Source organism: Acomys russatus, chromosome 25 (assembly GCF_903995435.1).
Source record: "Acomys russatus chromosome 25, mAcoRus1.1, whole genome shotgun sequence".
NCBI lineage: Eukaryota > Metazoa > Chordata > Mammalia > Rodentia > Muridae > Acomys > Acomys russatus.
The window spans coordinates 18,214,447-18,275,394 of record NC_067161.1 but is presented as its reverse complement, the minus strand read 5'-3'; the positions used below and the strand labels follow the sequence as shown (position 1 = coordinate 18,275,394).

General features: G+C 43.7%; 1 protein-coding gene across 1 annotated transcript; it reads right to left on the bottom strand.

Moving 5' to 3' along the window:
- Window positions 1-242: 242 nt before the first annotated feature.
- On the bottom strand, window positions 243-19,739 carry Pank3 (pantothenate kinase 3). The gene is made up of 7 exons (XM_051167258.1): window positions 19,579-19,739; window positions 12,050-12,402; window positions 10,381-10,634; window positions 7,036-7,212; window positions 2,647-2,770; window positions 828-953; window positions 243-415 (listed from the first exon to the last, which is right to left on the bottom strand). Exons 1-7 carry the CDS (start codon window positions 19,604-19,606, stop codon window positions 365-367), a joined length of 1,113 nt encoding a protein of 370 aa, XP_051023215.1. The 5' UTR covers window positions 19,607-19,739; the 3' UTR covers window positions 243-364.
- Window positions 19,740-60,948: the final 41,209 nt, after the last annotated feature.

Sequence of the window (60,948 nt, the reverse complement as noted above, 5' to 3'; positions counted from 1 at the left end):
TATTTAGAATCAATTATTTTGCATAAACAAACATTTCTGAGATTTAAAGATTTGTGTCTGAGCATACAGTACTACCATGTTGGCTGCATCAAATAAATAGAAAATCATTGAGAAAAGTTCAACAATCAAGAGGCCGTATTGCATTTAAGATGGAACGCTGGCTATATATACACACAAAGGGACATCAATGAGAAATACTTTCCATCACAGGTCTTTCCATATGGCAAAGCTCATGAGCTTACCGTTCTGACATCATAAAACCAACACAAACAGTGGTATTACTCTTTTATCCTTTGGTTCCCAGTGACAAATAATGAATGCAGTTTCTCCTGGATGACATTTCTTAGTAAAGATTTCCAAAGTTTTAGCTGAAATTTGGCAGTCCAAGAAGTGCACCAACAGCTCCAAAGTATCCCTGCATGATTTTTAAATTAACTTGTTAAGAACACATTTAATAGCCTTCTTGACCAAATACACAAAACAGTACATCCCATAAAGACAAAAGATAAAATCCCAGCACTCAGGAGGTAGAGGCAGGTGGATCTCAGTGAGTTCAAGGCCAGCCTGGTTTAAGAGTAAGCTCCAGGACAGCCAGGGCTACACTGTGAAACTGCTTCAAAAACCAAAATGAGAGCTGGGCGTTGTGGGGAACAAGTTTAATCCCAGCACTCGGGAGACAGAGGCAGGCACATCACTGTGAGTTCGAGGCCAGCCTGGTCTACAAAGTGAGTCCAGGACAGCCAAGGCTACACAGAGAAACCCTGTCTTGAAAAACAAAACAAACCCAAAAAATCCCCAAAATAAAAATCTACAAAAAGTTTTCATACCTCATGTTCTAGAAACAGCGCTTTCAGTTGACCTTTTGACCAGTAATCCAAAGCATATGCCAGAAGTTTCATAGAGAGAGTATTGACACGTAGAAAGTTTCCAACGAAGACAACTCTGTTTATTTTCTGAAAGAAAAAAGAAAATGACTTGAGGGCATTACATATGTAAGAATGTGGGTGGTATTCACTAGTACCTACTAATTTCTGCAATTCTGATTTTTCATGAATGAGGTATTTTATTGAGACTTATGTATAACACCAAGAGTGAACTCTGATGTCATGTCACTGCACATTCTTGGACTACAACCAAATACACCAAGAGCCAGAGTAAGTTGAGTCAGAGAGCCTGTGTGGAAAGTGTGGCAACTGCCTGCTTTACTGCAAACCTAATATTACTCTAAGTAATATCTACTTATAAACATGCACATGACATGTAACCTGGTCCCTACATAGAGTTGGACAGTAGCAATGATTGGGGGAGTGGAGCATGAAAGGTTAGTAACATGAAAGTTAAGAAGGAAGAAGATGTGAGGAGGGAGGAACAGGAGGCATAGACCAACTAAAAATACAGACTGGGAGCTGGAGAGATGGGTCAGTGGTTAAGAGCAGGAGCTGATCTTCCAGAGGAGCAGGGTTCTATTTCCCAGCACCACCTTGGCAGTTCACAAGCATCTACAACTTTAGTCCCAGGAAATCCAACGCCCTCTCTGTCTTCCACAGGTAAAGCATGTAAATGGTGTAGAGACACACGTGCAAGAAAAATAACCATATGATTGTTCAGGCTGCAGAGTTGGCTCAGAGTTTATTAGTATTTGTTACTGAGAGCAAAATCCAGGGATCCTCCTGCCTCCTATCCATACCTGCTGGGTTATAGGCTCAAAGCCACATCTGGCTTCTTACATGGGTGCTATGGGTTCAAATTCAGGTCCTTGTGCCTGCACAGCGGCCACTGAGCCATTTCTCTAGGCCTCTGTACTTAGGCAAGCAGCACATATCACTCAAACAGCATGTGAAGAGTAAGTCTCAATGCCTTCATAGCCCTGTACAATGCTGCTTGATCCATATGCAACAAGGCAGCACTGTAAAGAAGCCGAGGGCAGTAAGAAAATATCCAAATATTTCACTAATTGAATATTCAGGAAAAAAAAAAAAAAAAGAATCCAAAATGCTTTTTTCAATAGTTAGCTCAAAATGTTTTATACTTATATTTCCATGTGATTTACATTGAGACTGTACATTCATTTCTGAAGACATTTTGAGAGTAAGTACATATTTGTCTTATATCTGACTCCAAGTTGTTTCTTTTTGTTTTGCATGGCTAGAGAATAAACAAGGGAATTGCACGTTTCTCTTATTTCTTTTTGTCTTTTCATTGGTTTTTTTGAAGCAGAGGCAGACTGTGTAACCCCAGGTGGCCTGGAACTCTCTTTGTAGACTAGTAGGTTTCCCTCGAACTCTGAAAGATCTGCCTGCCTCTGCCCCCTGATACTGTATTTGTTAACCAAATAATTGGGTAAGCAGGACATTTATTTTATCCATTTAGGAATCTAATAAAATGGATCTCAATCTAAGAAGCTCACTGGAAAATGAAGGCTTTCTGTCAGATACATAGGGATCACCTCTTTGTTGTATTACTTAAAATTTTTTAAAAACAAAAAGACACGGTTTTCTCTATGTAACCTGAATAGCCTGGAACTCACTATTTAGATCAGGTTAGGCTCAAAAATCAGAAATCTACCTCCTAAGTGTTGAGATTAAAGGCATATACCACTGGGCCCAATTTGGTTTCTGTAAAATTAAAAGTTCTTAGATGTCTTACCTCATTAACAGCACACATTCGTGCCACAGAACCAATGTTATTGGTGATAGTAACTAAAGTAGCTCTTGCCAGATCCTCTTTACTAACACTTTCTCGCTTCTCCTTATAAATCATATTCCCAAAGCTAGAAAGAGAAAGAGGGAGAAATAGGCAAGTCAAATCTATTAGTAGTAATTGACAATTCACATTAACATATATATTAGCTCTATAAAGTTACGGCCCTGTGTGCATGAGCACACAAGGATCAGTACAAAACAAAGAATCTCTAAGCAGCATGTTTTTAAAAAGTAAGTTAAATTTGTCTTAAAAAAAAAAAAAAAAAAAAAAGCAAACAGACAGTCTGTAATCCCAACACTTGGGGAGGCAGAGGCAGGCAGATCTCTGTGAATTTGAGGCCAGCCTGGTCTATACAGAGAAACCCTGTCTTGAACCTCGCCACCCCTAAAAGCATACATCTTGGTTACTAGGAAGCAAAGATTGTAATTTTATTTAATGTACTACAATCTCTGTGAATTCAAGGTCAGCCTGGTCTACAAAGTAAGTCTAGGTCAACCAGGACTGTTACACAAAGAAACCTTGTCTAAGACCTTACCAGCTGGGTATGGTGTCGCAAAACCTTTAATCTCAGCAATCGGGAGGCAGAGGCAGGTGGATTGCTGTGAGTTCTAGGCCAGCCTGGTCTACGAAGCAAGTCCAGGACAGCCAAGGGTATACAGAGAAACCCTGTCTTGAAAAACAAAAACTTCTAGCACACAAGAAAATTATTTTAGAAAGCAAAGAAAAAAAGTACAGTGATTTGTTTTTAAAGTGAAACATTGTTAAAGATTATTTCAGCTCTAATGTCAAATCCTCTTCAATCACACAAGCATTTATGACATAACAAGCATTATACTATATACACAATGGTCCCTCAAGCAGTGTGTTGTCTAGGGCAGCATCGTCCCACGGAAATGTGCCATATAACACATTATCTATTAGCCATATCTTAAAAAGGTAAAAATAAAGGTGAAATTAGCTTCAATTGTTCATCTTATCAAAGTCAACATATCTAAAGTGTAGCCATTTGACCACGTGGCATGCATTAACTACAGTCCAATTGCTTCTTGTGCACATCTTCTTAGAGCTATCCTATGGAGAATGCAGGGATCATGAGAGCCACAAAGACAAACCAAAAATCATAGTGAGCAAGAAAAGATAAGATTCTACTTTTGTAGTAAAAAGAAAAAGCTGAGAATGAAGGTTTTCCACAGTGAAAGGCAATTTAACTAGTTTTTAAAAAAGAGAGAAGGAATATTCTAGACAGAAGCAACAAAGGTTACTGCCACACAAAAATAGTGAAACATGTATGAGATGACAAGTGACATTAAATGTAAAGAGTGAAGCGTGCACTTGGGAGGCAGAGGCAGGCAGATCACTGTGAGTTCGAGGCCAGCCTGGTCTACAAAGCGAGTCCAGGACGCCAAGGCTACACAGAAAAACCCTGTTTTGAGAAGTCAAAAATCAAAAAACAAAAACAAAAATCAAGAGTTTCTGTGAGAATGAAGGGACAAATCCCACTACTAGAGAACACTAGATTCCCTGAAAGCAACAGCCAGTTACAATTTAACAGAGATCATATACAAACAAAAATATTTAGGAATACAGGGAGGGATTCAAGAAGCTCCACCCCTCCTTTAGGATCCAAAACTTGATGGGGAAAGAGAATGACACCCATTTTCTTCAGTGACATGGCCAATGCAACTAGCTAGTTAGAAGAGGATTAACACAAGTGGGAGGGGGACAAGAGAGGGTAATGGAGGTGACCTAAATAAACAAACACAGGCCAATGAAATTTTCAAGTGTTTAGAACATACTTAAATTAACATAAATATACAGACAACCTTTTAAATGTCTGAAAGTCACAAAAGTGCCTTAAACAGGTAAATTCTGTAACAGATTATATAGCTGGGTGGTAGTGGTGCAGGCCTTTAAGTCTAGCACTCCAGAGGCAGAGGCAGGCAGATCTCTGTGAGCCCAGCCTGGTCTAGAGTTCTACGATAGCCAGGCTACACAGAGAAACCCTGTTTCAAAAAACAACAAACAAAAACATTATAAAAATATTTTTTGACCATGTTGACATAATGCTGTAGTGCACCATGTAAAATTTACTCTTGTTTATTCAAATGCTGATTTCTCTATTCACTATGTGGTTTCAATCTGGACATGGCATTGCAATGCTTATTCTAAGAATCTACTTGTCTCAAGTTTGCGTAAACATGCTCACCATTTGTTCCCTGTTTTGCCAATAAAACAGGCCAGCCAGCCACTAGCTGGGCATTAGAGGAAATAGGGTGGGACATCCATTTCCAGAAGGAGAAAGAGAGAGGAAGTAGAATTCAGCCATGTGGAGAAGAGGTCCAGGGGCTTCAAGAGAAAAGAGCCAGAGCAAAGAAGGACAAAAATGCAAGTGTTATGGGGATTTTTGGCTCGGAGGTAACCAGATAGCCATGGAGGAATAGATTATATTTATAATGCCCAGTTAATGTGTTATTAATTTATAAATAAATAATCTATCTGTGTCAATCATTGTGAACTAGCTGGTTAAAGAAAACTGCCGCTGTATTAATTTCTTGGAACATTAAATAAATTATTCATTTTGCATAAACATTAATTCTCTCCTCTACATGTAAACATATTCTGAAGACAACTTGCAGCAGTCAGTTCTCTCCCTTCATTATGTAGGGCTCTGGGATCAATCTGAGGTAGACCAGGTGTAGCAGTAGGTACCTTTACACACTGAGCCATCTTACTGGCCCAAGGATGTCATCTCCTAAGTAACAAAGACGCTTAATAAAAATCACAAAATATAAACAGAGCATACTTTTATTATGCGTTTATAATTTTAACAGTGTAGTGATGGTACACCCACAGTTTAAAAAAAGAGAATCAAAAATAAACTAGCAGAAAAAGAAAGAATAGATGTTAGGCCCTTGTGAAAAAAATTTGAGAAACTAAAACTAGATCTATCTCTCATGCAAAAGTATAAGAAAAATTATGTCATGTTTGTTTAGAGCAAATCAAAGACTAAAGTATAAAAGTAATACATTAACGTGTCAGAAGAAAATACAAGTTAATTCCTTTATATATTTGGAATGTGGAAGACTTACTTACTATGAATCAATATCCAGAAGCCATAAAAGAAAAGACTGATAAATTCAACTGTGTAACAAAAGCCAACAATATAAACTGGATAATCAACGATTACTAATTATAAGGATCAAGTAAGGTTCTTAGCCTACTGCTGGTAAAAGAAATGCAAATTAAAATTACACTATGAGCCAGGAGGGGTGGTGGCACACACCTTTAATCCCAGCACTCGGGAGGCAGGAAGATCACTGTGAGTTCGAGGCCAGCCTGGTCTACAAAGCAAGTCCTGGACCGCCAAGGCTACAGAGAAACCCTGTCTCGAAAAACCAAACCAAAATAAAATAAAATTACACTAGGAAGCTGCTCCTTTATCAGATTAGCAAAACCTCAAAAGTTTCATAGCCTACTAGTGCCAACTGGATGCACATAGACTTTTACCTGGTGGGTTATGAGATAAATCAGCATCTGAGGGTATGCTTAACAAAAATGCAAAAAGCACCTACATTTTACCTTTGGGAATGTAAACTACAGACAAGACTACAACAGGAACAAAGAACGACTACAGCTACAACATACAAAGATTTCTTTCTAGGACATGTGACTATTTTAAAGTATATACACTATGCCATGTAGAAGCACACATTTTTGGATAAGCAGGATGAGATGATTTTTATTTGCATATAGCAACAGGAGATGGACGTTTCAGAATTAATTATAAGAAATTTCTGTTTTCCTCTTTGGCTTTTTAAGGCAGGGTCTCACTGTGTGGCTCTGACAAGCTTGAAACTCCTTTTGTATATCTGGTTGGCCTTGAAAAATCAGAGCTCCACCTGCCTCTGCCTCCTGAATGATGAGATTAAAGTTGTGTGCCACCATGGCCACTGAGAAGTTTCTTTTTGTTCTGCAATGCAGGGAATCAAATCCTGGCCTTGGGCATACCAAGCTCCTCCACTAAGAAAAATCACCAACATGAGGCAGTTTTTTTTTAAACAGGGTAAACTTAATAAATTTTGTTTGTTTGTTTGTTTGCTGACTGTCCTGGAACTTGCTTTGTACATTAGGCTGACCTTAAATTCAGAGATCAGCATGCCTCCACTTCCCAAGTACTGGGACTAATGACATGCATCACCATCCCCGCTTGAATATTTTATTTTTGAACTTCAATATTCAAAACCGGGACTCTAAATAGAGAAAAGAAAATCGCCCTTAAGCCCCATGGCATACTACTTTCCAAAAACTAAATAGATAACTTCAATAACTTACCTAGATGCCACAGCCCAACCTGGCAGACCAAATCTTTCATAATCTCCTCCATAAATATCTCGGACCAGCCTATCAGCTTGGGTGCTGTCACCTTTAGATGCCATTTCAAGAGCCTCTTCAAAACTTTCACAGCCAGTCAATAAACTGCATAAACCAAGAAAGGTACCCCCTCCAAGGCTAAATAAAGAAAAGTAAGAAAAACTTGTTAAGTTGCATTTACATGTTATTTTCTTTCCCAAAGTAAAAACACATTCATTTATTGAATAAAAACACAGAGGAAACAATGGTAAATGCTAAATACCAACATGATAAAAGATAAGAAAAACTACTTAGTAAAACCAAAACTGTCCTATCAAAGGCTAAATCTGCTGGGGAGAAAAACCCCACCTGGCATTTAATAGGTTATATTTTGTGATTGCTAAAAATATACTCCTATGTGTGCAATAAAATACTAATAAGTTAGTGAGATAGTGTATGCTACAATAAGTTGAGACAAGGCCTTGAGTTGGGGGTCAGTCTGTGAAACAGAAAAGACTCAAAAAGTGTGTTTGTGTATGTGTGTGCGTGTGCACTAAATAAAAGTACAACAGAAGTTGGACATGGTACACACCTTTAATCCCACCCCTCAGGAGGCAGAGGTAGGCGGATTCCAAACCAGCTTGGTCTACAAAGCGAGTCCAGGACAACCAGGGTTGTTACAGAGAAACCTTGTCTCGAAAAATCAAAATATAAAAAATATAACACAAAGAAGGAAGTCTATGGTTTAAACTACCAATAAATAACTTTGTAAAAGGTTTACTTAATTGACCTGAAATCAATTCCATTAGGATAGATGAATATCTAATACGAACGAGACAATACCTGGGGGTGGGGTGGGGTGGGGTGTGTGTGTGTGTGTGTGTGTGTACATACATACACACACACACACACACACACACACAGCTGATCAACATGTTAACAACAAATTTATTTGGTACTATTCCCATATCCTTTTGGATATGTTCATAAAATATAGTTGGGTGGCTCTAGTCTATAAATGCAAAATCTCTATTTTTTCATAGTTAATTAAAACAAGAAATGTTTATGTATAATTATTTGGTAAGGACAGTACACAAAAGTGGACTTTATAGTACTAATAAATATTTTAAATATTTCAACAGGAATTTTACTTTAAAACTGACCTTTCTCCCATATAAACCTATCTAAATGACTTCAAAAATCTTTGCTCCCTTAAACAGGCATTGCCACCTATCCTTAAAAGTTGATGAAATATGGAAAATTAAGAATTGTAAAACTTTGGGGCTGGAGAGATGGCTCAATGATTAAGGGTACTGACTGCTCTTCCAGAGGACCCAGATTCAAATCCCAACCCTGATATGGCAGTTTACAACTGTCTGTAAATCCAAGATCTGACACTCCCAATTAAACATACATGCAGGCAAAACACCAATGCACATACAATAAAGGTAGATTTTAAATACACTGTAAAACTCATCCAGGCAGTGGTGACACATGCCTTTAATCCCAGCACTTAGGAAGCAAGGCAGGTGAATCTCTGTAAGTTCAAGAACAGCCTGTTTTGTAGAGAGAGTTCCAAGACAGCCAGAGCCACACAGAGAAACCTTGTTTCAAAACAACAACAAAGAGCTGGGTGTGGTATCGCAGGCCTTTAATCCCAGCACTCACTTGGAGGCAGAGGCAGATGGGGAGGCAGAGGCAGGTGGATCACTGTGAGTTCGAGGCCAGCCTGGTCTACAAAGTGAGTCTAGGACAGCCAAGGCTACAGAGAGAAACCAAACCCTGTCTTGGGGAATAAAAATAAAAACAAACAAACACAGGCAAACAAACAAAGAATTGTAAAGCCCTTCACACTCACATTTCAGGTTATTACAAAGAAAGTTATGGTCTACTTGAGAACATTAATTTATTTTATAAGGAGTTTACATTAAATTCTTCCTAAAAATTAACTACAGGCTAGAGAGGTGACTCAAAGTTAAGAGCATTTACTGCTCTTGCAGAGGATCTGGATTCAGTTCTCAGCACCCCATCATGCAGGCAGCTCACAATTACCTGTACATCTGACACCCTTCAGCCTCTCTGGACACTTACACATGTGGTGCACGTAAATTCACATACATACAAATAAAATAAGAATGTATAAACACAAACACCTTTATATTTACATACATGTATTATATTAAGTAAAAAGCACAGAGTTAACTGCTACACTATTTGATATTGTACTTTAAATGAAGTATATAAATGGAATATATAATACATGCAAGCTTTATGCTTAAATGTATCTATAGAAATGAAAAATGCAAAAGCACACACCTGTAATCCCAGCACTCAGGGAGGCAGATACAGGCAGATCTCTGTGAGTTTGAGGCCAGCCTGGTCTACAAAGCAAGCCTAGCACAGCCAAGGCTACACAAAGAAACCTTACTTCAAAAAACCAAATAGCTGCAGAAATTAAAGAAAAATATAAACAGATACTCTAGTTCTGAAGTCAACAGAATTCTAACTGTTACTGCTAGCAACTCTACTGTTAAACTCAAGAGAAAACAGTGAAATTATGCTATACAAACATTAAATCACTATGGAAATTCTGATGCCAACTGATGATGACCATTAATAAACACTTAGGGACATTAGTTTTAAATCATTACATAAAAACCTTACAAAGGCTGGGCGTGGTGGCGCATGCCTTTAATCCCAGCACTAGGGAGGCAGAGGCACGCAGATTGATGTGAGTTTGAGGCCAGCCTGGTCTACAAAGCGACTCCAGGACAGGCAAGTCTAACACAGAGAGACCCTGTCTTGAAAAACAAAAAAACCAAAACAAACAAACAAACAAAACCCAACAACAACAAAAACCTTACAGAAAAAGAGACCTGCAACAACTTACACATCTATATTTTTAAAAAGACATTGCCTTTTGTGTGTGTTTTGCTTGCATTTATGTTCCTACACTGTGTGTTGCTAGTGCCAGCAGAGGCTAGAACCCCTGGAACAGGAGTTAAGGATGGCTGTGAGCTGCCATGAGGATGTTGAATCTGAGCCTCAGTTTTCTGCACAAAAAGCAAGTACTCCTAATTGCTGAGCCATCTCTACAGTTCCCTACATATTTGCTGTTGTTCAAATATGTATTATTTTCCTAGTAAAGCTGGGAAATTAGCAATGTACTGATACAGCTGGGGCCCAATTCAGTGTAGCATACTTGCCTAGCAACAGTAGGGGAGGTTACGTATAATCTGCAGCACCAAAAACAAAATAAAATACATCCCACAACTTTTGTGCATAAAACATGATGAATGATATAATCAAATCAAAAAAGACTACTACCTTGTCCCAGTCACTCTTTTATAGTTGTCTTTGGAATGGACTGCTAAAATACTGACTCCTGAGCCAATGTTCACTACCAGCAGTGGATAAGGATCATCCAGATTAAAAGGCATCTTTTGGCATCGCTCAGGTTCCGAGGCATTAGCAAAATAATAGCATTCTGCTTGTCCATTGAAACTGACAGAATCTATATACAGCAAGCCCTTTACAAGGCAGTCAAGTTCGTCCAGTTTGTGCAGGTGGAGGTTTCCAATCTGAAAGAAAAAAAGGCAATCACAATTTTAAAAAGGTTAAATATACTTAGGTTTATTTATAGTATAGTTTTCATAGACTTTGTAAAGCTTTGGTATTATTTAAGGCACTGCAGGTTTCAGTTTTATTTGTTTAGGATCAAATCTATCAAGGGTTTCCCTTATTCCCTCCTCTGGGTTATTTTAGATTCCAGCGGATGAAGAAGAGGCAGGGATCAAAGTTAACAGTACTAACTGCTCTTCCAGAGGACCAGAGTTCAATTCGGGCACCCATGGCAACTCCAGCTCCAGGGAATCTGATACCTTCTTGCTATTGTGGTCACTAGACAAGCACAGCCTTACATGCAGGCAAAACACTCATGTGCATATAACAAGAAATGCTGAATTACATGTGATAAAACTCCAAATACAGGCCAGGCATGGTGGTACATGCCTGTAATCCCAGCACTCGAGAGGCAGAGGCAGATGGACTGCTGTGAGTTCAAGGCCAGCCTGGTCTACAAAGTGAGTCTAGGACAGCCAAGGCTACACAGAAAAAGAAACCCTGTCTTGAAAAACAAAAACAAAAATCTCTCCAAATACAGAAACACAGTATCTTGTCAGTAGCCCTCCTGTCATATACTTATAACTCAGGGACAAGAGGTGCATAACTAACTTGTTTCAGGAGATGAGATAGCTAGTATGAATAGAAACCCCCGAAACAACCAACCCCCCCAAAAAAAACAAAAACAAAAAAACCACAAAAAATAAATAAAAACAAATACTGCTAGGGGTAGGCAAATAGATGTGGCATTCACCTTTACTCCCAGCACTCAGAGGCAGATGCAGGCAGACCTCTGAGTTCTAAGGCCAACCTGGTCCACAGAGCTAGTTCTAGGACAGCCAAGGCTACACACACACAAAGCCTGTCTTGAAAAACAAGACAAACAACCCCCCCCCTCCCAAATTAAGACACTAACAAGCTCTACCACAAGCACCACATTCCATCAACACACTGAAATCTGACAATGCATAGAGCCCATAAAGTTGTTTTGAAAAATGTTCCATGTTCCAAGTCAAAATCTAGTCATGCACATTCACCTCCTCAGAAAAATGGAATATTCTAGATTACCAGTTCTCAATTTGTGGGTCCCAATCCCTTTGTGGGGAGAGTGGAATAAACGATGCTTTCACAGGGTTGCCTGAGACCATTGGAAAACATAAATACTTACATTATGTTTCTTAACAGTAGCACAATTATAGTTATGAAGTAGCAATGAAATACTTTGATGGCTGGGGGATCACCACAACAAAGGAGCTGTATTAAAAGGTCACAGCATTAGGAAAGGTGAGAACCGCTAATCTAGCTAGAAGCCCAGCCTTGAATTTAAAATTGAATGTTTACATTAATTTTTGATTTTCAAATAGTAGACACCTACTGTGCGAAAATCTTTCTCAAACTTGTAAGCACCACCTCCCGTAGCACTCAGCACCGTTTGTAAGGTTGAGAAGTTTTTATCTCTCCCCATTTGGATAAAAGTAGGTAGGTCCTGGGTTGGAAATCTGATAAAGTGCAAGTTCCCTCTTCGTCCAAAAAGCGTTAAATCCTTTAGTTCAAGGTGTACATCCCGAATGCCAGTAGATCCATATGCTACATTAGAAGTCAAATATTTCCGAATACTTTTTAAGCTCTCTACTTCCTCTTGTTCTTCCTCTGCTGTGATATCAATAGGTTCAAAATATGAGAGCTTTACTAGAGTTCCCCCAATGTCCATGCCAAACCATGGGAAAGCTGTGAATAAAAAAGAAAAACAAAAACAATTAATCACAAATTTCATTTGCTCTGAATTATGTACTTAGTTAATAATGACTAAGACTTACCACCTACTGTCAGTTTTTCCTTCAATTTTATTTGTATACTCACCCCCACTCCCCTACCCTAGATAGGGTTTCTCTGTGTAGCCTGGCTGTTCTGGACTTAGTTTGTAGACCAGGCTGGCCTCGAACTCACAGGGATCCACCTGCCTCTTTCTCCCGAGTGCTGGGATTAAAGATGTGTACTACCATGCTTGGCTTATTTGTATATTTTCTAAAACTTTTTTTTTTTGAGACAGGGTTTCTCTGTTTTTAGTCTTGGCTGTCCTGGACTTGCTGTGTAGACCAGGCTGGCCTCGAACTAAACTGCCTACCTCTGCCTCCGAGTGCTGGAATTAAAGGCGTGTGCCACCATGCCCAGCTCTTTTTTGTTGTTTTTTGATATTGAAGACATTATCAAAGACCCCTGTCATGTGACTCAGTTGACAAGAACTTGAACACTTTTTGTTTTTTGAGACAAGATCTCTGTATAGCCCTGGCTATCCTAGAACTCACTGTATAGAGCAGGCTGGCCTCAACTCAGACCCACCACGGCTGCCCACTTGACAAGAAGAATTTAAATCAATCAGTTATTACTAGGATGTAATTGAGGTGGAGCAAAGACTTATTTATTTTATGTGTATGAGTGTTTTGCCTTTGTGTCTATTACCCAGGAAGGTCAGAAGAGAACATCAGATCCTCTGGTACAGAGAGATGGTTGTGAGCTGGCATATGGGTGATGGGAACTGAACCCAGGTCCTCTGTAGCTCCTCTATAAAAATGTTAATGTAATAATAAAACTAGGGGCTAAAGAGAGGAATCAGTGGCCAAAGAGCTTGCTGCAAAAGTAGGATCCCAAGACTCCAAAACAAATGTAATAGACACAGTACATCCAGTGAGCACCTATAACCTTAATGTCTGGGGAAATAAGAAGAGCATGTTTCAAACAAAACAAGGTAGAAGGCCAGAAGGCCCAACACTGGATTTCAGTATGTGCTTGCTTACATCCTTACAACACAGATGTGCACACAGACATACACACAGAAAGTGAAACAAGTTGGGTGGTGGTGGTGCAGGCCTTTAATTCCAAAGCTAAAGAGGCAGAGGCAGGTGGGTCTGAGTTTGAGGCTAGTCTGGTCTACATAATGAGTTTCAGAACAGCCAGGGCTACAAAGAAACCCTGTCTCAAAATCACACGCACATGCGCACACACACACACACAAACACACACACAATCTCCTAAAGCTGAAATTTTGGAGCCCAGTGTGGTGGTGCACACCTGTAATCCCAACACTCTTGAAGGCAGAGGCAGGCAGATCTCTGTGAGTCCATTTCTCTAGTCCTCAACACTTGGAGAGGCAGAGGCAAGTGGATGTCCAAGTTTGAGGCCAGCCTGGTCTACAAAGTGAGTCCAGAACAGCCAGAACTATAAGAGAAACCCTGTCTCGAAAAACCAAAAAAAAAAAAAATTTTTTTTTTTGGTTTTTTGAGACAGGGTTTCTCTGTGTAGCCTTGGCCATCCTGGACTCACTTTGTAGACCAGGTTGGCCTCGAACTCACAGCGATCCACCTGCCTCTGCCCCCCGAGTGCTGGGATTAAAGGCGCGCGCCACCACGCCCGGCTAAAAAAAATTTTTTTAATTAAAAAAATTTAAATTGAATTTTTGGGGGACTAGAGCGATGGTTCAGTGGTTAAAAGAACTTGTTACTCTTCTAGACCATCTGAGTTCCACCCTTATCAGGCAGTTGTATGGGATCCAACACTGGCTTTGACAGACATACAAATATAGATGCACAGAGAGACACAAATATAAATAAAAATTCAAAACTTCAAACCTGTGCTCATTCAGCATTCTAAATTTCTTTGGTATATACAATTAACTGCACTGAACTTCCTATGTAAGGATAAGCACATCTGGGCTAGGATTAATGCTTGGGGTTAGGACTTCAGCTAACTGTGCTACATAGGCCTGGAGGGGAAAAAATTTGATGCCTCTTTGAATATGGAAAATGCTAAAAACAAAAATGAATCTTCCAAAAGCAAAGAGCCCTAATACAGTTAGTTAGGGAACTAGAAGAAAGACTCAACCTGAGAACACAGTCAAGCACAAAAGACCTTACATGCCTGAGAAAGAAACTTAGTCTTGAATGTATAGAAAAATTTTTTCTAAGAAAGCATAGTTTGGCTGAACATCGGAAAGCTTCCTCAACTAGGAACATGCAGGACAAACAGACAAGGCTTAAGAAGATAATGACGCATGCAAGCACTCATGTGCATCTCAGGTGAGAAGAATGTGGCAACACTAAATGCTGCTTTCAGTTCATAAAATCTTGAATTTCTTGAAAAAAGTAGATTCAAGGTCTTGAATAGCCTTGCTTTACAGGAGAGGGAAAGTTCATCTGTAAAGTTACAGGTCACTTCCCTGCCTGACCCCCACTAATGCTTCTAAGGCAATACTGACAGGAGACATTTTATCCAGTATTTGAACAAATTCTTTTTTTGCATTTCATGGTTTTAAAGTGTCTTTTTCTTTTCTTTTGAGGTTGGATCTCAGGCTGTAGCTCAGACTGACCTGGAATTATATATTTATAATTATAGCCCAAGTTAGCTTTGAACTCCCAGCAATCCTGGTTCAACAGGGTGTTGGTATGGTTTGAGTCACAAGACCTAGTTACACTACTTTAAAACTCAGGAGCAGGCTGGGCATGGCACACGCCTTTAATCACAGCACTCAGGAGGCAAAGGCAGGCAGATTGCTGTGAGTTCCAGGCCAGCCTGGTCTACAAAGTGAGTCCAGGACAGCCAAGGCTATGCAGAGAAACCCTGTCTCGAACCCCCTCCCCGCAAAATCAGGACTGATCAAAGAAACTTGAATTCTCTCAAAATTGTTTTAAATTTTTCAAAAATCTTGTTAGGACATGTTTTGGTAAGGATTGATAAATGAATTTTCCTGTTACTAACCCAACCAAAAGAAGTTCTCCTATTTAAGTAATGCTTGATTCTAGATTTCATGGATTTGAAAAAGAGACATCATTTTACCAAAATTCAAAATCCACTACGGGCCAGTATTTGCATATTCTCTCCCAACCCCCTTCTGTGTTGGTAACTCAAGCAAGCCCAGGACCTCAGTGCATGCTAAGCAAACACCTACTTCTGACCTGCATTTTCAGCCCTTTCCAGACTTTCTCACGCTCATGTCAAACACAGGTGTCAAAACACAGACACATACATCACTGAGAGCACAAACTCCAAGTTCAAAGTTTATTCATTTTCCAGCACACCTTTAATCCCAGCACTCGGGCAGAGGCAAGAGGATCGCTGTGAGTTCGAGGCCAGCCTGGTCTACAACGTGAGTCCAGGACAGCCAAGGCTAACAGAGAAAAACCCTGTCTCGAAAAACCAAAAACAATTTTTCAGCACAAATCCTCTATTCACAGATTTACAAATAATCAGAATATTGACATTCTTAAATGCTAAATTAGCATTTAACATTTTTTAAAAAGAGATTTATTTTATGTATACGAGTTATCTGTCTTCACACACACCCAGAAGACAGCATCAGATCCCATTACAGATGGTTGTGAGCCACCATGTGGTTGCTGGGAATTGAACTCAGGACCTCTAGAAGAGCAGCCAGTACTCTTAACCAACAAGCCACCTCTCCCGCTCAGCATTTAACATTTCTTAAACAAAACTGTGAGTTAAATTTCAGTGGAAGCTTGTCTAAGCAGCTATATTTGACATTTGGGTATACTAGAGAATAAGTGGTCACCAACTTTTCTAAAGCTGTGACTTGAGTACTAAAGTTGTTTTGTTTTGTTTTGAATTCTAAGTCATGAATGGCGAATCCCCAAATGTATATTCTGGCTACTCTGCAACGTAAGCCATGGTAAGGACATAGGTACTGAAGGTAACCAAAAATCTCTTCATTGCAAATGGCTGGTCTCTCCTCTATGTCTTACACTAGCCGCATTTATTTCAACTATGAAGTACAAGAATCTTACTATTGGTTAAATCTTTTAGAGAAAGAAAAACAGTTGTAACTACCATCAAAATAGTAAAACCAGGGCTTTTGAGACAGCTCAGTGATTAAGAGCATGCACAACTCTTGGGAATTTGGTTCCCAGCACCCAGGTCCAGCAGCTCAGAACTGCAGATTATTCCAGCTCCAGGGGACCTGATAACCGATTCTGGCCTCTGCCTGCACTATACTTACATCTACATATACAGATAATTAAAAAAAAATAGTTTTGAACAATTTTTTTACTCTTCTGTGGCTTTTTGTTCTTTTTTTTTTTCCCCCCCAAGACAGGGTCTCTTTGTGTAGCCTTGGCTGTCCTGGACTTGCTTTGTAGACCAGGCTAGCCTTGAACTCACAGTGATCCACCTGCCTCTGCCTCCCAAGTGCTGGGATTAAAGGCGTGCGCCACCACGCCCGGCTTTCTATAGCTTTTTAAAAGGTACCTTGAGCAAGTTGTTTGTATCAAAAGACCAAACTTGTCCTACTAACTAAAAAAGGAAACTTTTACACACACACACCAAGGGCAGGCTAGTCTACATACATAAGCAAGTCCCACAGCAGCCAGAGCTACATCATAGTGCTGTTAAACAAAGCTGTGTGTTTCTTACAGCACATTAATGCTTTCATTGGTTTATAATGACTTTCTTTTTGAAAATCAGGAAAATAATTGACTGAAAAAGGAACTTACTCTGCCAATAGCTCAAATTTTAAAAGGGAGGGTGCAGCCACCCTGCTACATTTGTGCTTGTGGAGATGTGAAGAAGATGCCTGCCACAGGTGGCACTTGGAGATCAGACAGAGCACAGCATCTAAGAGTCAGTTCTCTCTCCACCAGGTAGATCCCAAGTACTCCACTCTGGTCATCAGCCATTAACCTATCTTGCCAGAAGAACACCCACCTTTTGCAGAGAACTTTTCAACTCAGTAGTATTCTGGAACTCATTTCCTTAATGCAAGAAATAACCACTATTCAAGTGTTGGAGAGATGACCCAGCTGTTAAGAGCAGCTGTTACTTTTGCAGAGGACCTGAATTTGGAGTCCAGCACCCACTTCAGGTGGCTCACAAATGCTTTAACAACCCAGCTCAAGAGCTGGTCTGACACCTCTGGCCCACACAGATGCCAGCACTCACATACCAATTTACCAGTATATATGCTACCTATTTTAATGTAATAGAAAACTCAAAAGTTTGTAATTAGGCCATTTGCAGAATGATAAGAGTGGCTTCTAATTGAATGGGCATGAGGGAGGGAAGCAAGAAGAACACAGGAGTTCATAAGTAAAATAATTTCACCCTTCCATGGATCATTACAAATAAAAGCCTGGATTTCTTTCTTTCTTGTTTTTGTTTTGTTTTGTTTTGTAGACAGGGTCTCTGTGTAGCCTTGGCTCTCCTGGACTTGCTTTGTAGACCAGGCTGGCCTCGAACTCACAGTGATCCACCTCTGCTGGGATTAAAGTGTATGTAAACCATCAAGGCCGGGCAACCAATGGAAATTCTACAAGCAGAGAAAATGAGTTCACTGAAGATGTCAAGTGTTCCATCACTGCGTTAAGATGCATTAGGTCTGTCTCTGTGTGTTTTCTTGAAAGGCAAGGCCTCACTCTATACAAGAGCTGGGTGATAAATGTGAACTAACATTTAACCCAGAAAATGTAAAACTACTTACTGTTTCATAGACTTCCTTTTTGTTTGTTTGTTCTGGGTTTTTGAGACAGGGTCTCACCATGTGTATTTAATCCTAGCACTGGGGAGGCAGAGGCAGGCAGATCTCTGGAGGCCAGCCTGGTGGTTTCCAGGAGTGCTAGAGTGATTTCCAAGACTGCCAGAGCTGCAGAGAAACCCTGTCTCAAACAAAACAGAACAAAAAACCCAAACAAAAAAGAAACCATTGTTAATCTTTCCATAAGCAGATCATCTAAAATTAAAAGAAGAAGAAAAAAAAAAAACCTTGTGTTTCCCAACTATTTAGTATTTACAGAAACAGCACTACACTTCTGAGCCAGAACCAGGAGAGTACTAAAAGTTACTAAGGCGAAGTTCAATTTCCTCGTCTTCAAACACCAAACTCGCACATTTAAGTAACAGTTTCTAGACTGCTTTGGAAGCTGCCTCTGTGAAGTTTATGGGAACGGGAAGGGAATGTGTTCGTGGCCCCTCTATATCTGACTTCTTGGAGCAGTTGGCAAAATAGCGCAAAACATTAGAAACTGTAAAAGCTCTAAGACAGGAGCATGGATCCCCAAATCCCTAGTTTGTAGAGACTGAAAGAACAACAGTCACAAAGACTGGGCCAATAAATAAGTCAACTGCAGGACTAAAAAGCTTTTAAAATCCAGCTTAGAAACTTGATATGTATCTTACAGCAGGGTTAGAATTTTTGCAATATATGCACGTACAATTTCAGAAAAAGCTCAAGGTATTTACCATGATATTAAGGCGATTCGAAATGAGCAGCTTGAATACAGGTGTTTTAGCCTTTTTGTTTTTTTTGGGTTTTTTTGTTTTTTTTTTTATCTGTTTTCTAAAACACGAACCAGCTAATACTCTAAATCGCCAAGGCAATTTATCTACAGGCAGATTACACGCACATGCGTTGAAAAGCTCCAAATTGCAACAGTGACAACTCCAAGGAACCCACCTGGACTTCAAGGACACAAGCAAGAAACCCAGAAATCAGTAAAAAGAAAAAAAGGAAAAAGAAAAAGAGGGGGGTGGCGGGGGGCGGGCGGAATATCAAACCCTAGCTGACAGCCATGACCAACTCTTTTTCAAGAGAGGAGACTGATAGCTGTGCTTCCTCCGTCTGGTAAAAAAAAAAAATCCGAGTCAAAATTCACCAGTGTACCTCCTAGATCTCCAGGAGCAAGGCGGGGAGGGACAGCGAGTGGGCAGCGGCAGAAGCTCGCCGGGCATGCGTGGGGGTGGGGAAGTCCGCCGCCTGCAACCTGGGGCTGCAGCGACCCCTCCCTCCTCTCCCTCCCTCCCCCGGCGGGCGCCCGCGAGCAATCGCGAGCTTAAAGCAAGGCCGCTCCGCCCGAGGCTCCTAGGGCTGTCTTCCCAACCTGAGGGTCCCAGCTCCCAACTTACAGGGTTTTTTGGCATCCTTGATCTTCATGGCGTCCGCCTAAGGCGCGAGGGGTAGCCTCGGGTGCAGAGCTCAGCGAAGAGAGCGAAATACTCCGGAGCTGGCAGGGCCGCGCGGCGAGGCCCGGCCGGTTCCTCCCCCCCCCCCCCAGGCCGGGCGGGGCGGGCCTAGGGCGGGGCGGCGGCGCCTGAGGCGACGGGCGGCCCACGGGGTGGCCCCGCAACCCCGCAAGGGGCGGCGGGGACCGAGCGAGCTGGGGAAGGCCGCGGGCCTCGCCGCTCCGTGGGCCCCCCGCCTCCCCGCAGCTGCTCCAAACAAAAGGCCCCGGTCCCCCCCGAGCCGCCGCCGCCGCAGCCGCCGCCGCCGCGCTAAGGAATAGCCCGCCCAGGCCCAGCGCCCACGTGACTCAAGCCCCCTCGCCTCACTCTCCGCGGGGCTGCTAGGAGTTGTAGTTCTCCAGTGCGTGAGGCGCCACTCTTTGGCGGCAGACGCGCAGACGGACTACAAAGCCCAGAATGCCTCGCGACCCCCCCTTATTTCTAGAAACAACCCCCCCCCCCCCCCGCTTCTGGCGATCGCCTCAGAGTGGTCCCAGCGGGAAGGAGGCGGGGTCTTAGTCACGCCAGCAAGGAGGCGGCCAATGGTGGCAGCCGTGGGCGGCCCGGGCAGTTCCCGGGCTGTGAACTCTGTGGGCACTGTCATGGCCGTCAAGCACTCGCAGATTATTTCCCCTTAATGGCTGTGCCAAAATTCAAGAATCCAGACCACGGATTACATTTGATGAGTTAAAGTCATTCACAAAGGAACCCAGTGAGGGAGCACCTTGAATATTGGGGTTGGAATGTCATTAATGATGGTAACAATAACTACATAGTTATTCTTTACTGTAATCTAGCAGCCTGGGCTACGGTCAAGGTTTATTTATTGTGAATACACAGCTGAAACTGTGCAGTCAAAACACCTGAAAGCTGCCGTGCGGTCGTGATGCATGCCTTTAATCCCTGCACTCCGGAGGTAGAGGCAGGAGGATCGTTGTAAGTTTGAGGCCAGCCTGTTCTATGGAGAGTTCCAAGACACCCAGAGCTACAGAGAAACCATGCCTTGGAAAACAAACAAACAAATAAAAACACTTGAAAGCACATGCTTTATGCTGGTGTTGCGTGTTCCTTGCAGGTTCTCTCTAGTCCAGCTCCTCATTTTAAAGAGGAAAGTGACTTTCAGAGAATTGTATGCACCAGTTCGCAGACCAAAACCCCCGACATCCTTTCCTCTATGCCTCTCGGTGTTTGAGATTATCTATCAGAAAGGGAAGAGACGGTATCGAGGACTTGGCCTCGCCTCCACTTTTAAGTCTCAGATGGAAGAGAATTCGGTGACGGACAACATACGGTTCTTTGAGAACTTAGTTCAGTGCGCTTGCCCTGGGGAGATTAGTTAGTCCTGGAAGACAGCATTCCAAGAAGTCTTTTAACCAGATAACTTTACTGGTCTGTCTTTTGCAGATTGCTATGATTTGGGTATGGTTGCTCTAAGCTAAAACTCCCGTTGAGGCTTCACTTCTCAATGGAATAGCAGTGTGAGGAGGTAGGGCCCGTAGGAAGCGATTGTGTAACAGCAGCATACCCTTGAGGAATGGACTAATGCTTTTCTCTACGGACTGCCTTACATCTCTCGGGACGGGGTTAGATCTCGCGGGGATGGGTTGAGTCGGGGAGATCTGGTTTAATTACTGAGGACTGGTGGATAGAATGGACAGTTAGCCCTGATGTTCCGGCTTCCTTCACATTCGCCTACTCGTCATTCTCCCGTGGATTTCATCTTCCGTGAAGTGTCAGAACGGCCCTGACTCCAAGCTGTATGCTAAACTACCTCATAACATACCAAGTCTCAAGTATTGTGATATAGGCAACATAAGACAGACTGAAACAGGTGATAAAGCATGGAGAGAGAGACAGAGAGAGAGAGAGAGAGAGAGAGAGAGAGAGAGAGAGAGAGAGAGAGAGAGAGAGAGAGGAGCAGCCAGGCCGTGGTAGCCCACACCTTTAATCCTAGTGCACATGCAGGCCGATCTTTGTGAGTTCCAAGACAGCCAAGTCTACACAAAGAAACTCTGTCTGGAAATACACACACACACACACACACACACACACACACACACACACACACACACACACACACACACACGCAAAGTTAAAACCCTAGGCTGAGAGGGGTTTAAAGTGGCAATGCTTCTAGCAGTTAGGGGAAATTGCCTTTGGCAGAGGGGGTTCTAAGAAATAGGTCTTTCCCCTTTGCAAAGAAGCAAATTCACTTCGGTGGATGGACATTTAGCTCCATTGGTGGCTGTCCTTAAAGAACTGGCCCAAGAGACCCTGCTAAATTTAAGCCCTTCTCTGGAGGCTTCTGTGCCTCAGTTACCCTTGACATAATAGGTTTAAAGAAAAAAAAAAAAAAGAGTTAATTTTTTAAAAAGTACCCGAGTCTTGTTTTTGCCTTTGTTCTACTCCAGGAGTACTTTTTGAAACAGATTTGTGTGGTAACCAGAGCTGATGGGAATAACATCAAACCCTTAGCCCTGCGAATTCCTCACTTGAAAAAGCTTTGCTTCTTGATATGGTGGTGTGCACCTTTGATCCCAACACTTGGGAGGCAGAGGCAGGCAGATCTCTGTGAGGCCAGCCTGGTCTTATACAGTGAATTCCAGGACAGCCAGGGCTATGTAGAGAGACCTGTGTCAAAAAACAAAAAAACAAACAAACAAATACACAACAGCAACAAAAACTTTGCTTTCTACGTAACAATAAGACAAGAGGTAACAGTGGGAGGGTTTTTGTTTGTTTGTTTTTGGTTTTTTTTTTGTTTTGTTTTTTTTTGTGTTGTTGTTGTTTTTGGTCTTTCATACAGCATTTCTCCATGTCCTGGAATTCACTGTGTAGACAAAGCCAGCCTGAAATTTACAGAGATCTGTCTGCCTCTGCCTCCGGAGTACTAGGATTTAAAGGTACCACCATAGCCCAGCAAAACTAGGAGACTATAGTTGAAAGACATATCCAGACTGTGATAGCTAGGGTGCTAACACGTGGTAATAGCTTATAGTCATAGAGTGAGGCTACAGGTTTGGCTCAGAAACCTCTTTCCCAGAATTATATGTAAACCCGTCTTATACAAAAACCAGAAGAAACGGGTCACTTGGTTAGTGTATGGATTCTGTTGTCCTAAATTTAAAAAAAAAAATAAGTTAAATTATTAAGAAACTTCAAGACAACCAAGCAGATGACTAAGCAGCAGAAAGACCAGGCCTGATGACTTGAGTTTAATTCCTGGGCTTCACATGGTAAAAGGAAAGAACTGATTCCCCCAGGTTGTTCCACTGTGACACAAACAGGTCCCCCTCTATCCTCCCGGGCATGGTGGTGCACGCCTTTAATCCCAGCACTCGGGAGGCAGAGGCAGGCGGATCGCTGTGAGTTCGAGGCCAGCCTGGTCTACAAAGTGAGTCCAGGATGGCCAAGGCTACACAGAGAAACCCTGTCTCGAAAAACAAAACAAAACAAACAAACAACAACAAAAAAAAAGTTATTCTCTAGAATAAAACTTCTTCACAGGGGCTGGAGAGATGGCTCAGCGGTTAAGAGCACTGACTGTTCTTCCAGAGGACCTGAGTTCAACTCCCAGCAACCTACATGGTGGCTCACAACTATCTATAATGTGATTTAATGCGCACTGTTATACATAATAAATAAATCTTTAAAAACAAAACAAACTTCACAGCCTCAGAAACACCTTAGAGGACTGGGTGTGGTGGTACACTGTGAACCCTTGTTTCAAACAAAAACTAAAGAAACAAACAAAAAAACACCTGCAAACTCCCTATGATCTTCTTTAAGTTTCTTAGCAATCCTTTGAAGGTAAGATAATAGCTTCCTGGGGCGGGGATGGGTGGGAGGAGGGATGGAGAGAAAGAACATTTCTGATGCTGGCCTCTGGCCTAACTCCAGGCTCAAGGACAGATCTAGTCTCACAGGAAGAGGCAAGAAGACCCAGAACATCTGTGGCCAGCCACCACACAAGCCCACATACACACACATGCAAAGAAGCTCTAATTCAGAAATACAGATCTCGTTCCCACCACTTGCTAACTGTCTGGTCCAATTCCCCAAACTGCAAAAGACAGTCCAGAAACAGCTCAGTGCAGACTAAAGGAAGATTGCTGGCAGTCTATCTAGAAGCCATCATTCCTCAGGAACTTGTAAGATAGGTTCTGCCTAAAGGTGTCATTTCTCTTACCTAGGGCAAAGGGACGCGCTGCTCTCAATTAACATGTACCTGGGGGCCCTGCCAAGGTCCATGCCTGCCTCCAGACTTCCTCAGTCCTTACTTACAAGTTCTTATTATACTTTTTTGTTTGGTTGGTTTTTGAGACAGGGTTTCTCTGGGTAGCCTTGGTTGTCTTGGACTTGCTTTGTAGACTAGGCTAGCCTTGAACTTTCTCAAAGAGATCTGCCTGCCTCTGCCTCCCGAGTGCTGGGATTACAGGCAAGGCCACTACCCCTGACTTTCTTATACAATTCAGTGCTTCCATTGCCAGTGTCCTGGCCCTTCCTTCCCCTCAGCTACTCATCCTTCTGATAGCCCAGCTCTTCCCACCGCTCCCTATGCCGCTGATCACTCCATCTCTAATTCTCATGGAGAACAGTTCTCACATTTCCTGGGATTGAGACGGGATTAAAGGAGAGAATAAAGAATATTGTATTAACTATGAAAAAATAAGTTGCCAGGCAACAGATTATGATATGGAGAAATTCATTATAGAAGCATGGGAGATCAGGGAAAGGGGAAAGGCAACCCAGAGAGGAAGAGAGAGAGAGAGAGAGGGAGAGAGAGAGAGAGAGAGAGAGAGAGAGAGAGAGAGAGAGACAAAGACAGCAAGAGAGAGGAAGAGGAAGAGAAAGAAGAGAGAAAAAGAGAATGGAGGAGGAAAAGAGGAGCAAGGGCAGGACACAAGTGGGTTTGCCCTTTTTATATCCTGGGCAGCTGGCCCATGGGGTGGCGGGGCATTTTCAGAAGAAGTATGGTGTTAAGTTATTTTTATAAAACTGTGTTTGTTTCTCAAATTTTCTCTTAACCTGGATATCACAGAAATAACTGAGACTCTTATATATTAACAAGCTTCACAGCACAAGAACTGAGCAATTATTAATCTATTTTTAACCCTCTAAGCTAATTTTTCTTCTTCCCAGAATACATCCCAGAGATATTTCTACTTTGTAGCCCTCCTTGCTGAACTCTTTCTCTTGGTCCCTCCTGGACATCTCCCATGGCTCAATCCCCTACCTCCTCCTCTAACTTCCTCTTCTCTATCTGGCAGGAAGTCCAGCCCTATTTTCTCCTCTGCTCAGCAATTGGCTATAAACTGCTTTATTGGCATATTAGGGGACAATTGGGAAACAGTGTTTACACAACATTGAGACAGGAGATTCTTAGAACAAGGATTGCAACCAGATAAGGGTGGTACAGAAATCAGCATTTGAGTTACAGGATTACCTAATGCCTACAGTGTAAGATGTATTCAGTTAGGTTTTTCTTTAAGATTTCACTAGTGCAGCCTGGCAGTAATGGTGCATGCCTCTAGTCCTAGCACTGGGAAAACAGAGGCCGAAGGATCTCCATGAGTTTGAGGTCAGCCTGGTCTACAGATTGGGTTCCAGGACAGCCAGGGCTATAAAGAACAACCCTGTCTCAAGAAGCCAAAAACAAAACAACAACAACAATAAAAAAAGACTTTGCTAGTGTTCCTAGGAATGTCAGAAGCTACACCCATAAAATCTCATCAATATGGACTACTCAACATGACCTGAACAAGGACAACCATAGACATGCCACATGGACAGAAGAAAAGCTCGCAAGACCTCAACCTTATAAAAGAATTGCAGGCAAAGCCGGCCGGTGGTGGTGCATGCCTTTAATCCCAGCACTCAGAAGGCAGAGGCAGGCAGATAGCTGTGACTTCAAGGCTAACCTGTTCTACAAAGTGAGTCCAGGATAGTCAAGGCTACACAGAGAAACCCTGTCTCGAAAAACCAAAAAAACAAAAACAAAAACAAAGTTTAAAAAAAAAGTAAGAATTGCAGGCAACTAAGGAATGCTAAGAGCAGGAGAAATAGTCTTCTCCAGGAAAAGCACACCAATTGTTTTTTTTTTTAAATATGAAATGGTCAGCTCTAAAGACATAAAGACTAGTAACTTTGCACAGACTGAGCAGGCTTTATTAGAAATACCGTATTGTTCAGACTTACCTGACCATAAGATGCACCCAGTTCTTAGAACAGTAAAACAAGAAAAACAGTAAAAACAGCAGTCAGACCATAAGGCGCACCCTAATCCTCCCCCCAATTTTTTGGGGGGAAAGTGCATCTTATGATCCAAAAAATATGGTATGTACCAGGCATGGTGGAACATGCCTTTAGTCCCAGCACTCAGAAGGCAGAAGCAGGGGGATGTCTGTAAGTTCAAGGCCAGCCTAGTCTACAAAGCAAATCCAGGACATCTAAGGACACAAAGAAACCCTGTCTCAAAAAAACAAAACAAAACAAAACAAAAAATGATGAGGAATAAATATGTATATACATAGATATATGTCACAGCAACTCACGAGAAAAGAGGCCACAAATTTGAAAAAGGGCCAGGAAGTGTATATAGGAGTTTGGAGCAGGGAAAGAGAAGGAAGAAATTGTATTATAATCTCAAAAATAAAAGAAAATTCTACTAGACTAATTGAAACTGACATGTCATCCTGGCTTTGGTTTCTCTGTCCTTCTTCAGCTCTCATTGGCTGTCAGCCTGCATCCTTCCCCATAGCAGTGCCTGGCTAATTGTATGTTCTCTTTTCTAACATGGCCTGGAAACTATTCCCAGCAGATTGAGTGTGGGAGCTGGGTAGAGCACCTAAATGGACCAAGAGATTGTTTTCCTGCCTCGGTATTCCTTGTCTAGGAAACATAATAAATCTACCCCATACTGCCAAGGGGGAGGGTCTAGCACACCCTCAGTTTGCTTTTGCTTAGTGGGTATCCACAGAGACAGGCAGTGGGTTGTACTTATTGGTGACCATGAAGTCACACACACAGGCACACACATACAGATACGTACTTGAAGGTGGTCTAGATTAAACTGACATGGTCAAGGACATACTGTACTCAGCCTTTTGGGGCAGAAACGCAAATCAACATCGTAGTGTTCTTAGTGTTATCAGCACCAGCACCATCGATTGTCATTTTTTAAAATTTCTTTTGTGTGTGTAAGTTATTGTGGGTGTTTTGTCTGCATGTCTGTCTGTTCACAGTACAGCCCCTGGTGCCCATGGATGCAGAAAGAGTCAGATCCCCTGGAACTGGAGTTACAGATGGTTGTGAGCCACCATGTGGGTGATAATAGGGTTGTTGTTTTGTTTTGTTTTTTTGTAACAGAGTTTCTCTGTGTAGACTTGGCTGTCCTGGACTCACTTTGTAGACCAGGCTGGCTTCCAATTCACAGAGCTCTGCCTGCCTCTGCCTCCCCTGAATGCTGGGATTACAGGCATGAGCTACCAGGCCAAGTTTGCTCATAGGTTTTTGCCAATGATGAAATGAGCCAATTCAAGTCAGCTTAAATAAAGGCAGGTTTATTGGGTGCAGCTCTTGGCCAGGGTGGGGCAGGGGGGTTCACTGGTCCCAAGGAACAAGGCCAGGGAAGTGACCATGGGGAGGGAGACAGAGAAGAGCCGGAAGAGAAAGAGCAAGTGCACAGAGGGAGAGAAAAAATGCAGAGAGAAGGAGGGAACCAAAATGTCTGGATTGTATAGGGAAGCCCAGGCCCTGGCCTAGAAAGTTTAGGGCAGAGGGAGGGGTATACTAGCCATACCCTCCCTGCAACAGGTAAGGACTGAGGGATGCTGGGAGAATCTGGAAGCCAAGTCCACTTTGATATGTTATATGCATCTCAGTAGCTTGTCCCGGGTCTGAAACCCAACATTCCAGCCTTTTGTTGATAATAAATGAATAGGGGTGATGTAATTGTCTATAGTTACTTCCTGCTGACATTAGGGCGTTGATATAAGGAGAAAGAGCAAAAAGCTGAAATGTTGGCCAAGTCCGGAAAGAGCAGGCTGTTTTACTTGCTGCCCAGGATCTGTGGGACCGTCTGGGACTTGGAAAGTGCAGGCCCAGGTGAAGCAGTATTCAAGGCTAGACTGAGCACCTGCATTCTGGATGAAAACCTTGAGGAAACACCCGGACCTGGAAGGATGCTGGAACAGACATTTATGTTAGGGGCAGAAGAAAAAGTTAAGTTTAGGGAGAGAACTATTTTCTTGGATGTACATTGAAACTTTTAGGCCTATGGTCTTGGCAGTTGGGTCAGGGGGCATGAAGTCCTAGGACCAGACCAGGGAAAGGAGAGTAGATCCTGCCCTCAGGGAATTGACAGGTGAGGAAGCAGACTATTGGTCGACAGCACTATGTACGTTTGACTTGTGAGAGGTGAATTTTCTAAAGCTTATAAGAATCCTTTTTTTGTTGTTTTGTTTTGTTTCTTGTTTTTTTTTTTTTTTTTGACACAGAGTTTCTCTATGTAGCCCTAGCTGTCCTGGATTTGCTTTGTAAACCAGGCTGGCCTGGAACTCACAGAGATCCACCTGCCTCTGCCTCCCTGAGGGCTGGGATCACAGACATGCATTATCATACCTGGTTTACAAAAACCTTTTTAAGATTACAAAAAGATGGTCTGTGGTGGTGCACACCAGTAATTCCAGCCCTCAGGGAGGCAGAGGCAGGTGGATCTCTGTGAGTTCAAGACCAGCCTGGTCTACAAAGGGAGTCCAGGACAGGTAAGGCTACACAGAGAAAACCCTTTCTCAAATAAAAAACAAAACACAAAACTAAACAAAAAGGTGTGCACCACCACACCTGGCTCAAAATAAAACTTTTAATCATAGGTAAGGTCTAAGGCAACTTTGCTGATCCTGAAAATAAACACAACAAAGAAACCAAAATAAGTCAGGCATTGGCTCCTACGCCTTTTAATCCAGCACTCAGGGAGGCAGAGCTACAAAGTTAGGAGAGGCATGGCTAAACAGAGAAATCTATCTCTAATAGCCATTCCTCGGTATAAGAGGGACTGTGGGCACCACAGTCAAATATGTTAATGGAAGGGCTACAAGTTCCTCATGCAAAAGAAGCAGGAATCTTCTTTCAGCCGCTGATGGAATGGGGGGCTTTTGTGTAAATGCCCAACCTCGGGGAAAGGACTTTCTTTCTTTTTCTTGGTTTTTCGAGACAGGGTTTCTCTGTGTAGCTGTGACTGCCCTGGACTCCCTTTGTAGACCAGGCTGACCTGGAACTCTCAGAAATCCACCTGCCTCTGCCTCCTAAGTGCTGGGATTAAAGGCTACTACCCGGTAAGAAAAGAACGTTCTTAAGGAACCAGACACACCATTATAGAATATCATAGGATTTTGTTTTGTATGGTTTAGTTTATCCAAACAGGTGCTAGGCATCCAACTTGGGTCCCTCAGAAGAGCAGCCAGTACACTTAACCACGAGCCATCTCTCCAGCCCACCTCCTCATCACCACCATCTTGATGAGAAAATTTTCTCGTGACAAATATGAATCAAACCTTAACCATGTGCCACTCAAGGGCATTGCCTCAGGAGAGAAAAGTAAAGAAGAGAAACAGTAACCAGGTTAACAGATCAACAAACAAAAACGGACTGTAATAGATGAATCCTGTGTGTGCTAAGGGTTGTCTGGGGCTGGGGGGGGGGGGGGGGCGGGGCTGGGGTAGGGATGGGGGCGTGGGGGCGGGAGCAGAAGGAGGCCAGCGTTATTTTCAATTGGAAGGCAGGGAACACTTCTTTGAAGTGGTGTTTGTTTGGTTGTTGGGTTGGTTTTTTGAGACAGGTTTACTGATGTAGGTCTGGCTGTCTGGAACTTTCTCTATAGACCAAGCTTGCTTCAAACTCACAGAGATCCTCTTGCCTCTGCCTCTCTGAGTGCTGGGATTACAGGCATGGGCCACCTCACCTCGTTTAGAAGTGGGTTTGGTCTGATCAACAGAAAAGCCAGTGTGGAGTGAGTGAGTGCTGGGTAAGGGGCGCAAAATGAATGAGGGTGCAGTCAGACAGCTGAGCATGTAGGGCCACAAGGGCCACCAAAAGGTTTCAAGCATGGGGACAAAGGTCCAGCTTTGTGAAGAATGTGGGATTGCTGAAGAGCCATGACTGGTCAAGGAGAGATTATTTGTGTCGGGCTGCCTCTGCTGTCCTGGCTTGCATGTCATCAGTCACCGCAGCTGGGGGCTCTGGAAGCACAGCTAGCTAGCTAGGGTCTTGAATTGGTGGCATCCCCATAGATGCTAAGGAGGTTTTCTGATCAGGAACTTCATTTAACAAATGCTATTGAGTTCTTAAGATTCCTCAGAGGTTTTTCTAGGGGGCAGAGATAGGGTCATACACAGGGCAAGGGTAGGAACAGGGTCATACACAGGGCAAAGGCCTGCGCTCCTGCAGCTTTCACACCACAGAAGACAGGCAACTTGGATGCAGATCTGTAGCCTTGCTTTAGACCATGTGGAGTGCGATGGAGACAAGAAAGGTGCAGCGAGCCAGGCGGTGGTGTGGCGCATGCCTTTAATCCCAGCACTTGAGAGTAGGCAGATCATTGTGAGTTCGAGGTCAGCCCAGTCTACAAAGTTAATCCAGGACAGCCAAGACTACACAGAGAAACCCTGTCTCAAAAAAAAAAAAAAAAAAAAAAAAATCAAAATCCCTGGGCTATGCTGATGCCCAGTGGTTGATGTAGGTGAACTAGGTGAGATAGATGGAGTGAGTCAGGGAGGCATGAGGGTTTAAGATTTGGCTTTGAGCTTTGGGCTAGATGGTGGGGGTGGGGGTGGGGAGAGGAAGCAGGAAATCTAGGGCTCCCCTTGACCTTGGTTGAGCCAGAGCCACTGTTTTCCTTCTACTTTGCATGTGTCACATCCATGCTTTGTTGTGGAAGTCAGCTTGCTCCAATGTCTCACAGGCCTCCAGCCCAATGACACACCCAGCACTGAGTCCCTTCTTGGCGGTATTTCCTTATGTGACAAGGAAGAAGCTCTCTCCAGCTCTCCCCTGCTCCCTGTTCCCTACATCCTGACTCTTCACTGCCAGCAAGTCCAGTCACATCAGCATCCCACCTACTTGTTCCCCTAAAGCCCTTTCTCACTAGCGCGTCTAGCTACCACACTCCTTCTGTCCTCTACGACAGAAGGTCAGGGCTCAGTCTGGACTCTTCCCGCTCCTCACAGGACATCCCTGACCACGCCCCAAGGCCTCTTGCTGTCATCTGTACCTCCCTCCCCACCTCCCTCAGTCTCTTTCTTCTACCACAGCTCCGGCCAAACACGTCTCTCATTTATATTCTTCAAGGCCTCCCCTGCCTTTCTAAGCCACACTCCCGCATTCTAGAGAACTTCCCCCAAAACAAGCCAGAGGACTCTTTCCGGGAGGCAGGACCTTATCTCTTCCTGATACACTGTTTTCAAATGAAAAACCAAGCCCCTTAGTTAGGCTCTAAAACCAGTCCCAAGAGATTCCTGTGGATGACCAGAGCCGTTTGTTTGGCTTGCCTCTGCTTACCTTATATCATATGCCCCACGGAGGCAAGAATCACTTCCAGGACACTGGTGCCTGCTGCTGTCTGACGGCCATACCCACTCTGCAATAGAAGGCTGCCTTTTTCTGTTTCCTTTGGACACTTGCTTCTGCTTAAAAAAACCCACTGCAGAACCCCCTCCCCCACACCCTGTCTCCACCGTCCTCTCTAATGTGTGACCTGAGTCTTACCCTTATCACCTCCTGCCAGGAACCTGTTTGCTAGTCTGTTGCCTTCACTACCAGGTTGGGATTGTCATTTCCTCGGCTTGCCTTTTCCACACCTCAGATGGAGTCTAGCCTAGAGCAGACACTCAGGAATCCTTCAAGAGAACAGGTTTTGCCCAAGTCTCTCAGGTGCAACCTGGGAACTCGCATATTTGTGAAAACTTCCAGAACCCAGTGATTAGTGACAAGCAAAGCAGCCTAACACTTCCAGTCAGAGTGAGTCACTTCACTTTATGAGTTTGGTATTGGAGGGAGTTGGATCTGGGAGCCATCTAGTACCTACTGACATCATCTTTGATCACAGGCAACTCTAATTACAGTTGACCCTCTTCCTGGGCCCAGGCTGCCTCATCCTCACCTTGTGTTTGTCAAGGCTTCCTCTTTAAGAGTAGACCTAGGTAGTAAATAACCAGACACAAGCAGGCAGCATTAGTTTCCAATGTCTTATGCACTGTGCAATTTGGTAATGGTGATTTTGTCTTTCTGTGTCTCAGTTTCCTCATCTATAAAGTGGGTATAAAATGGCCAGTGTGTGTGTGTGTGTGTGTGTGTGTGTGTGTGTGTGTGTGTGTGTGTGTGTAGATAGAATGACTCCTTGTATGTAAATACTTAACCTTGGCCTGGCACTGGGAATAAGGGGTAACTAAAGGTGGGAAGGCATTAATACTGATATCCTATATTGAGGTGTAGGCGGAGGGGTGAGGGTACGGGAAATTGAGACAGGATTTTTTAAGACAAAAACACGAATAACATACTTTGCAACTTAACCTAAACAAGAAAAGTATACCTTGCAGGTTAATGGCTCTGTTTGCTTTAATTGGACAATCATGGATTTTTTTTTTTTTTCCGAGATATGGTTTCTCTGTTTAGCCTTGGCTGTCCTGGACTCACTTTGTAGACCAGGCTGGCCTTGAACTCACAGCGATCCACCTGCCTCTGCCTCCTGAGTGCTGTGATTAAAGGTGTGTGCCACCACATAGAAGCAGATCACATTACAGTGTCTACTTAATCTCAGAGGACTTCTCATAATAGTTCTGTGAATGACAGGGACAGAGACATAGACCTCGGGCAGCCTATGACTCCAGTAAAACCAAATTCTTGACTTCAATAAACCATTAAGAAGCCAAGTTAGATATTTTCCTTTGTTTGTTTGTTTGTTTGTTCGAGGCTGGCCTTGGACTTAAAGATATGCCTGTCTAACTGCCTCTCAAATGCTGAGACTAAACAGCCTGCTTGGGGTTAGATTGTTGTTGTTGTTGTTGTTTGAGACAGGATTTCTCTGTGTGTAACAGCTCTGGCTGTCCTGGAACTCGCTCTGTAGTCTAGGCTGGCCTCAGACTTACAGAGATCCACCTGCCTCTGCCTCCCAAGTGCTGGGACTAAAGGCATGCACCACAGCACCGGGCTGATTCTCTGTTATTTTAACATAAAAGTCTATATAAAAGAAATATTATCTTGGTGCACCAACCTTTACAGCAAATCCTTGCTTCTCAGCTGAGAGAGGCTGCAGTGAGACTAGACACATTTTTCTTCCTGTGCCTTCATAATTTCCCTGTCTTTCTAGCCTGCTTCAGTCTGACTGGCTGCCTTACTCAGCTTAGAAAGTCCCCAGAAGGTAAGGACTCTGTCCTTGATTCTTTACCATTGTAACCTTGGTTCTCAGTATAGTTCCTGGCACAAACATAACTCAAGTTCAATTATATGCACACAAGAATTCATGGAGGAGTTAGCAAAGCTTTCTGTACACTGCCAGCACCAAAGATCTGAACACGTTTTGCTTGTGTGTGCACACTTGCTTGCATGTATAAGGCTGTGTGTGTGTGTGTGTGTGTGTGTGTGTGTGTGTGTGTGTGTGTGCATGCATTCCTGTACAAGTAGTGGAGTTGCTCAGTAATGCCAGATGTGAAACAGCTGGAAGGCATTAATGGGAGCATGGTGCTGGTAGGGATTGTTGTATCAGAAAGATCTGAGAGCAGAAGAGGACACTGGAGGGGCCTTAAGGCTGGGAGGGCAGAGTGTATAATAAGAATTGTTTGTACAGTTTTGTTTTAGAAATCAAAGCAAGCTTGGTCAACCAGCCAGTCAGGAAGAATATTTTTTCTGGAGCATAGAGTCATATGAAAACTCCATTTTTTTTTTCAAAAGCAGGATGGTAAAAAGAAAAAAAAAACCCAACTTTTCAAAATTCTCTTCATTTATGACACCAACCGTCTGCCACTTCCTGGGCAAAAGTCCATGCTTGCCAGCCAGGAAGGGACCAGAAATGAAGTTGGGGTGTCACAGGAAGTTATCAGCTGAGTACAAGAGTAGACTGGCATGAGGCTCATACTAGAGTGACCCTGTGCAGTGTGGGGCATACAGAAGGGTGCTGGCTCCCTGATAGCTGCTGGCCCAGTCAGCATGGTTATCAGCTACATCTCTAGGCTGACTGTTTCCACATCAGCTGATACTGTTCATACCAAGATACTTGACTAATGTAGCTTTGAATTGGTTTACATTTTTACCCAGGATGTCACAGCCCCAGGCTTAGGCCAATAACATGTGGCTCAATGATACACCTCCTTCAGTAGCACTGAGAGTATGGGCTTTGGGCTGTCTTACAAGTTCTTGGGCCTTGCATTCCAAATCTGAAAAGGAACATTTCTATTCTGTCTGTCTGTCTGTCTGTCTGTCTGTCTGTCTGTCTGTCTGTCTAATGAGCTGGAGCTTACCAGCCTTTCTGATTCATCTCTCCTCACTCACTCCATCCAAGCATAAAGACCAGCTTCTCATTTCTCCCAGCATGCTTCAGGGTCTTGGCACTTGCTTGCCCCATGGAAAATTCTGCTGTATCCTTTCCAGAGTTCCCTGAAACTTCTCAAGTCATTGTGAAAGCAATTCAAAGCCACTGGAGGGTTTTAAGTGGACTGTAAAGTCGCTTCTAAGCCATATAAAAAGACTTTGGACTTTGTCCAAGGAACAGCAACCCCAGCAGATATTTCAATGGGTGTCAGGATTAAAAGTGCATTTGAGGAGCTGGGCGTGGTGGCACATGCCACCCAGCATTCAAGGAGGCAGAGGCAGGCAGATGGCCATGAGTTTGAGGCCAACCTGGTCTACAAAGAGAGTCCAGGATAGCCAAGGCTACACAGAGGAACCCTGTCTCAAAAACCAAAACTACAAAGTGCACTTGAGGAAGTTTTCTCTGGCTATGGTAAAGATGGCAGCTTAGGCAGGAGTGAGAAACAGAGCCAGGCAGGGAGAAGACATGGCAGTGATGGGATGATTGAGTGGAGTGAGAAGGAAGGACTGCGTTAAGGATGTCAGCCAGATCACCAGCTGCCTCATCACAGAGCTCTCTTCACCTCTCACAATGAGGCTCTTCAGCACAGACATCGGCTGGTGATGGAAGTTTGCCTCGAATGAACATTTAGCTAAATTGATCAGCTTCAAAACTACACTGTCAATCCACAGTGCTGATCCTTCCCCTGAGGTGGACTTCTGGCTTCCTAATCTTGTTTACTTTCCAGCTGTTTACCTTCATGCCTGCTGGAGCTCCAGAACAAAGCATGAATGAGTTTCCAACAGACTTGGAGCGATTCCTATCTGGAGTCAAACAAGTGGCTAAGCCCTGTTGGGAATTTCTGCTTTCAGAATTGCCCAACCACAGACACTGTTGCACACACAAGGCCTAGCAGCCTGCCAAATAGCCTCATTCCTCTCATCCGGGAGAAGTCCTATTCATTATCTGAGGCCTTGCCAGTCATCTCCGATTGAATCAATATCAAAGATCAGCTAACAATGATGAGAATAATTTACTGAGCACTTACTATATACTTTATATAATATATATATATATATATATATATATATATATATATACATACACACACACACACACACACACACACATACATATACATACATACATACTTGGGTTGGGCACATGATTAAGGGTCTTACATGCACCTCTGGTTTTAACCCTCAGAATAACCATAGTAATCTTTTTTCCTCTTATTTATTTATTTTATTTATGTTACCTGTGTTTGGTTGCATGAGCTTATGTGATCCATGTACATGCAGGAGCCTAAAGAGGCTAGATTCTCTGAAAGTGGAGTTACAAGTGGTTGTGAGTTACCATGTGAGTGCTGGGAACTAAACTCAGTTTCTTTTCTTTTCTTTCTTTCTTTTTTTTTTTTTTTTTTTGTTTTTTCAAGACAGAGTTTCTCTGTGTTAGCCTTGGCTGCCCTAGACTGACTTTGTAGACCAGGCTAGCCTCGAACTCACAGCGATCCACCTGCCTCTGCCTCTGCCTCCCAAGAGCTGGGATTAAAGGCGTGCGCCACCACACCTGGCTCAAACTCAGTTTGTCTGCTACAGCAATGAGTGCCCTTAACTGCTGAGTCATTTCTTTAAATACCCAAGGTGCCCTTTTTGTTTTATCTGATATATTGTTTTATTTTATCTTATTTTTGAGACTGGGTCTCACTATATAGCTCCTTATTGGCCTGGAGTTTGCTATCAAGACCAAGCTGGCCTCAAACTCATAGAGTTCCACCTGCCTCTTCTTCCCCAGTTCTGGGATTAAAGGTGTGCATCATTAAGTCTGGCCCACCATGTTCATTTTAATGGCTTTTATTACTGAGTGCTCTTTACCTAAAACAATGGATTCCACTGTGACAGTTTCATAATATGTACCCCATACTTTGATCACATTCACCCCCATTGATCTCCATTTCCCCATCCCCCTAGATTGCTTCTGCTTCCCTAACCATCTTCTTTCTACTTTCATCTTGCCTCCTCCCTTCCTCGAGGCCAAAGACTATTCAGCTTTCTAAAAGATACTTTTCATAATCATGAACTTTCAGTCCAGATATGGACAGACAAGCTCTAACAATACAGAGCTTTCAAACTCCCTCTTCAGATAAACTACCAAACTCTGAAAGCCACCATAAACCCCAGTCAACTTTTTGTTTTTGTTTTTTCAAGACAGAGTTTCTCTGTGTAGCCTTGGTTGTCTTGGATTCCCTTTGTGGACCAGGCTGGCCTCGAACTCACAGCAATCCACCTGCCCCTGCCTCCTGAGCGCTGGGATTAAAGGCGTGTGCCACTACACCCGGCTTGGTTTGTTTTTTCAAGACAGGGTTTCTCTGTGTAGCCTTGGTTGTCTTGGACTCGCATTGTACACCAGGCTGGTCTCAAAAACCACAGAGATCCGCTTGCCTCTGCCTCCCGAGGGCTGGGGTTAAAGGCGTGTGCCACCACCATCTGGCTATACTTTGGAGTGCTTACGAAACTCCTATTTTCAGTCAAGTTGCCCCTGGAAGGCTTCTGTTCCTGCTAGGCGGCGTTGCCTTGCTTCAACCCTAGAAGGAGAGTGCGAGGACTTTTATATTCTGGAGGAGCCGATGGGAGAAACAAGCCTGACTGTCTGGGCCAATGGCTCACGGGCACTTATCAACCCATTAGTAACTCAAGGTAATTGTATCTGGCAAACTTCCTTAGGCCCTGACTTCTGTGGTGCTTGGAGCACATGGAGGGGATAGAAATCGATTGGTTCTTGCCCTTGTGGAGCTTGCCAGTCAGCGAGACCCATCTAGACCCCAGTTCAGATTCTGTCTCTGCTAGTTACTAGTTGAGCAAAATCCTTCCTTCATTGGGGGCTTTGTTTCCTCATCTGGGGAATGAGTATCATTTTGTAAAGCAGGAGAGATGATTTAATGATACTCATAGGTATGCATGGAGTGTGTGTGTGTGTGTGTGTGTGTGTGTGTGTGTGTGTGTGTGACTGACATGGCACAGGAAAGATCCTTAATTATTTGAATATTTTGTCCTATTTTCTTTTTCTTTCGTTCTTTTCTTTTTCTTTTTTTAAAAGACAGTCTGTATAGACTTAGCTGTCCTAGCCTCACTTTGTAGACCAGGCTGGCTTCGAACTCACAGAGATCCATCTGTCTCTGCCTCCCGAGTGCTGGATTACAGGCGTGCGCCACCATGCCTGGCTTTTTTCTGTTTTCTTGTGAATGTGTGTGTATGGATGGATGTATATACACTCTTGAATGGATTCACGTGTGTGAACACAGGCACCGGTGTGGAAGTCGAAGACAACCTCGAGTCTTGGTGCTCACCTTCCGCCTTATTTGACACAGTCTCTTTGTTGATTTCTTCTGCATACACCAGGCTGGCAGGCTCACAAGCCCGTGGAGAACAAAACAAAAAAACGACAACAACAACAAGTAGGGCAGGGTGGTGCACGCCTTTAATCCCAGCACTCGGGAGGCAGAGGCAGATGGGTCGCTGTGACCAGGCCAGTCTGGTCTACAAAGGGAGTCCAGAACAGCCAGGGCTACACAGAGAAACCCTGTCTCGAAAAAACAAAACAAAAACAAGCCTGTGGAGATTCTTCTATCTTTTCCTCCCTTCTCTCACTGGGATCACAGAGGTGCACTACAGCACTTTACTTTAATGTGAGTTCTGGGGATTCAATCTCACTCTTGCACAGTAAGTGCTTTTTTTTTTTTTTTTTTTTTTTTTTTTTTTTTTTTTTTTTTTTTTTTTTTGTTTTTTTTTTTTAACCCACTGAGTTATCTCTTGAGCCTCTTTCAGTAGGAGTTAGAATTTGGAGTCGTGGGATTCTCTGTTGGGGAGCTGTGCTGTGTATTGTAAGATGTTCAGAACACCCAGGCTTGTACCCAATAGATAACAGTAACATTGTCCTCCCCATTCAAAGTTGTAATAACTGAAAATGATTCTGCATACCATGAAAAATGGGGGTGGGGGAAGGGGCCTTCAACTTGTAAGAATCACCAAGTAAAAGGACAAAAATTTTTGCCTGCAGCCACAGCCCAACACTTTGCCCTATACTCACTTGTCAACGAACCTGCTCACTTTGTCGGTGTTGTTGCTTTTGAGACAGTCTCATACAGTCCAGACAGGCCGATCTGAGAATGGCCTTGACCTCCAGAGCCTCCTGCTTTCGAGTCCTGAGTGCTGGGATTACAGTCATAAAGCACCATGCCTGGCTTGCCACCAGGCTTTCATATCCAAAGGTAGAAGGCAAGAGGAGCAAAGGGGAGACCAATGGCACTTTTGCAATGCTGGGATTGCGCAAAAGACAATCTGTACGGCTCCCTCCCTCCTTCATTCTGGAGGCCAAGTCCAGTCACGCCCTCTTAATTACCTCCAACGATTTCAGTTGAGCAGGTCGATTGAGCCACCCTGGCTTAAAAAGCAACAGGCTTAGCCAGATCTGATAGCACAGAGTTCTTTCCCTGGTCCCTTCCCCTTGGGCTCCAGCTGTAGGCTGAAGGTCATGGCTTGGAGTGCTTAGCTGCTGCACATGAGCTTGAGGAGGGGGGGATAGAGAGACTGCTGTACACCGAGACTACAGGAGTGGGAGGGGACAGTGCTAGCAGTCTCATTTGGGTAGAATTTGAGTTTGCATAGAAAGACTCTGACTTACCCTTAGATGTGGTACAGCACTATAAAAATATTTTAGTTCTCTCAGTGGCCATCCCATATGCTTTATATAATTTTGAGAAAAAGTCAATTGTTTATTTTTTGAGTCTAAGTCACACCATGTTGCCTAGTCTAGTTTTCTTTGTGATAAAACACTGACCAAAGCTGGGTATGGTGGCACATGCCTTTAATCCCAGCACTTGGGAGGCAGAGGCAGGTGGATTGCTGTGAGTTTGAGGCCAGCCTGGTCTGCAAAGCCAATCCAGGACAGTCAAGGCTACACAGAGAAACCCTGTTTCTGAAAAACAACAAACAAACAAAACACTGACCAACCAAGTTGCTGGGGAAGAGAGGGCTTAGCTGGCTTATAGGTTATAGTCCAACATGGAGGGAAGCCACGGAAGAAACTCAAGGCAGGAACCTGGAGGCAGGAACTGAAGCAGACTGTGGAGGACCACTGCTTACCAGCTGCTCGCATGCTTACATTCAGCTATCTTTCTAATATAACCTAGGCCCACCTGCCTAGCAATGATTTCACCCATAGTGGGCTGGGCTATCCTATATGTGTGTGTGTGTGTGTGTGTGTGTGTGTGTGTTGTATATAATTAGCAACAAAGAAAATGCCCCGCAGACATGCTGACAGGACAATCTGCTAAAGGCAATTCCTCAATTGAAATTGCTCTTCCTAGATGGACCAAGCTGACAACTGAAGCTAACTATGATGCTGCCCAGGCTGACTTGGAGTTCTTAGCATAAGCCATCCTTCTATTTCAGCCTCCTGGTTATCTGTGACATAGGCAAATACTTCTATTCTGGATTCAGTTGGTTTAAATACAATGCTAGTGATCAAATGCTAATGACTGCAAGGTGGTTGGGGGAACTTGCTTATGGCATTCTCCTAACAGGCCTGGGGCAGGGCTGGATGGCTCTCTAACTCTCTGTTTCACCACACTCCACCTGCACGGATAATGCTTTCTTGCTGTTTCTAAAACACAAAGTTAAGTTCCTCCAGCATCCTTGTACCCTGCAGTTTTTTAGAACATTTGCTAGAGTTCGAGGCCAGCCTGGCCTACAAAGCCAGTCCAGGGCAGGCAAGGCTACAAATAACAACAGCAACAACAACAACAACAACAACCAAATCAAAACAAAAAGGTGGACATAGAGGTTCATGTCTCTAATCCCCAACACTCCAGAGGCAGAGGCGGGCGGATCTTTTTGAGTTCCAGGCCAGCCTGGTCTACAAAGCCAGTCCAGGGCAGCCAGGACTATTACATAGAGAAGGCCTGTCTCAAAAAAACAACAAAGCAAAACAAAAAAGATGAAGAAGACCATTTAGCGTCCTGACAGCATTACCACATGAGCATTTCTTTTCTCTTTGTCTCTAATTGTAAATGAGGGTCACTGTTAGGTTGGTTGGGGACAGAAATAAGAAAACAAACAAACAAACAAACAAACAAAAAAGAAAACAAAACTTGAACTTTTCTCCACATCATATTCACTAGAATCTTCCCTGCTACAGCCATCTTCTTTGGGGAGAACAAATAAGAATTAAAATGACCATTATTGGGTTGTCAGACTGTAAAGTAACACTTACAAAAAAAAAAATGAGGTTTGTCTGGGCTCAGTGGTGCACACTTATAATCCTAGCACTCGGGGAGGCAGAGGCAGGCAGATCTCTATGAGTTCCAGGCCAGCCTGGTCTACAAAGTAAGTCCCGGACAGCCAAGGCTACACAGAAAAACACTGTCTCAGGAAGAAAAAAAAGTTTGTTTAGTTAATTAATTTATTTTTAATTGTACACACACACACACACACACACACACACACACACACACACACACACACTCTACAGGTATCCAAGGAGGCCAGAGGTAGCTGGTTCCCCTAGAGTTAGAGTTACAGGTGGTTGTGGAACACCCAATGTGCACACTAGGAGCTGAACTCATGTCTTCTGGAAGAACGGTAAATGCTTTTAACCACTGAGCCATCTCTCTAGCGCTGTACCATTTGTTGTTGTTGTTTTTAAGTTTTATTTATTTATTATGTACAAAGTGTTCTGCCTGCATGTAATGGCTGCAGCCCAGAAGGGGATACCAGATTTCATTGTAGATGGTTGTGAGTCATCATGTGATTGCTGAGAATTAAACTCAGGATTTTCAGAAGAACAGGCAGTGCTCTTAGCCTCTGAGTCATCTCTCCAGCATCCCATTTGTTGTTGTTTTGAGACAGTGTCTCCCTATTCACTCTGCAGATCAGGCTGACCTTAATTTGCACCAATCCTCCTGCCTCAGCCTCCCCAGTGCTGGGATCAAAAGTGTGTGCCAGCATACCCAGCTGGTACCCTGCTTTTGCCTGTGGATGTTTGGAAGGTGTCTGTGGTTTTACTGCCCAGTATTCATCCTTACTTCTTGGGAAGGGAACTTGTCACTTTTCCCTTTGTGAAACCAACTGGTTATGGCTTGCAAATGGTATATTCCCCAGATTTGTGAAGTATCTTAGTCTCCAAAATCTTATGCTAATGGCTTCAAGAATAGAGAAGCCTACAGACTTGGTATCTAGAGACAGGGCCTCAGGGAGATGGTGAACATTAGATAAGGTCATTGTGGTGGTGGAGATGTTTCATAGTTGAGTTGTAGTGGCTTCCTAAGAAGGGAATAAGAGACCAGACACATATAGACAGAAAGAGATGTGAGCACCTGTCTTTTGCTACCTCAGGACTCTGCAGATAAGAATGACATCACTAGCTGAGACCTTTACACCTTGGATCTCCAGAACCATGGCCTAGAAAAACCTCTTTCATTTATAAAGTAGCCTGCCTCCAGATTCTGTTGTGGTAATCATAAATGGACTTAATACACTGACCTCTCAGATCCACATAAGCATGTAACCAGGCCTGGCAGTCAGCTAATTTTATTCTTCTGGCCACATGTTTGGCTTGAAGACGGTGATATGAGCCTAAACTTAAGCTTTTTGTTGATTCATCTTCCCCCAGAGATGGGGTAAGTCTGGAAAGGAAATCTTCTTCTTCTTCTTCTTTTCTTTTTTTCTTTTTTGTTTTTTTGAGACAAGCTTTCTCCTCTGTGTAGCCTTGGCTGTACTGTACTTGCTTTGTAGACTGGGCTGGCCTCGAACTCACAAAGATTCACCTCCTCTGCCTCCCAAGTACTGGGATTAAAGGTGTGTGCCACCACCACCTGGCTTGAAATCTTAATTTTTTTCTTTTTTTTTTTTCTTTTCTTCAAGGCAGGGTCTCTCTATGTAGCTCTGGCTATCCTGGAACTCTCTATGTAGACCAGGCTAGCCTGAAACTCAGAGAGATCTCCCAAGTACTGGGTTTAAACATGTGCACCTGGCCATTTATTTTTAAGTTTTCACATTTATTTACTTATTCTCTCTCTCTCTCTCTCTCTCTCTCTCTCTCTCTCTCTCTCTCTCTCTCTCTCTCTCTCTCCTCTCTCTCTCTCTCGTGTGTGTGTGTGTGTGTGTGTGAGAGAGAGAGAGAGAGAGAGAGAGAGAGCGTACCATAGTAAGAGGTCAGAGGACAACCCTTGGGGATTGGTCCTTCCACTATGTGGGTCTTGAGAGAGAAACAAGTCATAAGGCTCAGTGGCACGCATCTTTACCTACTGAGTCATCCCACCAGTTAGTTTTCTGTTGCTCCGATTAACACCATGACCAAAAGCAATTTAGGGGAAAAGAGGGCTATTTTGTCTCACACTTCTAGAGGGATAGACTCTATTCCAGCAGGGAAGGATGGCAGGGTCAGGCAGCGGGCTGATCACATACTCACTCCCACATCCACGTAGGAAGCAGGGGAGGGGCTAAGGATATAAACCCTCAAAGCCCACTCTCAATGATGTATTTCCTCCAACAAGGCTCTACTTCCTATGTTCCATAATCTTCCCAAAGAGTGCTACTAGCTGGGGATCATGTGTTCAAATACATGAGTCTATGAGGGACATTTTTCATTCAAACCACAATACCATCTTATTTTGCTTTATTACTCCAAGGCATGTCTAACCTACAGCAGAGGACAGCTATGAGTGTGGCCCAACACAAAATCACAGATATACTTAAAACATTAAGATTTTTGTGTGTGTGATTGTAACTCAATTGCACAATTCTCAGGTGTGAACTTTTAGATGATAATGTCATATCCTAATACCTGAGTTTGCCTTAAAAATGCATCAACAAGCCAAAAGCATGGCAAGAGAGAGACCCATGCTTTTGATCTGGCAAGGTGGATTAGCACCTTGGTACATGCAGGTATGTGTGGGTGGACACACACACACACACACACACACACACACACACACTATAATAATAATAAAAAAAAAGACCCACATTCTAAATACCATTCAAAGTCTTTCTTTCATTCTATATAAAAAAAAATGTTGCTGAGCATTGGTGGCACACATCTTTAATCCCAGCACTTGGGAGGCAGAGGAAGGCAGATCACTGTGAGTTTGAGGTGAGCCTAATCTACAAAGTGAGTCTAGGTTAGCCAAGGCTGCACAGAGAAACTCTGTCTTGAAAACTAAAAAAAGAAAAAAGAAAAAAGACAAAAAAAACCAAACCAAACCAACCAACCAACCAAAAAAAAAAAAAAAAATCCCAACAACAACAACAATTAAACAATTAAAAAACCCTCCAAAAACCCAAAACAAAACCATGACCAGAAACAACTTATGGAAGAGTTTCTTTTGGCTCAAGGCTCCAGAGAGCCGAGTCCATCAAGAGGAAAGCGCATCAACCACAGCTGGCTGGGAAGAGCAGGGAGCTGAAGAATCACATCTTTTACCGCAAGTATAACCCGTGAAGCAGGGAGAGTGGACTGCAAGTGGCTTAAGGTTTTTAAGTTCTTAGAGTCCACCTCCAGTGACAATCTTCTTCAGGAAGACTGAGCGTGCTACCCCTCTGAAAACAGTGCCGCTGGCCAGAGGCCGAGTGTCCACATGTCTGAGCCTGTGGGGGACATTTCTCATTTCAATCACAACACCCACTTTCTGCTCATTTCCTATTTTGAAAAGCTTTTGATTCCATGTTAAATGTTTGAAAATATAACTGAGAAAGCTGGGCATAGTGGTGCACACCTTTAATCCTAGCACTTGGGAGACAGAGGCAGGCAGATCTCTTTGAGTTGGAGGCCAGCCGGGTCTACAAAGTGAGTTCCAAAACAGCCAGGGCTAAAACAGAGAAACCTCACCTCAAGAAGCAAAAACAAAAATGAAAGCCCCAAAACAACAACAACAAACCAAAAATATAATTAAGGAGCGATTATATGGAAATATAATTGGTGGTTTAGCAAGTCAAGTGACTCACAGCCAGGCCTGAGCACCTAAGGTTGCACCCCAGGACCCATATAATAGAAGGAGACCTGACTCCTGCAAGTAGTCCCCTGACCTCTACACATGTGCCATGGAATACATACGTCCACACACATATGTATGCACATACAAGGCTGGGAGATGATGGTAAAGGATAAGAGCTATATCGTCTCCAATGGAGCTGGCATGAATCCCGAATCTTTTTGGCTTGACTCATTTGCAAAGGCCCTGGCCAAGGTCAACACAAGAACCTCAGACACCAAGCAGGCCTGGTGGACCTGTTCTAGCTGCTGGTGACATGTGAGCCAGCAGAGGTCCTGCCTTCTTCCCACTACTGCCCCAAAGAGAAAAGAGTAGAAGGAAAGATGAATGAAAGAAACAAAGAATGATGATGAGATGGGACTTGGCTTTTTAACTCAACCTCTTTGTTCAAAAGCAGCTGAATTCAGGAGAAAATATAAAGAGGGGAGAGGTTCTCTTAAAGACACTAGGTTATGAAAACTTTCTTTTTCTCCCACACACGCTCTTTCAGCTTACCATGGTATTTATTTGCTATTTGATGTAGTTCTAAAGAAGGGAAAATTAAAATTTCAAATCAGCATGAATTTCTCTGTTCATCCTTATCTCCTGCCATGCCAGTTCCAAACGCAAATACCAAGGCGTTTAACTGGGATAGAGAGTCAAAATCATACAATTTGAATGTCTGTGTCTCATCCCCAGAAGGTGCCTGAAGCTTGCCAATAGAGATGAATACAAGCCAGACACTGGAAGGTTGGAAGAGAGGATCCCTCCCCACCCACCCACACACACAAGGCTTAAGGATATGCTGAGCTCTCCCATGCTGAAAAGCCTGCCTGAGGCTTTCTTGCCTGAGCCAGCTGCTCCAAGCCACAGAAGAAGGTAACCTTGAGGTGACTGGGAGCCTTTGCTGCAGGATGTCCAGACACAGGAATTGGGTGGGGAAAGGTTTGTTTCTAACACAAAGCCTGCCAAATGTGCCCTGGAGCTGCTGGCCAGGGGCAGCCATCAACTCAGCAACTTGCTCACCCTTGACTTCCTGGACTCCTTTTGTGCTCTCAGACAGGCTGCTGCCAAGGGAGAAGGGCAGCAGCTGTCACTGGACAGGACAGGGAGAGAGAGAGAGAGAGAGAGAGAGAGAGAGAGAGAGAGAGAGAGAGAGAGAGAGAGAGAGAGAGAGAGAGAGAGAGAGAGAGAGGGGTAAGGAGAATGTGGGATGTTGGGGAAAGTGGGGAGAGGAAGAATGAAATTAATTTTTGTCCATGTACTTTGAAGGTACAGGCCTCAGGTCCTCGTTTGGTGATGGCTTTGTTACTGCAAAAGTTGGCAGTGTACAAAGTATTGGTACGAAAGGAAGCATACATGTATATGCCCTACAGAAGGTGCACTTTCAAAGTCAAAGAGTAACATTCCCCAAGTGCATCCTGAGAGTGGCGGTAGAACGCATCACAGTTCCACGTCAACTATCCGGTATTGCTTAGATCCCAAATGGCCCTGAACAGCTTTAGTGTAGAATGCTTGGTCCCCAACACAGCAGTGTTCAGAGGCGGAGCCTTTGGGAGATGCTGAACATGAGGTCTCTGACATCATTGGTGGATTAATCCATAGTTTAATGGGCCCTAGGTTAAGGGCTTTGATACAAAAGCAAGCTCTCTTGTCGCTTGCTGACTTTCACGAGATGGGCAGCTTTGCTCCAACCAACATGTCCTTTGTGACATCTGCCTCACCACAAGGCCAAAGTGACAGGGCTAGGTGGTCATAGACAGAAATTCCTCAGTCCATAAGCCAAAGGAAGTTCCTTCTTTTAGGTTGACTGCCTCAGGTATTTTGTCACAGTAATAGAAAGCTAACTTGCTACCTATTGGGGGTTTCATATCACATATTGCCATTGTTTTAGGGTATAAACTGGATACTCCCTTCCCTTAACATCTCTACATTGCTTAATTTGGACCCTCTCGTTTTCCACTCTTTTAAGAGTCACCCTACCAGTAGTGAGAGCTGTCCCTTGGGGCTCTTGCCAACCCATTGAATCCTGTAATCCTGTAAAGAACCCTTCTACTCCAGCAAGTCTACTTTTTCCATGAATGCTCCAGCCTCCTAGAATCCTCCACAGGAACCCCCCCCCCCACGAGCCTTGTGCTAATGGCCAGCTCTAATAACTAATCTCTTTCTTCCTGTAGCAGTTCTGATATTTCCTTAGTTGGTCTACACTGAGAATGTCTCCCTCCTGGGTTATCAGAAGAAGAGGCGGGGGAACCCCCCAAGTAGGGCAAGAATTGTTTCGTACGAGGCCTGTCCTGTCTGAAGCTTCTGCCTGGCATTCCAGCGGGGGGGGGGGGGCAGGAGGGGAGAGGAGGGGTAGGGGTAGGGGCTCTATCTTTTAGAATTAGGAAGAGTCACTTCTGCAGCCCTCGAGTTTTCAGGAATGTCTAGGCATTGAAGGCCTTTTGTTTGGTGTAGCAATGGATCCCTAGAGGACATTTAGTGTTCCTTGAAGTGCTAAAGTCCTGAACCCCGGCCCCCGACTCCCCTCCCCCCATGTCCATTCTTCAGCCCCACTCACTGTCCTCTCATCTGCAGGACAAGACTGTCCCCAAATTCTGTCAAGCAACTCAATGGTCTCTTACACTTGGTTTAAAATTATTGCCTAGTGAGTCTTTCAATGCCTTCAGCAAATCTGTGGTTCGTAGCAAAAGCCACCCAGTTCCACAGGTTCCATGGGTCATGTTTTCCCTTCAGGCTTCTCAATGCCAGAGACACTGCAAATACTCTGTTCCCACTTTCCCCATCGCAGTCAGCACAGCTGCAATTCTAACAGGCCATTGTCAATGCCCACCATCTACCTGGATGCTGTTCTGTTGGAGAGTGGCTTAACCGTGGAGAATGCATCCTAGGAACACTTCTGTTGCTAGAGAGCATTTTAGGGCAAAAACTCTGGCTCTAAGAGTTACAAAGCTTAGCCACTAGGCTTGTCCAGTCATCCTGATATGCCAATTAAAGAGATGAGGAATTGAGAAGAGGTTTAGATGGAGGAAGAATTGGGGCAGAGGCAGAGCAAACCAAGCAACTCTGGTCAAGGTGGCATCTGGGTGACACTGTCTCAGTGCTGGTTCAGTAGGGTGGTCTGAAGAAGTCCTTTGTTTCTTGAGGGAGGCAATCTGATTCCTATAAGATGATCAGCCTGTGCCAGAGTGAAGTCTGGCCACCATGGGCAATTGTCCTCATCCCAGGGGATGGCCTATCCTGGCAGGCTCTGCTGTTTCTCCAACCCAAGATGACTGAAAGGTTTAGGACAATGCTTAAGACTATCAGGTGACCCACGTCCCCTGGATGGGGAGGTCTGGTGGCACTCAGAGGAAGGATAGCAGGCTACCAAGAAGAGACTTGATACCCTATGAGCATATACAGGAGGAGGAGGTTCCCCTCAGTCACAGTCATAGGGGAGGAGAGTAGGGGGAAAGTGGGAGGGAGGGAAGAATGGGAGGATACAAGGGATGGGATAACTATTTAGATGTAATATGAATGAATTAGTAAAAAAAGAAAAAGGAAGAAAAAAAAAAGCTAAACTGTATTAGAAATATTAAAAAAAAAAAAAAAAAAGACTATCAGGTGACTCTTGGGCCCTGGGCCAGGATACTGCAAAATTCAAAAGCAACATGCCTTAGTCTCTCTTTAAAAACTGTGTGTGTGTGTGTGTGTGTGTGTGTGTGTGTGTGTTTTATCTGCATGTATGCCTGCATGCCAGAAGAAGGCATCATATCACATTATAGATGGTGTGAGCCACCATGTGGTTGCTGGGAATTGAACTCAGGACCTGTGGAAGAGCAGACAGTGCTCTTAACCACTGAGCCATCTCTCCAGCCCCCACCTCATCCCTCTTATCATTGTGTCCTTAGAATTAAGAGAGGATGCAATAGCTTAGATAGTATCTGGACAAAGATGTGCAGAAAGACAATATTTGAATGATTTACTTACTTGTTTTTTTGTTTTGTTTTGTTTTGTTTTTTGTTTTTTGAAACAGAGTCTCTCTACATAGCCTTGGCTGTTCTAGAACTCACCAGGTCAGCCTTGAACTCACAGAAATCCATCTGCTTCTACCTCCCAAGTTCTGAGTTTAAAGTCATGGACAACCATGCCTGGCTCTTTGAATGATTTATATAGGCAGAAGGAGGAAAAAGGTGACCCAAAATAAAGGAGATAAACATAAAAGGCAGAAGCCAGGTAAGGTGAGGCCAGGTGAGGTGAGGCTCCCTTTTAATCTGAAGCAGAGGCAGGTGCATCTCTAAGCTTGAGGCCAGCACATCAAGTTCCAGGCCAGTCAAGGCTACATAGTGAGACCTTATTTCAAGCAAACAAAGAAATGCAGAGATGCCAGGCTTTTATATTGCTTTTTAGTTACCTTGCAGATCTAAACAATGAGCTAGTGGCTTAATTATTTTTTTACATTTGTGTGTGTGTGTGTGTGTGTGTGTGTGTGTGTGTGTGTGCATGTGTATATGCACATGCTATGGTGCCCATATGAACATCAGAGGAGACAGAAGACAACTTGTGGGAATCAGTTTTCTCCTTCTTCTAAGTGGGTTCTGGAGATCTACTTAACTCAGATTGTTAGGCAAGTGTGTTTACCTGAGAACTCTCACAACTCTCAATGGGGTCCAGCAGTAGCAGTTTCTACGTTCCTGGTTCCTGTCGTAGGACTACCTCTGCAGTTAGCTCCCTGCAGGTGTGAATGGGATTGATACTCCATGGCTTTTTTGAACAAGAAAGAGTTTGCAAAGCAAGGTAAAGTTGGAATAAAGCCATGTAAGAATGTGCCTCAAAGACTAGTTTGAGCTGGTTCTCACTGAGACTTTCTGGAACACAAAGGAAACCACTAAGAAAGACCTTAGGGAAGGGGCCTGCCTTTTACACACCCCCACGTGAGTCAGGTAGGTACAGACCTCTCCTGTGTACAGCACACAACCTGGCTCGTTCCTTCATCCTTCTGAGAAATTCTCATGAGGAAAGGCAGCCTACAGCCTCAGGGGACTGGCTCAGAGACCGAGGCTGGCCTCTGGCCCAGTTTCTTGATTGGGGGCGGGTGGGAATATTTCAGGCTGAAAGACATTGTAATTTATTATAAATGCCTGAAGAGATTTTTAAGCCACTTAATTCAGATCCCAGTCCACTGGGACTGCAGTTGGCTTGGGGGACAGGGATCCTGGGACACAGACACCAAGAGGTCCTAAGGACTAAGTTTATGGTTTTCACACAGATGCTGTAGGTGGGTCTGAAGGAGAGGAAAGTGTGGCAGGTCAGAGCCTTCTCCTTGGAGTCAGACAAACGTGGATTGGAATCCTTGCAATGACTCTTTACAGAAGCGTGACCCTGGGCAAATGACACTTCTTTTGAGGCCCGGTTTATCTTCTGTTTAACAGAAAAGATGTGATTTTCATTATAGGCTGCTACCAGGATTAAAGCGAGATAATCCACAGAATAGTCATGTCGTTTTTTTGTATCTCTTGACTACCGGAAGATGCAAGCTGTTGACAATGTGCAGAGCCTTAGTAGGGGCTAGGAAGAAGGTATCTAGAAGTAGCCAGAGCTTTGAAAGCTGAGGGAAAGGCTTACGTTTCTGGTCCCACCACTCCCTGGCTATGCAACTGTAGACAACTTCCTTCTGCCTGGGTCCAGCTGTCCTCATCTATCATGAAGGAGTCACATAGCCTCATGGAAGAAACCTGGTTAGCTCAGATCATTACCCACAGCTGGCACCCAGCAACTGCCAGTCCTCTCTTGTCATTTTACAACACAATAGGCAGCTATGCCTTTCTTTCTCACAGGAAGCTTAAGGCCCAAGCTGGCAACTGGCCTCGGAAAGTTTCCCAAGGATAGGTGGAACAGTAGTTCCACCCTGGCTTTTGAAGGTAGAATGTTCCTGCATTCCAAGAAGCTAAGTATTTGTTCGAACAGGGTAAAGAGAGGCTTAAACAGCAAAGATAGCAAACTCAGGGCTGCTGTTCCTGGGGCAGGAGAGGGGATCACAAGCACTTCTTTTTCATTTTCTTTATCCGCAGAGAGCAAGCCCATACAGGGTTTTGTGCTTGCTAAGCCCTCCTCTGCCACTCAGCCCAGACAGTGTTTTCTAAATGTTTAATATCTATCTATCTATGATGTATTATCTATCTATCTATCTATCTATCTATCTATCTATCTATCTATCTATCATCTATCTATCAATTCTCTCTCTCTCTCTCTCTCTCTCTCTCTCTCTCTCTCTCTCTCTCTCTCTCTCTCTCTCATCTATCTGTGTGTGTGAACCTGGCTGTATGCATGTGCACCATGTCCATGCAATGTCTCTGGAGGCCAGAAAAGGATGTCAAATCCCTCTGGATCTGGGGTTACAGACTGTTGTGAGTTGTGGGTCCTGGGAACCAAACTGGGGTCTTCTGTAAGAGCAGTAAGTGCTGTTTAACCACTGAGCCATCTCTTCAACCCTCAACAGCTCTCCTTTTTTATTTTATTTTATTTTTTCCAAGACAGGGTTTCTCTGTGTAGCCTTGGCTGTCCTAGACCAGGCTTTTGTAGACCAGGCTGGCCTCAAACTGACAGCAATCCGCCTGCCTCTGCCTCCCCAGTGCTGGGATTAATGATGTGCGCCAGCACGCCCAGCTTGACAGCTCTTCCTAATCCTCAGTTTCAAAGGAAAGGGAGAAGAGATGGAAAGAGAGAAGAGAGTCCAGCTCATCGGATTCCACATGCATCCTTTTCTAAGCACAGGGCGAAGCACCTGGCACGCCATCTTCTTGTGGCCTAGCTAACAATTTTTCAAGGATGGGCAGTTATCCCCATTTTTACAGATAATGAAAGTGAGCCACAGAAAAGGAAGCTCCCAAGGCTGACAAGAGGTTTGAATTAGAATAGGAGCCTACCAGAGTGCAAGCCCCAGGGTCACAAGCATCACCCACTATGTTCTAGGAGCTTCTCAAAAAAAACAAAAAAAAAAACCAAAAAACAAAAAAAACAAAAAACCACACACACACACACACACACACACGCACACACGCACACACACACAAAAACCCTCTAGACACACACCCCATGAGAAGTGTTCTTAGAGAAACCGTGACTCTGATGTCACTTTTTGTGTGTGTTGTGTGTGTGGGGCGTTCGAGACAGGGTCTCTCTATGTTAGCCTTGGCTGTCCTGGACTTTCTTTGTAGAACAGGCTGGCCTCGAACTCACAGGGATCGACCTGCCTCTGCCTCCCGAGTGCTGGGATAAGAGGTTTGATGTCACTTTTTTAAAAAGGTGTTTTCACATCAGCTATAGTTCTTTTACAAATGTCATTTGCATACAAATGTGTTTCATTAAGATACTTTCATCCATGTACCTAACACATACCAATCATATTCACTCCCTCCCATTACTCTCTCGTCTTCTCCTTCCTCCTACAAATCTGCTACCTTTTCCCACCCAGACTTCTACTTTCACGTCCTTTTCTTATGTGTGACCCAATGAGTTTCAGTAGACTTTTTGTTTTTGTTTTTTGTTTTTTGTTTTTTTTTAACAGGGGGATGGGCAGTCTTCTTCACCACTGAAGATGATGTCTCTCCTTTCCCCTTGCAACCATTTACTGCCTGTAGATCCTCAGAGGGGAGGGACCGCATGAACCCCTTTCCTTCTATGACAAGGTATCAGTGGGGCCCAGTCTTGTTCAGGTCTTGTGCAGGCAGTCACACACACTGTGATTTCAAGGCTGTGAGGTCAAGGTGTCATGCCTAGAAGTCAGCACTCAACACTGCTCTTTCTCTCCCTTTTGGCTCTTACATTCTTCCCATCTTTTCTTTCCTGAGCCTTCCGGGGTGGAGTATGATATAGATGTCCCATTTATGGCTGGGTACTTCCTTGGCAGCCCTTTATTCTTAGTACTTTGACCATTTATGAGTCTCTGCCGTCACTGCTGACCACTACATAAGGAGGCCTCTAAAACCAAAGCTGATAGCAGGGCCAGCCTATGTGCATAAACATAGTTGAGTAGAAAATGATTAGATAGGCAAACATGTCCACTTAGCAAAACAACAGCAGTAGCTTCCACACTCTGACTTCACTACCCACAGGCTTTTGCCCAGGTTTTCAATACCAAACATGAACTGCCTCCTGTGGAGTGGCCCTCAGATCCATGCAAGAAGTGTTTGATTGCCTCAACAACAGACTTGCCATTGTGTGTCACTGGACTCATGCCTGGCTGGTTGGCATTGCTACATGTAGGGCCCCCAGCCGAATAAGACTGCTGATGGCCAAGGGTCTCCCAGCAACCTGCAGGGCATCTTCAAGCACTCTGGGGGCTACCTGGCAGGGAAGGAGCTTTCAGTCTAGTTCCAAGTTGATTTCTCTAGGTCTTATGGCCAAGGCATGTGGTGTTTGCAGCCAGAGGGTCTTACAATCCAGTTCTGGGGGGCAACCAACAGCAGTGGCAAGTACGTATATTGTTTTAGGGGACTAAGGGGCTTCCCTGACCAACTCCTGGCACTGGGCTTTTTCATTTCAGGAACTATGGCTTTTTCTTTTCTTTTCTTTCTTTTTTTTTTTTTTTTTTTTTTGGTTTTCGAGACAGGGTTTCTCTGTGTAGCCTTGGCCATCCTGGACTCACTTTGTAGACCAGGCTGGCCTCGAACTCACAGCGATCTGCCTGCCTCTGCCTCCCGAGTGCTGGGATTAAAGGCGTGCGCCGCCACGCCCGGGTAGAACTATGGCTTTTAGAAGCAGCTTTATCCACCCATAAAGGTTCTTCCATATTCATTCTCTTTCTTTTATTAACTTATACAATATTAGATTTCCTTATGGCTTTTTCATATATATTTATTTTTGGTGACCCAAACCCCACCCACCACATCTCTCCCATTTTTTACCTTCAGTATCCCCACTTCCACTTTCATGTATTGCATGCACTCTACTCTCCCCTATCCCGAAACGATCCTTTCGCCTCTCTTGGGCCCTTCTCTGCTTTCCTGGTCCCACATACACACCCACTCATGCTGAAGTGACCTGCCACAAGGATGGGGCTCTGGATTGGGTCTTGCTGGGGTTTGAAGACGACTTTTCAAATCTGAAAGCTCGCGTCTCTCCATTCTAGGAAACTGAATTTACAGCGTGTCTCTGCTAACTGTTCTCTGCTCAGTGTGTTGTCAGATTACTGCACCCTCTAGTCTGCATATTGGAAACAAGGTTGGCAACATACGGAACAAACTGATAAAGGCAAGTGCTCAGGCAAAGGGCTGAGAAAATGAAAAACATTCCAGAAACATTCACGATGCAGACTGCTTTGGAAACAGCTTTCAGCTTCTAGCCCTTCCTTAAAGAAACTGAATAAATGGTCATGCATGGTGGCCTTTAATCCCAGTGCTCGGGAGGCAGAGGCAGGTGGGTCACTGTGAAGTTGAGACCAGCCTGGTCTACATAGAAGAGTTCCAGGAAACACAGTTCTATGTAGAGAGACCCTGTCAGAAGGTTGGGGGTGGGTGGGGGAGGGGGAGGGAGGAGGAGGGAGGGGGAGAGAGTGAGGGAGAGAGGGAGAGAGAAAGAGAGAAACTGAAAATCTTAAACAGATACAATGGGAACCCAGTTAGAATCATACTAGAAAAGATCTGGAGTTAACATATTGGTGAGCAAGTGCACACCCATGTGTGTCAAGGTAAAAATTAAGTGGAAACTGGCTGGATCCATCCTTAGCTGAGTCCCAACTGACTTCATCCAATCCGGATCACACTGGCATCATGCACCTTCCAAAGGATAGTTTTGGGATAATAAAAGTTTTTCTTTAAGGAAAGCTAATAAAATTGTAGTGTGGATTGGATAATAAATAGCATTATATTAATGTTAACTGTTCTGATTTTGACCATGATGTGTGGTTATGAAGGGGAATGTTCTAGCCGTTAGGAAAAGCACTCAAATATTTAGTCGCTATAACATCAGAATTGAGAAAAATGATTTATCTATATTCATATGGAAACAACCCAAATGGGGCCAAACATAAACAATTCTGGAAAAGGAATAAACAAAGTTTCTTTGTCTTACTCAAATACCATTTTTTTCTGTAAGATCACCTTAATATAAAATTCAAAGATATAAAATATGATTAAAGTGACTCTTTTGATAAGTCGCTATGGTTAATAGTCAGGTAATCTAATACTCTCTTAACTGACTGCCCTTGCATCTTCCAGGGCAGAGAGGAGCATTATATAACCAGGCCAATGTTTCAAGGCCAAAGGCTGAATGAGGGAGAACAGAGAGCAAGATGGGGGGGGGGGTGGAGGCAGAGGCTAGACAAAGGGGTGTGCCAGTTCCCAGGCCCCAGAACTTTGACACTTGAGCTGGAAAGTGGCCAGGTACAGGGTTCAGTGACACCAAGGGTGCAGTGTGAGTAGAAGAAGGCAGGAGAAGATGCAGAAAAGGGGTCTATATGGATCTTACACTAAATGTGTGGCAGTAGCCACAAAAGGAGGAGGCGAAGTGATTCAAGCCCACTTTAAAAGAAGACTCACCCAATGGGGTGACTGAGGAGTGATAAGGAGGGAATAGGAACACAGTGCTGACTCTTGTTATCTTCCTAGGTGACTGTGTACATGAGCGTACCATAACCTAAAAGGGAAGAGAGAGAGAGAGAGAGAGAGAGAGAGAGAGAGAGAGAGAGAGAGAGAGAGAGAGAGAGAGAGAGAGAGAGAGAAGCAGGGGCAGAGTGGTTGAGTAGTGCAACTTGATAAGTTCAATCTATAACATGAGAAACCTCATGCCAAAGGGCATCTATCTGGGTAAAGGGACCTGGCTGGTCTTCTCTCAGAAATACGTGTTTCCCAAGCGGTGGTGGTGCATGCCTTTAATTCTAGCACTCGGGAGGCAGGGGCAGGTGGCTCTCTGTGAGTTCGATGCCAGCCTGGCCTACAGAGTGAATTCAGGACAGCCAAGGCTACACAGAGAAACCCTGTTTCGAAAAACCAAAAAGAAAAACAAGTGCATATATTTCAAGGGGGCTGGAGAGCTTGCTCAATGGTTAGGAGCTCTGGTTCTTGTAGAGGACCTGAGTTCAATTCCTAGCACCTACATGACGGCTACAGACACTGGTTACTCCAGTTCCAAGGGATCTAATACACTCTCTTGACCACCGTGGGTACCAGACATGTGCACAGACACACAGTGAGAACAAAACCACTCATATACAGGAAGTAAAATAAACCGGCACTAAAAAAATATGTACTTCTTCATTAAAAAAAATAATGTACCATACTTCAGAAGTGGTGAAGTATGAAATTTTTGCTATATTGTTTTGCAGTTTAGCTGGGACCAACCTTCCCTCCACCTAGCAGTGTGAGAGGACTGACTGACATTTATCTCTCTCCTTGTGAATAGTGGAACTTTGCCATGCCCCACCCCCACCCCCCATTTTTAATTTTTTTTCCTTTTTTTCTTTTTGAGCAAGGATTTCTCTCTGTAGCCTTGGCTGTCCTAGACTCACTCTGTAGACCAGGCTGGCCTCGAACACACATCCACACATCGATCTGCCTACCTCTGTCTCCTGAGTGCTGGGATTAAAGGCATGTGTCACCACACCCGGCTGATTTTTTTCAAGATAGAGTTTCTCCGTGTAGGTCTGGCTGTCCTAGAACTTGTTCTATAGACCAGGGTAGCCTCCAACTCAGAGATCCACCTACCTCTGCCTCCTGAGTGTTGGGATCAAACACGTGCACCTCCATACCCAGGAACATTGGTTCAAAAAAAAATTAATTCTTTTTTTTTCTAGACAAGGTTTCTCTGTGTAGTCCTTGACTCACTTTGTAGATCAGGCTGGCTTTGAACTCACAGAGATCCACCAGCCTTTCTCTCCCTGAGTACTGGAATAACAGGCATGTGCCACCTCACCCAGCTGATTTTTTTGAATTTTAAATTAAAAATTATTAGTGTGTGCCACAGTGTGCATTTGGAGGTAAGAAGACAACTTCATGGAGTCAACTCTCCTTTCACACCTATATGTAGGTTCCAGGGACTGAATTCAGGTCACCAGCTTTATTCACTGAACCATCTCGGTAGTTTGAATTTCAGGTTTTGCTTACTTAATACACATATGGCATTTCATTGTCTCCTAGTAAGTGTATAATATTTTTTTCCTATTGGCTACTCATATTTCCTTTTTCAGAATTCCATATGTGTATGTATTGTGTGTATCAGTCACTCTTTGTAAAACTTCTTGATTTTCTTGTAAATTAAATTTATTATTGCCAGGCATAATGGCACATGCCTGTCACCTCAGCACTCAGGAAAGCAGAGGCAGGGGGATCCCTGTGAGTTTGAGGCCAGCTTGGTTTACAAAGCAAGTCCAGGACAGCCAACACGACACAGAGAAATCCGTCTTGAAAAATTGTGTGTGTGTGTGTGTGTGTGTGTGTGTGTGTGTGTGTGTGTGTTTACAGGTGCATGCACTCTGTGGCACATGGGTTCTAGAGATCAAAGCCACTCAGACAGAGATACATTCAGGTAGCTGTTACCAAGGAGACTGTGTGGTAAGACATCTTTATCTCACTGCATGCACACATCCTCCTCTCGGTTGACCATTGGCAGCACTACCTCCTTCGCCATCAAAGCACAGGCCACTGTCTCTCAGTTAAGCTCTATGGGAGGGTCTGCTATCTTCTCCACTTTGACGCTCAGCTTCCTATGCTTATTAGACATAGTCGATTGCCCTGCCCCTGCAGTCTACTATCAATTTATTTAATAAATTAAGATGATCAAACTTCAGTGGGAAAAGAGTAAATTAAAAACCTTCCTATAAACAACAATAGCTAAAATGAAAACTATAGGAAGGTATTTTGTGTGTTGAGAGGTGACTATGCAGAACAGCAGTGCTCTCATATTGGAGATGGGACAAAGTAGGCTGGTACCATTGCTATGGAAACCTGTGTCAGCATTAGTTAAACCTGAAAGATGTCCCTGTGACCAATTGGTTCCTTCCCTAGTTATACATCCAGCAGGCCTGCCTATAATGCTCACCAGGAGCCATGGATGATAATGCACCATGCAAAAAGATCATACTATATGGCTCCTGTGCATAAAGCAAAAGCTGGCAAGATATGCCTATTCTCCTAGAAGTTAGACCTGTCGTCTTCCTTATGCAGGTGGTCATGTGCAAATATTTTTTGTTTTGTTTTATTTTCTTTCCTTGTGTAGCCCTGGCTCGCCTGAAATTTTCTCTGAAGTCCCATGCCTGCCTCTGCCTCCCAAGAGCTGGGATTAAAGACGTGTGTGTCATCATCATCCAGCTGGTATTAATAGTCTTAGTAAAAATTTCCTTTCATTATATTGCACATTTAGGTGTTTTGCCTACACATAATGCCTGTGTACCACATGTGTAATAAAGTTGAGCCTTGATCAGGATTCATTGTCTTGGCTTTATATTTTTTATGTCTCTGTTCCTTCTCTTTCATGTGCACCCCCTCTTTCAGAGAACCTGTTCAATATGTCCCTCGGGACAGGACAGGTGGTAGCCTGGGGTCTGAGTCCAGCAGGTGGTCCAGGTGCTGTTTGTTTCCAGATGGAAACAGAGGAACCTCAAAATGAAAGATTTGTTTTTTTCTCAGGGCTGGCTAGACCCCTCAGGGTGAGTGTTACAATGAGACACACACACACACACACACACACACACACACACAGAGAGAGAGAGAGAGAGAGAGAGAGAGAGAGAGAGAGAGATAAGAAAAGTAAAAAGGAGGGTAAAGATAGAATATTGCCTAGCATCCATAAGGCAAGACCATAATTAATCAAGCAATTGAGTAATTAAAACAATTAACACAAAGGACTTTTGGGTGCAGTGGGAGCAGTTGCTCTGACATCAACTTTGAGACCTTGTAAACTGCACAAAATTTCTATTAAGCATGTGAAAAGGACATGAGGCAATGCAGACTAGACGAGCTAGACCTGAGACAAGTGGATAGCTGAGAGAAGCTGAGCTTGGCAGCTGTGTTCTCCCCTGGGAGCATTTAAAGATTGTGAGCAGAGGCCGAGTGCTGGCTGAACTTTGCCCAGGCAGATGTGCGCTGTAGGGGAAAGAGAAACCATCAATGCTGTCTGTGGTTACCCTGGGCTGAAGGGCAAAATCAGGAATGCAGAGAAAGCCAGAAACACACCTGAACTTCTTCACTTGATGTTTGCAGAGGACGCAGGTCAGAGAGCGCAGCTGTCTCTCTGTATGTATCTGTCTCTCTGTCTCTCTGTCTCTCTGTCTCTGTCTCTGCCTCTGTCTCTGTCTCTCTTCTGAGACAGAGTTTCTCTTTGTAGCTTTGGCTGTCCTGGACTCACTCTGTAGACCAGGCTGGCCTTGAACTCACAGAGATTTGCCTGCCTCTGCCTCCAGTATGCCAGGATTACAGGCATGCGCTACCATGCTTGGCTTCAGCCAGAGCTCTTTAGAGTCAGTAGACAGGGAAGATAGTAGGGCCATAAAATATTGGGGGCAGGTGCTTCAGAAACTCATTAAGAATTGAAAAGATTGTTTAACTTTCTCCTGTGAACATCCACCCTTCTGCCTTTCAAAGGTAGTGCTTGAGAATATAAAAGGACTAAAATTGGGGCTGGGGAGAGGGCTCAGTGGACAGAAGAGCTTGCCTTGAAAGACCGAGGACTGGAGTTCAGATCCCTAGCACCCATGTCAATGTCAGGGCGGCACAGTGCTCCTCTGTAATCACAGCATGTGAAAGGCAGAAACAGGGGATCCCCGGAGCAATCTGTCTACCTGGATTACACAAATCTTACCTACACATGTACATGTATACCCCCCCACACATGTGAACATGTATATATACATTTACAAAAATGAAAGACTGAAGTCACACAAAAGTATGTGCCACCATGGACACAAATCAAATCCACAGCAAAGAGCAATATTGAAACTCCTTGAATATTTAAAAGTTAAGCAATGGATTTCTAAATGACCTATGGGTCAAAGAAGAAACCACAGGAGACAGTAGGAAATATCCTGTGCCTAATTAAAAGATCCAGTTAGCACCAGGCATGGTGGCACATGCCTGTAATTCTAGCTTGGGAGGCAGAGGCAGGTGGATCTCTGTGAGTTCGAGGCCAGCCTAGTCTACAAAGGGAGTTCAGGACAGCCAAGGCTACACAGAGAGATGCTGTCTCAAAAAAAATTTCAGGTAGCATGTATGAGATCCAGAAGAAGCAGAATCTGGAGGGCAATGTGCACTTGCAAATGCCTGTGTCAGTAGAAAGAAAGGACTCAAGCAAAAGCCTGTAACAGCCGGAGAAAGAATTAATCAACTCGACAAAATAAAACAAACAAAACAACAAACAAACAAACAAACAACAACAACAAAAGATCTGTGGAAGACAGTAGCCAAGGCTAGCTGTATGACTAGAGGGTAAGAGTATTTGCCCAGTATGCTCAAAGTTCATGGATTTGATTTATATTACACACACACACACACACACACACACACACACACACACACACACACAGTGTCTAATAAACATATAAAACACACTTGACTTTGCTAGCCATCAGTGGCATGCGAGCAGAAAATACTTGACACAAATCCATTGGACCCAGAATGGCCAAAGGGTTTGTGCTGGCTAGAGTAATGACAATTTGATGCAAGCTGACGACTCTTTCCTGCTGCCAGGACCCTGCACAAATTGTGGACAGGCAGGACACTGAAAAACTAACTTTGTTACTTTGCCTAGACAAAGATAGCCCTTGTTATCAGTCTGCAATTCTTAACTTGCTTTGCTCAGCTAACTAATAATGTTACCGCTGAGTTCAAGCCATCTGGGACCTTACACTACATGTTCACCAAAAGAAAACAATCCACCAAGAGGGCATTGCTATTCTTAACACCTATGTTCCAAACACAAGGACACCCAAGTTCATAAAAGAAACACTAAGATAGTTTGAATCACATCTTGACCCTCACACATTGATAATGGAAGGCGTCAATACCCCATTCTCACCAATGGACACATCATCCAGACAAAAACTGACCAGAGCTAACTGATGGTGTAATCCAAATGGAACTAACAGATCCAAACACAAAAGAATGTATCTTCTTCTTAGAAGTTCATTGAGCTTTCTCCAAAATAGATCACACAGTGGGACACAAAGCAAATCTCAACAAAAGAAAATTGAAATCCTCTGAACCCTATCTGTCCACTACAGATTAAAGTTGGATATCAACAACAACAGAAAGCTTACAGGCTCAGAGAGACTGAACAGCTTGCTACTGAATGAAAACTGGGACAAGACAGAAATTAAGAAAGAATGTAAAGACTTCCTAGAATTCAATGAAATTGAGGATCTAACATAACCAAACAATGAGTGCAGTTCAAAGAGGAAAGTCTATAGCACTCAGTGACCGCACTAAGAAATTGGAGAGATTGCCTCCTAGTAACTTAACAGCACACCTGAAAGCTCTAGAACAAAAAGGACAGATCATACCCCAAAAGAGTAGATGGCAAAAAAATAATCAAGTCAAGGGCTGAAATCAATAAAATAGAAACAACAAAACAATACAAAGAATCAATGAAACACAGTTCTTTGAGGAAATCAACAAGATTGACAAATCCTTATTCAGATTAGCTAAAAGGCAGAGAGAGAAAAATACACAAATTAACAAAATAGAAATAAACAGGGTGATATAACAACAGACACCAAGGA

Excerpts from the sequence above, each read along its gene's own strand:
- Pank3 (XM_051167258.1), bottom strand. The coding sequence starts at position 19,606 with ATGAAGATCAAGGATGCCAAAAAACCCT. Across the intron at positions 954-2,646 it reads GAATGTGTGCTGTTAATGAG|AAAATAAACAGAGTTGTCTT; the intron begins GTAAGACATCTA and ends TTTTTCTTTCAG. Across the intron at positions 416-827 it reads CGCTGTTTCTAGAACATGAG|GGATACTTTGGAGCTGTTGG; the intron begins GTATGAAAACTT and ends AAAATCATGCAG.